The sequence below is a fragment of the Acipenser ruthenus genome, chromosome 18 (genome assembly GCF_902713425.1).
Source record: "Acipenser ruthenus chromosome 18, fAciRut3.2 maternal haplotype, whole genome shotgun sequence".
Classification (NCBI taxonomy): Eukaryota; Metazoa; Chordata; class Actinopteri; order Acipenseriformes; family Acipenseridae; genus Acipenser; species Acipenser ruthenus.
In genome coordinates this window covers 5,448,396-5,520,484 of record NC_081206.1, presented here as the reverse complement: position 1 = coordinate 5,520,484, position 72,089 = coordinate 5,448,396, and the positions used below count along the sequence as shown (strand labels likewise).

At 40.7% G+C, this 72,089-nt stretch overlaps 3 protein-coding genes across 4 annotated transcripts; 2 read left to right on the top strand and 1 right to left on the bottom strand.

Moving 5' to 3' along the window:
* Positions 1-14,097: 14,097 nt before the first annotated feature.
* Positions 14,098-23,249, top strand: LOC117423224 (EMILIN-3-like). The gene is made up of 4 exons (XM_034038730.3): positions 14,098-14,639; positions 19,895-20,014; positions 20,410-20,801; positions 21,102-23,249. The coding sequence occupies exons 1-4, from the start codon at positions 14,473-14,475 to the stop codon at positions 22,940-22,942; spliced, it is 2,520 nt and encodes an 839-aa protein (XP_033894621.3). The 5' UTR covers positions 14,098-14,472; the 3' UTR covers positions 22,943-23,249.
* A 3,842-nt stretch (positions 23,250-27,091) lies between these two features.
* On the bottom strand, positions 27,092-48,385 carry LOC131696584 (beta-1,4-galactosyltransferase 5-like). Of its 2 annotated transcripts, XR_009307645.1 has the most exons (10): positions 47,948-48,385; positions 37,948-38,064; positions 36,060-36,173; positions 34,883-35,007; positions 32,988-33,104; positions 32,477-32,664; positions 32,072-32,194; positions 31,480-31,581; positions 30,876-30,996; positions 30,179-30,257 (listed from the first exon to the last, which is right to left on the bottom strand). XR_009307645.1 is itself a non-coding variant. In XM_058990958.1 (9 exons), exons 1-9 carry the CDS (start codon positions 48,051-48,053, stop codon positions 30,110-30,112), a joined length of 1,140 nt encoding a protein of 379 aa, XP_058846941.1. In that variant the 5' UTR covers positions 48,054-48,383; the 3' UTR covers positions 27,092-30,109. The 2 variants fall into 2 exon arrangements, 1 of the variants encoding a protein (XP_058846941.1); XM_058990958.1 differs by lacking the exon at positions 30,876-30,996 and having other exon boundaries at positions 27,092-30,257; positions 47,948-48,383.
* A 1,029-nt stretch (positions 48,386-49,414) lies between these two features.
* On the top strand, positions 49,415-65,920 carry LOC117402458 (sodium/hydrogen exchanger 8). The gene is made up of 16 exons (XM_034003648.3): positions 49,415-50,171; positions 51,050-51,228; positions 52,810-52,890; positions 55,009-55,067; positions 58,264-58,347; positions 59,301-59,402; positions 59,791-59,825; positions 60,123-60,266; positions 61,117-61,255; positions 61,598-61,703; positions 61,828-61,944; positions 63,147-63,229; positions 63,637-63,748; positions 63,890-64,110; positions 64,312-64,458; positions 65,086-65,920. Exons 1-16 carry the CDS (start codon positions 49,930-49,932, stop codon positions 65,197-65,199), a joined length of 1,965 nt encoding a protein of 654 aa, XP_033859539.3. The 5' UTR covers positions 49,415-49,929; the 3' UTR covers positions 65,200-65,920.
* The last annotated feature ends 6,169 nt before the right edge of the window (positions 65,921-72,089 follow it).

Sequence of the window (72,089 nt, the reverse complement as noted above, 5' to 3'; positions counted from 1 at the left end):
TTAGAGTCAGTGACAAAATGTATTCTATGCAAAAAAAAAAAAAAATGGCCAGTTGACATCTTGCCAAGATCCCATTGTAAGTGATATCTACGACCTCAATTGTCTTGGAAAAAAATAAATAAACAGGATTGAATAACTGAAATGCAATTTGCTCCTGTCAGTTTTTGCTTGAAGCCCAGTCTTCATTAAAAAAAAAACCCAAAAAACTCCATTATGTATTGCCTTTGACATGTGTGAGAATCCTTGTACCCTGATGGAACTGAGTGTCCGAAGCACACCGCAATGAGAGAAAGTGCCCATGTATGCAGCTGCTGCCGAAGGGACTGTGTGTGCCAGCTGCCAGGACCACCCAGTCTGGCTTTGCTTGAGTACAAACCGTGACATTACAGAAACCTGTTTCTCTTTTTAAATTCTTCCGAACCGCTTCTCTTCTCTCCATCATGCCAGCGGTCTCTGTCTCATGAGCTCTTTTTATTCATTCAAGAATAAACATTTTCTGATTACGTTTTCTCTTAAACAAAACAGTGAGAAAACAAAAGGAGACTAGACAACCAATCACACATGCAATGATCCACAAGATAGTAATACTATCTCACATTATATTGAATATTGACCTCTGTCTCTGTGCGTCACTATACAGCAGTGCTTGCCTGATTGCTAAATTGGTGCGCTGGCATTTACAGATATTAAGGAAATGAGATGTTCTCATTCTGATTTAATTATTAACTGCTTTTGTTAAACATTGTAATGCAAGTTGCAGGAGACCAAGATTATTTTCACCAACTGTTTATTCCCAACAATAGTACAACAACCCATCACCCCCCTACTCCTATGCTGTCTATTAATTAACCCTTTAAACACCAACTATAGTACAAACTTATTTCACAGTGTAATTGACCACTGTGCAGTGGCTCTTGTTCCAGTGGATGGCTTGCACAAACTCCATCACACTCCTTTCCACTCTCTCTCTCTCTCTCTCTCTCTCTCTCTCTCTCTCTCTCTCTCTCTCTCTCTCTCTCTCTTTGTAAGGTCATTTTGCAGCTTCATACATTTCACATATTTCTCGATTCTCTACCATGCTTGTCTATGCTTTCAAAACTTCATTGTAGTTTTTCACCATGTTATGCTTTCCAAATAATTGTATAGCGTTCAAATGCTCTTCAACCTTTAAATTAGATTGTAGTAATTATGATCTCCGTGGAAGACTGCTAGTCTATAAAGATAGCATTCAATCAAAGAAGACCAGAATGTGGTGTCATCTTCAAATACGTGTCAAAGAACCCAAAGACTTTTATGTGACTTCCAGGGCCCTTCTCTCCCTACCCAAACAAACAGGCTCTCTGGGCTGGAATAGCTGAGCGGAAGCAGGTTATCACCTTCCCCAGTTTATAGAACAAACAGACATACAGCCGGTAAAGACACTGCTATGAGGAACCTTTGTTAAGGGAAGCATCAAAAGCTTAACGCATCGGGTCCGAATGTAGACCCTCAACGCTAATGGTAAATATTTAGAGAATGCTGGGGAACAGCAAATAGAGGCACCCCTTCATCATCCCTGTTTACTAATGAGATCTGTTTTATAGCCTGTGTGGCATTTTCCATTTATAGAAACCCCTGTAGTGAGGCCTGACTAATTTAGTATCTTAAATAAGCACAGTATCAACACAGCCCACCACGGAAGCATGAGGGATAAGTCATCACAAAATTGTGTTAAAGCACTGTGAAACGCATGTGCTAATGAATAACATAAGATATAAACAGTGCTGTAAAATATGTCAGCTGACCACAATGCATACTTCATGCTCTTAAAGATTTCCATGAAATTGTGAATATGGCAGATATCTCCATTAGTCCAGTACCTCCTTTCCTTGATCATTTAATTGCAAAAAGCTTCAATCCCCTAACCTCAGCATAGCCTTAGTTAGATGAATTGTGTGTACCTTATTGGCCATTAGCGCCAAAGATTATATGAATCATTTAATATTATGTGGCTGTAAAATTCTTAAACAAATATTTTTACTGTGACACAGCAAGAGAGGTGGCGTTATATTTAGCCGGGCAGTGAAAAGGTTACTCAGCGTAGTAAGGGCAGTGAGTCAGGGTGGGATTAGCTGGATGAAGATGCATCTCAAGTTGTTCACAATATTTGTGTGTTAGACATCTGTTAATAATCCCAACGATGTGAGGGATTTAGGAACACACCAGCTGGTGCTGTGGACTAGCTTTTTTTTTCTTTTTTTTTTTTTTTTTTGCAAGCGCAACATTCTTTCTTAATTAATTACAATAATGATCAGAGCCCAAGAAAGGCTAGAGTTGTATTAGAGACCCAAACTGCTTTTTAAACTAAGACACTGCTGGAGTTCAATTAGCCCCAGTTTGAGAGATTTACAGGCATTGAATTCAGAATCTGATTGAGATGATCCGAGAGGTTTAACAAAGTTTCACAAAGGGAAAGTTTATTTGATTGATTTTCCCATCTTGTACAGTGCAGCTCTTGAAATCACAGTCCACAATGTGTGCATGCATTAGCAGAAGTGCGGCTTCCCATGTTACCAGCATGGGGGCTGCAGCCAAGTATGGTGGTCCATGCTTATCACTGTCACTCCATTATCTGCTCAATAGAGCTTCCACACCTGGTATAACATTGAAATGGGGGGTACAAGTGCACAGCAGTGTCTGTTTAAATGTATTAATTAAAAAAAAAATCATAAAAGCTTTAACTCAAAAAAAAAGTTTTTACATTTTTAAAATCAAGTCTAATTGGCTAAAGTTCTGAAAGGTTTGATGACTGTTCAAAGTAGTGTAGCTTCCACTATTATCAGCATGTGATTACAAAGCGTGGTGGTTCAATTTGGGGTCAGTACGGGATGCAGGCAGACGGTTCTTAAAGTGCCCATGCCACCCACCTCCCTTCATCTGCATACCAATCTAAACCATCAATGTGCCTTTCGCTCCTTATCCATTCATTGGGTCACAGCCCCATTGTTTCCATTGTCGCTGTCATATAAGTAGTGTTTCGCTCCACTAGACTATCAATCTGTTCAGTGCTGGCCTTTGACTGTCCTTTCAGAATGCCTGTGTGCCCTCATTCTCCTCGCTTCATTCAAGACGGATTACAACAAAACTATCAGGTACAGCCCAGTTTAGCTGGTTAAGGAGAGGTTTAACTGAAGGACCACTCTGGAAATGTACCATGCTGCACTAAAAAAAACATTGACGCTAACACTATTATCTAACCAATATATTTCCCTTTCCCTTACTAGCAGATAATAGGCTGTATTCACAAAGCTAACATTTTTCTTTACCAAAATATAATGTATTAGAATTGGCTGAGAAGGATTTATAATTGTGTTATAATATTGGCATACCAGCACTGGTCATTCATGAATGGTAGGCAAAATAATATTCTGTTTCATGACCACTTCAAAAAGTCCAAGAAAAATGTCAGCATTAGGTATGGTATTATATTTATGTGATCTAGCCTGGATTTTAGACAAACACCATCAATTGTTTTCCTCATATAAGCCATAGAATTAAAGTACTTAGTCTCAACACTTTAAAATGGTGAGGGTCCAGGGAAAACAGCACATTTTGAGACACAAGTTACCCCATTAAAGTGTTTGAATTTCAGGAGCACACTGGGCACACTGAAATGTGAGCTTGATTTGGATATTGGCAGATCTGTGTGTTATTGGTTTACACAAGTTTTTTAAGTCAATCATATAAAACCATAAAAAGTGTTTCTTATTCCAGCTAAGAGATCGAACTTATTAAAACATAACTGTGTTTGTCAGCTTAATATGAGCAAAATAATGTGCCAAGAAATAAATTCTAGATCTCAAAAAAACAAAATACTGTATTTTAAAAGTAGTGTAAATGTAATGTTTACATTGAGCAGCCAGATCAGAGTGCAGCACACAAGCCAAACTTACAATTATACATCTCCCTGTAGTAGTATGAGAAGCAGTATGACCACAATAGAACAACTGATAATGAAACACTAAAGAACCACATTAGTTTCATTGAAACAGTGCACTAGTCACTCCACATACTATGCACTATCACACCGCTTCTAAAACTAAACGCCTGCATTCCATTTCCGTGCAATCACTGTTATAGTTGTACACTAACCACATGTCTGCTTAAAACCATTCAGCACTTTTATCAATAGCTTTTGGTCCTTCCAAAATACATTCCCACAAAAATATTTTAATAAGAATTTTATTTTTTAAAAGTAGAATTTTCATTCAATGCAACTCAAGCAATTCAAAGATTAAAATATAACGTTTTACTTTCAACTTTTCAAACTATATCAGAAACTACAAACTTCTGGGTTTGGGGTTAATCCTGAAAGCCAACAGTTTCATTTTGTTTTGGGATTCAGATTTTGTTTGGTTTTGGTCCGAAGGATGTCTACTTTGAAATGGAAATGACCAAAAACAAAGTTTACTTCACAGGTTGCTCCAGTCAGACTGAACAGACTGTGTAGTGTGCCTGGTAGTGTATCCAGTATGGTCTCGTCACAAGTACAACTTGCTTTCAGCACCTCACACTTCTGTGACACTGTTTCATAGCGTACACCAGAAATAAGACAAATTACCCGACATCCGAACAAATCCAGGATGAGGATTTATTACCCTGAATAAAACATGCTTACTGTTTGTAATGGGGCATTTATGAGTGGTGGGCCTATAAAATAGCTGCATGCTCTCCAACCGCTTACAGTCAATGTGAGTTATTGGTTTTCAGAGAAACAAGACATGACTTTTTCCCTGTTGTGGAGTGTGTGGTTTTACAGGTTATCATCCGAAGGCTTTGAGGCTGGTCTTTAAAAACCAAGCACAAAACAAGTAATTAAAAGAATTTGAACAAATAATAATGATAATAATAGCAGGCTGATTCTAATAAAACAGTTCTCTTCACAGTCCACAATACAGGCACGAAACATCTTTAACAAGCAAACCAAGAAGCAAACTCGTTTGAAAATACAAAATAAATATTGATTTAATGTTCCTCATCTGCAAATAATCACAGATTTCAGCTCAAAAACATGTTTATATAACATTTTAAATAGTTTCAATACATTTTTAATTACACATTTTTGAAAAACGAGTTAGTTCCCTTCAAACCTTTAAGTGGTTTATTTCTTATTTTGAATGATTGCCATCGTTGTGTTGCTTTATTAGGCCATACCACGCTTGCCAACTCTTTTCCATGTTTTACCACGATTCACTGCACATTTACTAGCTTCCCTTTGCTTATGCCTTTATCATTCTTTATGATGCTTTACCATGCTTCCAAGTTTTTTGCCATGTTTCCCAAAGTTTAGTTTGTTTAGAGCATTGTAGCCCATACTTTAATATTCTTTGCGTTTTTTGTTTGTTTGTTTGTTTGCATTATATAGAATAGTCTACTTTTCATAGAAGAAGAGTAAAGGTGGGAAAAACCTGGCTTGGCTTGACTGCAGAATTCCAGATCCCCAAGCTCGCTCCAAGAACTTGCTGGTTACTGTGGCTGGAGTGAGTGGCTGACTGTTTGTGTTTGATTAGCTCTGGGACCGTGGCCTAGTGGTTTGGACTGAGAACTCTTTATATAGACTACTCTGTGAAGACAGGCCAGCACAGAGAGCTGCCAAAGGTTAGTGGTGATGATTGCTTTATTCTGGGTTAAAGCGGGGCATCAAAGAAAGTGAACCACAAGGCAGGGCTGCGATGGCCCTTAGTGTGAACAGTGGGGCTGGCTGCCCAGTTGAGCATGTGCTGTTCAACTCATTGGAATCAAATACGTCTTGCTTGCTAATTCCTAGAACACAACTGGCGTCTGCATCCTTTTCCCAGTCATGTTGTGATTGTTACTCAACAGCATGCCAGGAGTCAGCTACAAGGATGCTGTAAACAATTTTAAAGCTGTTCAAAGGTCCCTTATTGCACCTTTTATGATATTTGGAATCATTCTGTGACTCTGAGTTCTGCTGCTCCAGTAATGATATGTAATCATTATTTTCTTCCGCCTAACTTCACCTCACATTACCACTGCTTGAGATCAGCTTGCTTGCAAAAGAATGAATGAAAAAGAAGGTAGAAAGAGAATCAGAGGAGGAAACTCAAGAGGGGAGCAAGAGCGAGAGAGCGTTTGGAAAGAGAAGAGGCTGGGGGAGAGAAGGAGAGAATGAAAGGGGGAAAGGGTTGTGAGCTGGTTAAAGAGAGGGGATATGGTTGAGAAACACATTGTGGCAGGGCTGGAGCTGTGAAGAAGTCCCCTGGGCAGAATTTCAGACAGGATGTGAGCACCAAAGCTGGTCCACAGAGAAAGAGAAAGACCTGGGAAGCAACACCACTGCAGCAGAGTTAGTTGGTTGAACTGTGAAAACATCCCTTTTAATGACAGCTGAGAGGTGCACGCTGAATTTGCAGTAGAACAGTGTGAGGATGTTGATTGAGTGAAGAAAGAAACGTTATTCCCTGTTAACCACTTAAATAAACAGTTAATGAATACTGTGCATAAGAAAGTTACAAATTCAGACTGTTATGTAAATGTAGTGCCAGATACAATTCATTTTGATTCCATTTTGTAACAATGGTTAATTCAATGAGATGGCTTGCCATGAAAGGCGCTATATAAAATTAAATGGATTGCTAATACACAGGTCGACTGTATTTAGATCACCCACTGTGCTTTTACAGTAAATTACCCAATTCTGAACCAAAGATAATGCAGATATGATTCTAATGTGCTGGGGGTTCTAACCATCTAGCACTGAAATGACCTAGGTTCTAACTAGGATCTTAACATGCACTTGAGTTGTGCTAGAAGTGTCTATGTCATACTGAATATAAGGCTGTTTTTGAGGAAATAATCGCATTACAGCATCACAACATCACAACATCACAACAATCCCTAGTGTTCGCTGGCTACCTCTAATCAAGTTGAGAGTGTATTTCTTGGACACTTTGCTGTGTAGGGCCTGTGAGTCAGGCCTGTCGTATAAAGAGTGCAAGAGAAAGAACACTTATAAACATATAAGTCATGAAATCTAAATTAAAAAATCAGTCAAAAAGCTGATATTAATGTGCTTTGTCATTGACATTCTCAGCGCAAGAGCTACACTTTCAGCAATATTATAAGGGTGGTTGATGCTAATATGTTCCAATGGTTAGTTTCTGCTCCGTATGTCTTCTGAAAAACGTATAGCCTCTCTCAGTACTGCCTTCCCCAAAACAGAGATGGCAAACATGCGCCCCACCAATATGAGTACCTTATAGAGAGCAGTAGTGTTAGTGTATCTGTTCCGTACTATAGCTTTCCTGTGCTAACCAGCATAGCAGAGTACCCAAGTAATGAAGTAACTTTTCAAAAGGTCTTTGTGAAAGACTCTGGCAGGAGATTCAAACATAAGCCCTGCTTTGTGTGTGGATGTTTGTATTGGAAATGGATGTTTTGTAAACTCCAGGGGTGCATGTTTGCTGGAGCATTTTACATCATAGCACAGTACTGAAGCTAAACTTAGAAGCTGACACATTTGATTGTCCCATAGGGGGTGGGGGGCTGACCAGGCTGCTGCCAGTGGAAATTGTTTCCATTATTACATAGAAGGGTGCAGCTCAAATTCAATGCCCTCTATTCTGGTCTCATTCAAATTGCTCACACTTCACCCTAACACCTTAAACCCAGAGCGAATGCCACTCCACCACACCTTAGGAAAACAGGCTCTCATTCAAAAAACAGAACCTCTCTCTACTAGCTCCGTTCTGTGCCCTTCTGTTCACTCAAGATTCCAATGAGGGGTCAAAGAGTGGGGTGCGCTGGGGGTGTTGTCTAGAGAGTCTCATTCCACTTGCGTCACTTGTGTCTTCAGCTGATGTTGCTGAATCCAGAGACACATATCATTTCTTTGAAGGCTAAATCACATTTTCAGTTTCTTAAAATGTGAGACTTGCAGTCTTCATTGACAATCTAAATAACATATTTTGGCCCGTGGGAAGAATACTTGCACTCCCACTGGTAAGAAGCCTTAATTAAAGTATAAAAACAAGAAGACCATCTTGAGAAGGTGTTGAGAAGGTCTTGAGAAGGTCTTGTGGGCTAACACTTGTTAAGCAATGTTTGATCGCCAGCTGCTGTTGCTTTCACAGAAAACCTAAACAAGACTGAAATGGGCAACTGATAATGTCATAGTATTCTCTTATCACATTTAACAGTAACCGGTTTAATTTGACACAGCGGTTGTTACCTTATGTAATAAATCACAAGCCAGGTATTAGATAACATGGCTGGGTCTTACTGCACATTGTCAAATGTATTACAAATACACCATTAATGCAGATGTAATTGCCACCAGAGGATTCCTAGGATGACATTTCCATTTGTAACAAGTGAGTAAAGCAGTGATATCACCTTTTTTCATACAATGCAAATCCCATATGTCTATAGATATTTTAAGGTAATATTATGATATGACTTTTAGTTTGTGCCAAATATGCCATTCAAATATTTTACTGTATTGCTCAGGTAGAACTGTCTGATTTAAAAAATGACAGCAATCATCTGGTTGGGGTTTGGTATTCAGGTTTTGGGTTTGTGCACATACCAAAATGCTAAGTATTTATATTGCTGTTATGTTAATATGGAAAATGCATAGTCTATAAAGTAAAACTACTGAATAAGAAACTTTACCTGTATAAATGCATGCACTTTGTAGCTACTGTACAAATGTCTCTGTATATATGAACAATAAAGGGGAACATCATTCATGTTAGCATGTATTTGGTATATTTCTGTATTTCATGAAGAGAATATGGAGTGTTAATACTGTCATTAAAAAAATGTTATACTTAATTTCCTACAAAATGTAATCACTTAGGGATAATTGTCTGGCCCAGTTTGCTTTAAAAAAAATATCCAAGCTTATTTTAGTGTAGGTAGTGTAGTGTAAAATACATTTTAAAAAGGCTTACAAATTGTTCTTTTTTTCCTACAAAGAATGGCTTTAATGTTCTCAAAGAGGCCCTTTTAAAACCAGAAAAAACCCCAAACCACACGCACGCACACTCACACATAAACACACACACAGTGTAACATACCCACTCGCTGTGTGCCAAGCTGCATTGTGTAGGCTTATAAAACCTTTAAAAAGGGGAGAATAGAAAAGAGATTGTGTGCAATGAAAATGAAAGCAGCGTCCGATAGCTTGCAGCCGCCTGTTAGACCAGCAGTGTTTCGGAAATGATGTAAACCGTAAGTTAGGTGCTTGTGTTCAGTGAAGAGGGATATTGTGCTGAGGGCTCTCTTGCACTCACTGAGGGAGGGGTAATGAAAACCAGATGCACTGCAGACAGAAGGTACTGATCCGATAGAAGGGGACTCGCTACTCTCTAATATAACTAGAGCAAGAGCCATTCCTGTGTTCATCCCAAGCTCTTTTGTTATCAGCACAGAGAATCAGTAGAATCTGCAGAAATGCAACAGGCGCTTTTTGGAATAATACTGTAATCCTGTCTTTTTCATGTGGTTACATTTCCAAATTGCACCTCTTTTGACTGTTTAGTAGCATGTAACTGAGCTTCAACAAATGGGTTATTGCATATCAGATGAATACTAATGTATGCCACGCAAAATGAAGGGTTATCTGAGCTGTTGTTACAGAGGTTCGGTCGGTTGAGAGGGACTGCATGTTTTTTTTTCTTGTTGAAGCCCCAGGTCATGCCAGCTCACACTGGCTCTGTCCAGGTCTGGGGACCCTCACAGGAGAAAGCGAAGGGAGGGTGAAGTGTATCCTTTACTTTTCTTTATAGCAGTTCCCCGGGAGAGTTAGACTGGCCTCAGTGTGATTTCTTTTTTTGCCAAAGTGGTGCATGCCGTGTTTTCCAATCCAGACCAATTGCTGAATTAACAAAGCCCGTTCTGTCTGACTGCCCCTCAAAAAAAATATAAAAATAAAACCTGGCTGGCAATCCTGAATAGACCAGCTCTCTGATTCACTAATGGGCTGGATGGATTATGTCAGAGCTCTTTACTAAATCGCGTTTGTGGAAAAAAAATAAAAAATGGAATTAAATAAACTGTAACTTGAGTTGAATCCAGGAACATACAATCATATTAAAATTAGGGCCTCAGTCTTCAGTGCTGCCCCCTACAGAATTTACACGAACACTGAGGCCCTTTGAACACCTACCTATTTACTGTACCTGTCTGCTTGCCTACTTGTGTCTTGTCTGTCTTTTTATCCACATGGTAGATACAGCACAGAAGATAGGTCAACACATGTATGTATTTTGCACTTTCAAATCTCACATTAAAGTGAGGTGAATGCTTTAGTTCCGTCTCTCTCTCAAAGTGCCAGGAATTCTCTGAACAGCATCCATTGCTGCTAAATACCGACATCAATCAAGCGTCAGGGAAGGGCGTTAATGAACAGCAGCTGAGTTGGGGACAGACTAGTAAAAGTGTCACCAACTGCAGAATTTAAGATGAGAGCTGTACGTTTTATAGTCACTTACATTCTTCTAGAAATTGAAGACATTTCACCGCTGCAATAACCTTAACCTCGATAAATGCGATTGTTTAGTTTGGCTGTGTGGTCCAGTGGTTAAAGAAAAGGGCTTGTAACCAGAAGGACCCTGGTTCAAATCCCATATCAGCCACTGACTCATTGTGTGACCCTGAGCAAGTCACTTAACCTCCTTGTGCTCTGTCTTTCGGGTGAGACGTAATTGTAAGTGACTGCAGCTGATGCATAGTTCACACACCCTAGTCTCTGTAAGTCGCCTCTGCTAAATAAACAAATAATTAATTTAGTTTTCATACCACAGCCTAGTTTTCATACCACAGCCTGACACTCGAATTACTAATCTAATCAAAACTTTACAAGCCTCTCAACACCTGCACTGCAGGAATCTGGTAGGCAACACCTTGACACCATAAGAGCAAAGCTAGAAGGTCAGCACAAGTGAGTACAGGGCGTGCCACCAATGCATCTTGGTTTCTGGCTCAGTGTGTGCGCAGTGTGAGGGGCAGCAGCGGGGTCTGTGCTGGGTGGGGCTGCACAGCTAGTCACAGTGTGGTGACAAAGACAGAGCCTTTAATCAGCCTGCTGTTTGTTCTGCACCACGGAGAGAGCAGGGGAGCTGGCTGGCGTCTCTCTCACCCAGCCCTGGTCATTAGCGGTACGTCTGATTGAGCACCCTTGTGCTCTGATTGAAATAGCCTGGTGTCTTATAGAAAGTCGATTGTTAATACTATAGAAGAACTGTGCAGAGTGACACCCCTCAATAACAAACATCAGCTTGTTAATTCATGAAGAAGTCAATCAAAAACATATTTAACACTTTAGGTTAGGGAACTATCCCGAGTGGTTATACACAAGCTATAAACACATTTTTAATTCTGATTAGATATTAGAAAGTCTTATTGGCAACACACATAAGAAATGAACACTTGCTATAACTTGTTATAAGAATGTTATAAAACCACTGTAGCATCAGACAGCTCAGCACCATTCAAGACATATCCCAGGTGCTATATCGAAGCTGTTAGGGTTTTATCCCCTCTAGAGCTGCTATAAGTATTCCCAGTGCATGGAGTTTTATGACTGTTTTCTTATTGATGTGAAATGAGATTTGAAGCTCTAAAACCACACACATTGCTGTTTCTGCTACCCACTGTCATAGAGCAGTATGATGTTAAGCTTAGCCGTTTTTTTTTTTTTTTAATTGGGATCGGAAAGCACCCACGGGTTTCAGTAACTTAATATGTCAATAAAACAGCGGTTCTTCACTGCAATCCGTTTACCGCTGCTGAAAATGGAGATTTAACGTCAGGGGCAGTGTTAAAGGTCAATGGCTAAGGTTTAGGGTTTTGTATTGAGGTTAAACCGCCTACAAGCAGGAGGACAGCTGCTGTGCTGCTCCCTCACTGTTCACAGGGACGGTTCTTTTTTTGTTTAACTTCAGCCAAGACGAATACACATGTTGTGTACCGCAGTGCTCTTGCTGCAAGCTGTGAAAGTTTATTGAGTGAAATGTGTTAATTATAGAGTGTGGCTACAATAAGGCACCAAGCACTTGTGGTTAGGTACACATGTGTACAAGGCGAGCGCTTCTCAATTAAAGACTGTGGTTAGCAGCTGGTAAAGAGTATTTATGGGCTTCTACTATGCAGTACCTATTAGGTACTTTGGAATGACACCTATGGTGCCTCATATTTCTATTTGGTAGTGTACACAATTTCATTCACAATTACCCACACTCTTTGTCTGTTTAAAACAAGGTTCCCTCCCTTGTGGGATTTTGGTGAAGCTCATTGAGATTAATCAATTACCAATTACGTCTGTACCATGTTTCAATAAAAAATGCAATGAGTAAAAGTAACCATTGTTGACTTGGACCTGATATTGTGACAATATGTAACATCACACGATCCAGAATCTGTAAAGCAAATGCTCTCGTGAATCGAATCAAAGACAACAATCTCACAGTGAAGAGCGTCAGTGTTTAAATAGCAATGACTGCACAAGGAAAACTATTATGAGGAATGCACCTCCCAGCAGGTTTGCTACAGAAGCTGAATGTGACTTGCACAGCAGGCGCATGTGAATAGGAAACACTTGATGTGAAGCTCCTACAAGACTGCATGCGTAACACTGGAGAAAGAAGACGTGCACTATAAATTGTGAGGAAAGACTCTGTTTGCACGAACTGTCACTTTTACATGCAGTGCATTTCATGCATACATGCCTTTATACATGTCACAGGCTGCACGGAAAAAAATAGATACATACCAATACATATAGTACATACTCTATGGTCCAAAGATTTGGTGAAATTTAAAGCAAATGCTCAATTCTCATACCCTATCAGATCAGAAGCACCACTACCAGCTTGACTGCTCGAGTGATGAGGCTTTAGTTATTTCCCCATACTTCAGTGGTGATGCACGTCATTGTGAATCCCCTTGGCTGTTTGCTATGGCCAGTGTTGTGGATTGCACTGTATCTGAGTTGCTTGAACTGAGAGAACTGACAGTCTATTCACAGTTCTGGTGAAGTGACCCATCATTAATTTGTGACTGTTTTATAGAAAAAACATATGACAAAAGGTATTAAAAAAAGAAAAATATACAATAAAAATCATTCAGAAAGCAACCTGTACATTACTAATGACTGCTGGCAAATCAGTTGAAATGTTTAATAAATACAGCAAGAACTGATCTGAATCAGATGAGGAGAAAACAGGGCAGTACATATCACAAAGGAAACACAATATAAAGATGCTGCACTCTGTTTGCACAATACTGAGCACCTGTTAGCAAGCTCACAGAATGAGAATGGCTTGCTAGAGAGAACAATGGGGATTACTGATGTGTCAGACTTTTGCAACATGGTATAAAACACCGCACAGAGGAAATAAGCAGGTGAATGTCTCTATCTACAGGTGTCCAGGCCATGATGTTGCAGTAAAATTCACAGCTACAGTGGATTAGCATTGGGGTGCATGGAGGTCGATAGCTTCAACCCGCTCGAGTGACAGCAGACGCTTTGTACCAAGGCTTGCATGGGCATGGAGAAGCATGAAGATTTGGAATTCTGCTATGAAGTAATCACTGAACATGTGTGGGCATGGCAGTATTCTGAGGTCATATTGCTATTAGTATCTTCCTTTGAATGACATACATAATTAAAGTACAGATTACATTAAAAATAAAGTTGCCATCCGATCCGACTCAACTGTTAGATATACCGGTCTATAAGGCTAGTGTACAAAGATACACAGCTACTGTATGGGGGGTGGGGGAAGCTGAAATGAGACTGCTAGCCCCTTTGTCTTTGCTTCAGTGGTCCACTTTGATACACCATGCAGGGTAATTCTCCCGGTTTATTTCTTTGATGTTAGATTGCTAGAAAGAGAGAGCGGGGTGGAGACTGCAAGCTAGCTGGCAGTGGGTTGGCTGTTTGGAGTATTTTCCTTGCATATGACTGGCTGGAGTGTTTTTTCTTGTGCGTGTGTCTAGCATTTCAAGGCAGCAACTGGGCGGGGCATGCAAATGTGCGGCTCCGATACTGCCAGCCCCTTCAAGAGACACCAGCGTGCTTGTACTCAAAGAGACTCAGAGTTGGGTTAGAAAGCCATGTTAGCAGGTTGGAATTGGCAAAACCTAGTTATAGCTCTCTCACTGCCTATCCCTCTCTCTGCCTCTCTGTCTCTCTTTTCCTCCCTCTGCCTCTCTATCTTCTCCTTCACTCTCATTCGCTCACACCCGTCAGGAGCTCAGAAGAAAGAGGTCACACGGATGTTCCAGCCTCAACTTTTCCTCACAGTCCTTTGAGATCTCAAGCAGCGGGGCTTCAAAACTTTGAAAGTAAAAATAACTTTGGATTTTGGTTACCCAGTGAACGGCAAAGGAAGGACCGTGAACTGTGAGCTGTTTCCTTTCTTCTGTTTTATTTTGGCTTTTTTGGACCAAACCTGTAGTGCAGAGATGAAACTGAAACATCCTCAGATGGTTCTCCATCCCCTTCTGCTTGGGGTTTTCTTTGCTCTTGTTGATGCCAAGGGAACCTTTTATGGCAGCCCTTACAGGTACAACCTGTACACTTCAGGATCCAGCCCACATTACAACCCAGGCAAACCCATGAGCCGACACAAGTGAGTATCCCCTTCCACCTTTCCTGTTTTGTTCAGTGGTCTGTGGACACACACCCGCACATGCATCCTACTCCTCAATGCAGAGCACCCTCCAGCCTGCCAATGCACTCCTTGGAGAGGTGGGTATGATGAAGCTGCAGGCTCCCCAGTAGCTTCTGCAGCTACTGTGAGTGCAGCCTGTTCCTGGGGAGACTGCTGATGTCAGGTTCAGTTGGAACAGAACTGTTTTCATCAGGGATCTGTGTTGGACAGAGCCTGGTCCCTCACAATCAAGTTAATTAGAGATAATGCACAATCTAATTTAAATGAGAGATAATGCAGATGTACTATACGAAGGGATAGGAATTGAATGCATTTTTAACAGTATACATTTTGCTCCAGTTTAAAATCAAAGGTGTATTTTTTAGTTGGCTTTTTAACAACTAGGCAATTGAATATCAAACTTTATTTTAGTCAAATCAAGTTTAAAAAATATATATATATATTATATATATATATATATATATATATATATATATATATATATATATATATATATATATATATATATATATAGGTCAGAAAAACAGACTTTGTTTAAGCATTCTTTGAATGTGAATAGGGCCTAATGTTACTTACCACAGGAGTACTTGCAATTGCTCAGAGCACTTGTCCTTTACTATGATTAAGCACGCTCTACGTGAGTAAACTATTCAAAGGGATATGAGAAATGTTTTCAGTGAAATGGTCTGTCCCCCTGGGTTGTTTATTTCTAGCACTGCTGCAAGTTCTTTTTCTGTCAGTTCATTTATTTAACCACAAGAGAAACCTTTGATTGCTGCTTGTTCATGGAAGCTTCTGTATTTGACACAGTTGTTACCGATTGAAAGCATGGATTTACATGAAAGTCTGAAAGTGCTAATAAATGATCTGGGTGCACAGGGTCCCAACACCTCTGGACAGATATGAATGAGTTATAAAGATGAGCCGTAGTATACCATAGAAAAAGCATAGCAAGATACAGCAAAGCATACTATAGTAAAGCACAAGGAACTTCTGTCAACCACATGCAAGTAAGGTAAAGCATTGCAAAGCAAAATAATTAAGCATGGTAATACATGACAATACATTGTATTAGCAAGTGAAACTGCAAAATGACTTTTAGGCAACTGTGTTTAGTGAAGTATTTTAAGAGATAAGAAAACTTAGAGTTTAGTTTAGAAAACTAACAGTTTAGAAATGTTTTAAGACAAAATGAACACAAAAGCAACTGAAACCATCTTCAATGAATAATGCACCATCAAACCCTCACAGCCTCACTGTGTCCGCAGCTTATGAGTTAATGACAACATAAAAAGAATGTGATCAATCACATGCAGATAGCTAAAACGTGTGGGCATATTTTCTATTGCAGAAAAAGCATTAGAGCCACCTGAAAGAGCGCAGCACTTAGAACAAGGCTTTTTTTTTCACTGCCATGGCCTCACTTCCTCTGCTGATTCTGGGCTGCCCTACAATCTGGGTTTGATCACTGGGTCTGGGAGTTGTGCAGGGGTTTGAAACTTTGCATTGGTCTCTGGAGACTCGAGTTCAATCTCGGCTCAGGTCAGGGACTGAGCAGGAGAATGTGTTGAATTATTTTAAAATGATTTCCCCTAAGAAAAGCAACTTCAGTGAGAGTCAGTGTACAAGTATATTGCAGTATGCAGAAGATGGAGTAAAGGATTGAGACATTGAACAAGTCCCTAGTTTAAATGTTCCGCTACTAGTTTGTTCACTCAGAGTGTTTAATGGCTAGAATATAGAGAAGGGAAGCATAGTAAAGAACAGAGAAGGTAAGACCATGGGAAACTGTGGTACATCTACAGATGATGCATCTTGCAGAAACAATCAGTGAAGGCACAGAAGACATCATTGGCCACAAGTCCTCAAGTTGGTTATGCTTTTCCTCTCTAATTGATTGATATTTGAGTTACCAATGCAGAACCCACACGTCTTCTCATCATCATCCTACTTGAAAATGAATACCAAACCTTTTCTGCTACATTTTACATCAAGCATATAATCTGAAGCTTTGAGCTCAGCTGCGCTCAGCTGATCTGGGTAAGCAAGCCAAATATAATGAAAACATTTTCTGTGCATGGTACATGGCACTGTGCTGCACCATGTAATACACCATAGTAAACTTCATGCTACTAAATGCAAGTCTTCAGAAAATGACATGCTTTGTGCTTATATGAACGACACAGCCACCTTCTTTATTGAACCCTTTGCTGCACTTCCCTCGTTCTCCAACTCCATACTTTTCAAAAATGGACCGGGATCGCTGTAGTTCCTAGGTGTCCACATGTTTGGCTGCTGTATTTACATTGCAATGTTCTGCACCATCTGTCAGTGGTCCTCATCTGATTTCCCTGGGTCCTCATTAGCAGCTGATTGAAACTGCTGAGGATTAGTGGTGATGTTAACACCTCCAGATGTGACTGCGCAGTTCAGGGAGGCTTTTCTCCAGGCAGTTGCAAACAGCAGCAAGCAAGACCCAGTCAAACTAGTTTGAAGCCAGCAAATATCAAAACAGCTGCTGATACAGTGAGAGATTGTTTCTTATTTTCACAAGTGTCTTGCGAAGGAAGAACGCACAACGCATTACTAAAAGGAAATCACTTCACGATTAATACAGGGGCAGTTCAAATCCGTATGGTTTACGTTGTACTGCAGTTGTAGCATTGCATGAGGTAATGAATGAAACTTGTAATTGTTTCAGATAAAAAAATATACTGTACTATATGGTCAGGTACTGGTTAGCCCATTGTCATTGGAATGACTAATAGCCTAATACATCAACGTTGGTGGGACAGTGAAATCTGTAAAGAAGTTTTACAGCTGTGGAAAGAGTAAACTCTCAATCTCTAATCTCTCAAAGGCACTGGACTCTCTGTCCCTGTGCTGTACCTGCCCTGTGTACAGACTGACAGTCAGATATAATTCTTCAGTCTCCAGTACTCAGTCCATAACCTCTCGCAGACACTAAACTCCCACTGTTGTACCTGCCCTGTGGAGTATAGTCAGACAGACAGACAGACAGACAGAGGGCTTCTGTGATCAATGATGTCGGCTCCACTAACAGTAACAACATGCTTTAAAAACGTCTTATCTTTCACTGTCATAATACCTTTCTTCCAAATGCCTTATCATTGGTCTGTTTAATTGTTATGCTCTATTTTTTAACCTGTCACCTAACACATCCACTGACTGCACAACAGGTATTATGACCCTACTTGAAACATGGTGCTACATGTCAGGTGGGATGCTAATACCTGCTGCACATGGAGTGAATCTATAGGGTTATGGCAGAATAAATGGGGTTGACTCAATTGAAACGGAAAATGAAGTGATAATGACAAAGAGGTCAAATAAATGTTTTTTAACGGCTTGGTTACGACTCTTTTAAATGTTCCCGATGTTGAAAATAGAGCTGTTTAAGACAAGCCCGTTTGAATGACACATGTCCCTTGTTGAACTTTCTTAATCCACCCAGCAGGATTTCAAGGGAAGGTCACCTGGTTTCTCTACCAGAGAAAGGATCCCACTTTTGAATTGTTCAAGTGTTCACATTTTGAATTCAATAAAGTTGCTTAAAGTTGGTATAATAATATTGATCAAACAAAGCAGTATTTGTGAATCTCAACAAGAATTCTCTTTTACTCCAGGGATGCCAGGAAGGGATTCGTCAGCTGTAACGCTATCCCGAAAATATTTACAGTGAGACCACACTTGCCAAAAAGAAATACAAATATTTTGAAAGCCAGCAAGTTCATTCATTCAGAATGTTTTCAGAAATCCTTCGCTGGAATGAAACCCTCTGAGAGCACACAGTCCAAGTGTCTCATATTAGTTTTCAAAACTCCCTTTTATAAATGGAGGGATTCTGCCCTTACTGTCTACCATAGTTCTATAACAACGCATAGATTTCCATGGAGTTGTTCTTAACAGACCAGTTGAATTATATTTCAATGTCTTTTTTTTCTTTTCTTTGTTGTTTGTTTGGAAGGGTGATTTGTTTTTAAATATTTAAGCAACGTGCTGTTTGGAAGTCAGAATAGTGTAACCTGTGATGTTTTCATAATGGTGCATGTATGTTTGAGCTTTCAGAACTACCTACCTACCAATGCTTTACATACACTATCCTCCAACAAGTATTGGGACACCTTGTCCTTCAATACTGCCCTATATTTGCTGGCCGGTAGTGTATTTTAACTACCAAATTCGGAATGGTATATGTCAATGGTCCTTTATTTAGCCATGTGAGCACATGTGCATTTATTATAAGGGCATGGAAACAAACTGTTGCTACTGTACATCATTACTGGAGTGTTTCTTATTATGCCAGTTGTGGGCAAAACAGTTTTGAGGATCTTGGTGTATGGTATATGTATTAGGTGTACCTCATCATCATTTATTATTGAATTATTTGAAGTTATGGTTGAAAAATAAAACAACATTCATGAATTATCCCCAGATTGTGACCTCTGTGTGCCCTACAAATGAAACTAGAGACTTTTATTCAGGATTTTATGTTTATGTTTTAGTAACTAGACACTGCTCCCCGGTGGCCAAGAAATAAATACTTCAACACAGCCGGTCACATACTTCAGAGTGAAGGAAAGTCAGGCGAGCGACATCGAAAAAAAAAAAATTGGCAGACAAAGGAAGCTGAATTATTTTAATAACATCTGGAGCCCTTAGCTGGAAGCTCTTAAAATATGTGAATGATATATGTATATATTTAGCTACAGTACGTTTCCCCAGATGTACACCTGATGATCCAATAGCTTACTTCCATCTACCAACCCCTCCAAGCCGCTCCAGTGGCAGACACACTCCTCCTTCACCCACTAGGGGGCAGTGTGGCATGCTTTCCAGGTCCATGGGTGAGGTTCCCAGTGTTTGTTTGGTTCACCTATCCAGCCAGTGGAACCAATCAAATAAAGAAAATGTTCTGAGCTGCAGTGTCTGTAGATTACAAGAATGCTGCAAGTTATTATTATTATTTTTTAAATGTCTTTTCTAACACAAAGTGTGCTAATTTGTAGAATATGAGATATGTACTCCATAATGTTGGCACTTTCCATTGGATATTTCCTCCCCATTTACTTGTAACTTTCTATCCAAAAGCACCCTGTTTGTTGTGTCTCACTTATTGATTGTGCAGTGCTCCAGCTTTTTGGATTCTGATTGGCTAAGAGATTGACATCCTGTCCTTCTTGTTTCCATAGAAACTTCTGCGCCTATGTCGTTCAGAAGAACATCTCGTGCACAATGCAGGACGGCACATCCACCTACGTCAAGGCAGAGTACAACAAGTGTACCTGGGGGCAGAAGTGCCCAACTGTCATGTGAGTACTGCAGCTCTCTCTCTCTCTCTCTCTCTCTCTCTCTCTCTCTCTCTCTCTCTCTCTCTCTCTCTCTCTCTCTCTCTCTCTCTCTCTCTCTCTCAGTGTGTAACAACCATGTCTTTATATGTTGGTGATTAGTAAACTATAACTATACATTTATATACATTGGCCAGTTAAAGACAAAGAACTACAGTTTGCATTTATAGTGATCTGGTTTTGAGCAACTGCAGTCACAATTTATAGTCAAACTAACGCTGCCCCCTTGTGAATCAAACTGGAATTACTACATATAAGATATGATAATCAACATTATTTATCAATCTTACCTGTGTGGTTATTTCAATAATAATAATAATAATAATAATAATAATAATAATAATAATCTCTTCCCATAGGTACCGCACCTTCTACAAGCCCAAATACAAGGTGGGTTACAAGACGGTGACTGAACTGGAGTGGCGCTGCTGCCCAGGTTTCTCTGGGGAGGGCTGCCATGATGGGCCCACCTCCCTCCCTGATCTGATGCCCCCCTTTAAGGACTCAATGACACCCCCGGGCTTCAAGGGGCAGCCTAGAGGACATCCACAGGGACACCCTGAAAAACACAGACCCTTTCCCATTGGACATCCTGAGCAGCATAAACCATTTCCTATTGGCCACCCAGAACAACAAAGACCCTTTCCCATTGGACAGCCTGAGCAGCCCAAACCCTTTCCTATTGGCCACCCGGAGCAGAAATCCATCCCCGGCGGACACATGTCTCCTGGGCAAAAGAAGTCGTACTACGGTGAGTTGAAATCAGTCGTAAAACTCGAAAGTGTGCAGATTTGTATTAATTAAGCTTTACATTAAAATGAAAATGCCTTCAACATTTAAAAAAGCATTTATCGGCTTGTGCACGTGTGAGTCTGTCAGCGTGTGTGTCAATACTAAAAACTGAAGAATACAAGTCCCAGGGACACCGATTTCTTTAAAAAGTTCTTCACCACAATTACTGCTTCAATACTTTCAGTATAGTTTCAAGTCCACTGACTGAGTTAATACTTGCTGACTATGTTTCTTTTGTCTCCTCTCTGTCCCGTCACAGCTCGGAAGTTTCAGGGGGTGTTGGGCGAGCGTCTGGACCGCGTGGAGGAGGAGCTGCGCCGCCTGTCCCAGTCTTACGAATCTCTCAACGGGATGGTGACTGGCCTGGAGGCCAGCCTACGCCTCTCCCTGCGCGAGGACACCAACAAGATGCTGGGCTCTCTGCTCAGCACCCCACCCCGGGGCTCCGACTCCAGCGTGGGCTTCGGAGTGATCCCTGACGGCACCCCTGAGGGGCTGGAGGGAGGGGAAGGCTTCCTAGGTTTCGGGGAGCTGGCAGGGAAGGTGACAGAGGTGAAAGATGAGCTGAGAACCAAGAGCCAGATGCTTGATGAGCTTCATGGGATGGTGGTCGGCCATGATGGGCAGCTCAAGCACCTGATAGAGGCTGCAGCTGGAATACCTTCTCCCATAACCTCCCAGACACTTCTGGAGGAACTTGTGGACACCAAGCTGGCAGGGATGCGCTCAGAGATCCTGGACGGCTTTGAGGCAAGCCTGTCTGGGCTGAAGAGTCAGTGTGAGGCCCGCATTGAGGAGGTCCAGCGCCAGTGCCAGCAGGAGCACCTGAATGGGCAGCACCACATGGAGCAGTCCCTGGACGGCCGGGAGACAGGTCTCAGAAAAGAACTGGGCAACTTGCAGGCTCAGATCCAGGGCCTGACGCTGACAGAGAGCTGCTGCACCCAAGTGTCCAGTCTTTCCCAGAGAGTCTTGCTGCTGGAGGAAGGCCTGAAGAGCCTTGCCGAATCCCAGAGAGTTCAGCAATCCAGCATAATCGGGCAGGCGGCCCAAGTGGAGACCTTCTTTGATGGGCGGCTGGATGAGATAGAAGCCAGGCTGAATGCCACAGAGAAGGCGGACACAGAGGAGAAGATGAAGGAATATATGGGCTCCGAGGTGGACGGCTTTAAGACTCTTCTGGATGAGAAGCTGAGGATGTTGGAGGAACGGCTTTTCGTAGCAGTGGAGGAACTCGGTAACGCCACCACTCCAGCTGTCCTGGAAGGTCAGGCTGTTCCTGCTCTGGAGACAGAGCTGGAGGCCCTGAGGAAGCAGGCTGAGGGAGGTCTTGAGGGGGTGCAAAGCCGATTGACTGACCTGGAGACCCTGTGCTCCTCAGCATGCCCGCACGCCGCTGGAGAGGTTCAGAAGCTCCACAGTGAGATGGAGGAGTGCTGTGAGACGGACAAGAAAGTGTCGGGTCAGCTGGATTCCCACGCGGATCTCCTGAGGAGGCTGAACGGCACGCTGCAGGAGATCCTAGCCAGGCTGGCCCGGAAGGAGGAGGAAGGGTCAATCCAGGGAGAGATCACTCTGCTGAAGATCAACGTCAGCACAGTCAACCGCTCCCTCAAAGGACTGCAAGAATCCATCAGCATCTACGCCCAGGAGGTGAGCCATGCCAACTCCACCTGGCAGCAGCATGAGCTGAAGATGGCAGACCAGGTCCAGGGAATCCAGCAGCTGGTGGGGCGGCAGGGGTCTCAGCTTGGCTTCAGCGAGCGCCGGCTCCACCAGCTGAAGGGTGAGCTGCAGAGCCTGAAACACAGGCTGACTGGGGAGCTGAAGGGGTGCAAGAGCGCTGCTCTGGGAGCCCAAAAAGAGATCACCCAGGTAGATGGGAGGATCTCGCAGGTGGAAGGGCTGTGTGGCAGCCTGGGAGACCTGGCAGGAGACCTGGAGAGAATCCGAGGAGAGCTGGAGAGTCATTCTGATGATTACTTGGCCCAGGTGAATGGGACACTTTCCACCCACTCTCACCAGCTAGCTGAGCTGAAGGATGGGCTTAAAGACTGTCTGGACAAAACGGGTGGTGCAGAAAAAAGGGGCGACCATTAGGTTCGGAATTAGGGGGGAGGGAGTTCAACAAGATTTTATATCAAAGGGGCATTTTTGTTTTCACTTTTTTTAATAATTAACTGCCATTCTTAACTTATATGAAAAAAAGACTGCAATGTGATATATTAGTAATATTTTTTAAAAAAGAACAAAGATAACAGAAACTAATAAGCTGCTACGAGTTCATTCTGGCAAGTCAATTCTACTCGATTTTACTGTTTCAAATGGTGCTAAAGTTTTTGTACATGTTTCTGTTTCGTGTGAATAACATGAGTTTGTAAAAAAAAAAAAATCATTTTCTCTCATCTCTTCTTGTCTCTTTCTTTCCTAGCTTTAGACAAAACCTGGACAGTGGAAGCCTTGCTAAAATGATCCTCTTTAGCATTGTGTAGTTTCCAATACATTTTTTTCACTTAGAAGGCCTGGAGGTAGAAAACTATATCACCGACCCTGCTTGTACATTCCTTCAGAGATAAACCAAGAAAAATATTTTTAGAAAAAAAAAAACAGTTGAACTTTGTTCTTTTCTCTGGAGTGCTTGATTAGATAATCATATTGCAAACAGTTTATCATTATTAGTTTTAATGCAGCAATATAGAGGTTACCAAGGGTTACTAGAAATTATGGGCTGGATCCTCATATCTATTTTCCAACAGCCAAATTGTCATTAGCACGATTTATGTCTGAAATGACAAAAACACTATTTCTAAAATGAATATGAAACAGCATCAGCCTACTAAAGTACCAACTAATTTTATTGATATACAGTTGTAAATAATACTGACTTTCAAACGGTATATATGGTACAAAGTAATAATAAATTCTTTATACCACCTTCATGATTTTATTAAAGTCTGAAGCATGCTTTCTTTAGAAAATGATTTTGAGCAAGATGGGTTTCATAAATACCTGCTTTTATACATTTTCTTTCAGCATTAAATGGGCTAAAACAACATAAAAACACGATGATGTAGTTTCAATATACGGCCACAAGAGGTCAGCCAGGTACACAGAGAGAATGAGTCGCTATGGAACCTGCATAATGCTCAGCTTCTTCAGCCCGCAAAGGTCATAGACCGAAAAGCAGACACACATTTGCAATGTTAATTAGTGTCGTTGTTGTTTATTTAATAATAGTTCACCGAGGTTATTTATTAGTAGTCGACTGAGGTGCAAGCACATCCTTAGGGCATTAGCAAAGCGTTAAAATATATGTTTTATTATTTTATAAACACGGTCTAATAAGGTATGACATATCTTTTAAGGTTAACAGATATGGGAGTCACAATGTATCTGTGGTTAGCTGGCAAATATTGCTAGTACCCGTCGTTTACGAGTTGTGTAAGGAGAGAGCAAGCAAACAAGACTGCATTATTGAAAAGCAGAGAGAACACAGAGCGATTTGGCGTCAGAGGGATCTCATCGAATCCGTCTGCAGGGCATTACTCGAAAGAGATACTCTAACACTTTTTAATTAGGCTGCATGGCAGCTGCGAGGGCAATGCGGTAAACCAGGTGCTGCGATCTGTTACAATTAATAAAGCACGTTTCAAACCTACTGAGGGTTAGGAGATGCCACCCCAGGTCCCGCCAGCAGGCTCCTGCTTCGTCAAAGGAATTACGAGTATTTCTTAATTAGCAGGAGCAATTAAAGACACCTGTCACACAGGAAAAGGTCAAGACGTCTAAGTAACCACGTCTAAAATGACTATGGCTCACGGTACTGTACACGTGGGCAAAGGGGAGGTTGTTGTTTAGTCCAGTACTTAAGGAGACTTCCACACTTCAAATAACATCTGCTGTTTCTAGAGTAATATTTCAATGAATTTCGGTTTTGCAGGATGATAGCTGACTTTATAGGTAGGATTACATGAAAGGTTTGAGGTGCAATTGTAATTTAACTGTATTTGCTGTTCCTGATGGGCTGTTTTCTATGATTTGATATCAGATTAAATGATGATTAATGGTGTTCAAAGGCAGAAACCTAAATGAGATAACATTGGGGCATCATGCCAACAGAAGTACCGTTTATTGATCATTCAAGAAGCATTTGGTACCAGTGGTCGTGTATTGCTTTTTGGTCCTGTATTACAATACACAACTTCTGTCAAGTTACACATTCTGTATTAAAACACAATGAACTGCAGCACCCCTGCTGAGAATCCCAAGATTCATGAAAACACAGGACTGCGGAGAGAGAGAGAGAGAGAGAGAGAGAGAGAGAGAGAGAGGCGAGAGGATGAGGAAAGAGGAAGGGAGAGAGAGACGAGAGGATGAGGAAAGAGGAAGGGAGAGATTGCAAGATATCGCAAGCAACAATGAGGGATCCCAAAGGAGACAGGAAATGAGAGTGGGAGAGGAAGAGACTAGGCTCAGGGTCCTGCATGACACCTCATGTGAGGAGATGAGTGATCTGGAGCGGTGCAGAAGATCTGATGAAGCGTTGAAATGGCAACATGTCTTCCTGTAGCTATGGTGATATCGACTGCAGAAGGAGAAGGAGGGAGCAATAAAGATAACAGCCTGAGCACTGATAACAGGAGAGTGTCTGTACAATGAGCACACAAGAGCTTTGTCAGGGGCTGATTTTCCCTGCCTTCCTTAAGCCATTCAGAATATATACAGGTTATTTTACCTTATATATAAAAAATTAAAAAAATAACGCATTACCAAAATAAACTCAGAAGCAGCGGGATAAGCAGCCTGTGAAACCATTGTAATCAGGTCATACTGCCTTCAGGACAAGCTTATTTGATCAGTAACCAAAATGGCCACTCTATGCTGTATTTCCCAGTTGTAAACAGGTGTCCTGCGCATTCTAATCGAAACATCCTGCTAGCTTACTTTCAACACAGGTGGCTTGCAGATGAACAATCTATTTTATAGAGTCGTCTCATTATTCAAACTAGGCGAGACACAGCTTTTCTTCTCGTGTTTTTTTTTTGCAGCAGCACTGGGAAAGATATCCTTCAGCATTAAAACAGCTATGAAAACAAATTGTTAATGCCTGCACTCTTTCAAGATCTTAATGTTTTGTAGAAGCACGTTAGGTTGGAAGGTCTCCCCCTTTGCATACATTACAAGCACATCTGCATACAACATTAGTCATGTGTACTCTGAGCGGTGCCTTTATTTTTGTAACAATCCCTGTGCTTCCCCAACAGTATAAATATTTAGAGAAGCTTTGTGGCCCTTTGAATGAATATAAATGAAGCTCAACATCAGTCACGAACGTACTGATCACTGGGCAGGTGCAGTGTGTGGATCAGTCGGATTCTCTTTTATTGTGCCGAGAATCTTCTCTTTTTTTTAACCTTAATTTCTTATGTAGAAATAATTATAACCTAACTGTTTGATGTGGTTTAACATCCCACTTTTGCTGAATCTCTTTGGACGGACAGCTAACATACACAGGTCTTACAGAAGAGCGTGGCAATAGCTCTGTAAATATCCATTAGCAGAGTTATGCAGCTGGCTAACGAGTGTGTGTCAGAGTTGGGCTTGTCACAAGCTGGAGTTAGACTTGTAGCTTTAATCCATGGCTTGTTCTAATTCTCAGCAAGGTTGTTCTGTGGAGATTAAGGGAGACTGGCATACCAATTACACCAAATACAGACCCAGAGTGCCTTGCAAAACTGGAGCTCAGTAATCGCTTATGAAATGGGCTTCTGTAGTGTGTGGTTTAACATCCCACTTTCGCTGTGTCGCTTTTGGACAGGTAACTAACATGCACAGGTCTTATAGAAGAGTAATGTAACAAGGGCCACATCAAATATGTTGCCGTTCCAGATCTCTCTCCTGCATGCATTCCTGCTTGAATATGTTAAACAGGCAAATGAGTCTGAACTACAACAAATTGAGTTCTACTGAACCATAAACTATTTCTTAGAATTTTATGAGGTAATGTTTAAAGCAAATGGAAAGAATTCTCACAGCAGGAGTTAAGCCATCACTGTCACTGCGTCTATAATAAGATCACGCGACTCCAGGAAGTACAGGGAAAGCATGTGGAAACAAGCTGAAAACAAAGCAAGAATTTCCTGTTTAACAGCCAACACGTATTGTTCTAAAAAAAATGGTTTCCCTAAATGCAGTGCTTCACAAGAATGAAAATGTACCAGGCTCACAGAAGACATTCAGGGCAACACATTATGTACCATATATAATAATTTATTTATTAATTTCATTAAAAAAAATTAAAAAAAAAAAACCACATAAAACTTTTAAATAAAAATATATTAATATGGAAAGCGTCCAATCTTTCAGGGACAGTAAGGCAGATACTGTCCCCTCATCCAGATTAGTAGGATTATTCCCCATGGCCCTTAAAGACTTAAATTGCCCAAACAGGTGCCATTCTGAGATGGGCACTTCTATTCCATGGTCCATGCCCTCTTAGAACAGTGCTGAGACCCAACAGAACTCATTTTAGTCAGGCAATAAAGTGCCATCATACAAAATGGTCTCCAGTCCTGGGACAGAACTGAACTGGAATGACCTTACAGGACTAGCACCAAACCAGTACCTCTGCCCAGTGCCCAGGACTGGGAGCTGGAGGCAACATGCCCACCTCAGGTCACAAACCCATTGTAGCTTTACTAGGACTGCTAAATAATATAAATCACAACAAATACAGAGGCCAGCCTCATCCGTACAGCATCATCAAAAAACAAATGTACAAAAAAAAAAACACAAAAAATAAAACAGCTGAAGGATTCTTTTTTTAAATGTAAACATTCCCAAAATCAAGGTTTTTAAAAGATAACACTTTCTTTTGTATGTTTTAAATTTTTAAAAGATTCAATGCCATTATTTGAGCCAACGTCAAAATCAAAAGGTATTAGAATGATATCTTTGTGAATTGTATATGGGACATAACTGCTGTATATAGGGCTCTATATACCAGCAAGTTATAAATTAGCAGTGCCAGGTGCAGAGTACCCACACACACTTTTTTCCCCCATTGTAGCTAGTTAAAAAGATTCACAGTATCATTCTAAAACGTTTAAACACTGGCACACAATTACCAAGTTTAATTGCAATCTTAGTCACCTGTTCCCCCCCATTGCATTACATTTGGAGCAAATCAATGCCACCCCTTAAGAAGCAATAGCTGCCTATTAGCACTGCAGACGTCCTCTTTGGGAGCTGCCTTTTCCAGTGATTTATTCTGATGACAAGCCATTGGCAATACGATAACACAGTAGTTAATCAAGTCATGGGGGGCCATAAAAGTCAAGTCCAAAGAGTCTTAATTACACATTGAAAGTGTTCATTGACTCCCAGTGGCTGTCTGTGGAGAACCATGTAATCCTTCCTGTGTGCCTGAAGCTGACAGAACTTCCTGCTTTCTTTAGTCTCTTCTCTCTCCCTTCAAATTACATGCAAGCTGGACAGGAACTGCCCCACTCATGCTCACATCTGAAATGTAGGGTCACTGATACGAGACAAAATAAAGCTTCAAATGTTTTTAGCCTTTTCAGGGAACCAAAAAAATCTGCCGATATCAATAAACACACATTTGAACCAAAAGTTTTCTTCTTTTCTTGGTATTTGAAAATGCAAGACCAAGTCACTATCAGATTGCTTATATATCAGATTGTTAATGGCCAATCTGATATAAGTAAATCATCAAGGAACAAACTATTAAGCCACAGCAGCCATAGAAGGCGTTGTATCCGACACTTAGTTACTTAAACTTTAACTGAAGAGCAAACATTTGGAGATGGCTGCTGTAAAAGCAATAGCATAGCGATGAAATAAATCAAAGGATTTCTGATCTACCAGATAACAGAGTTATTTTTCTGTTCCTAATAGCGTAACTACTGTAATTCGACTGAAGTAAAGAGGGCGAGGAAGGGGGGAGTGAAGGCTCAGGTTTGGCACACTGGAGAGAGATCAGTCTTCCTGGTGATATTTCATTGCGTCTGAGTGAAATCAATCTCCCTCCAGATGATGGCGCTGAGATGTCCCAACTCCCAGCTCCAGACAGCGTGTTGTGAATATCACTCTCTTCTGAGATGGTGCTGATATGTACTTTCCAGGCCAGCCTTGGTATGCAAGGTGAGAATCTGAACGAGATTCACAGCTCTGGGGTTGGGGATGTGTTAAAGACCACGTTCATTTAAAGATCAACGTCATTTCAAGGAATAACTGACCAATTGTTTTGTTAAACAGCTAAATTCAAGTAATCACATGGCACTAGGATGTACAACTTTGTCAAAGAGGTACATTCACAACTGCAGGAGTTACTTACATCACATTTGAATGATAAGCCTGGCAATAGCTCTGTTAACGGATAGTGAGAGATATCCTGCTGGCTAACAGATATGTCATTCAGTCAGTCTTAGAGTGTGTCAGAGCTGGACACGTCACAATTTGGAGGTAGACTTGTAGCTTTAATCCATGGCTTGTTCTAATTCTCAGCAGGGTTGTTCTGTGCAGAGTAAGTGAGACTGGCACACCAATTACACCAAATACAGACACAGGTGCCTTGCAAAACTGGAGCTCAGTAAGCGCTTATGAAAGGGGCTTCTGTAGTGTGTGGTTTAACATCCCACTTTCACTGTATCTCTTTGTGACAGATTACTAACATACACACATCTTATAAAAGAGGGACTCTTTAAATCTGTTGCCTCTCTCTGCACGCATTCCTACTTGAAGATGTTTAACAGGCCATTGAGTTCGCCCTTCAAAATGGGCTGTTTCTATTTAGTGTACAGCAAGACTTTTTTTCTTTATATTATTTGAAATCCTTAGCTACAGATCTAGAGCAGAACCAGCTGCTTAGACTGTGGATGTGATTTTTTAATCTTATCAAATGTTTGCTCTCCTACACAGTACAGTGAAACGTCTTGAACACGGTGGTCTTGTAAGCTTATCGGTCCCACCAGAGATGGAACTACAGCTGTGCAAACCTACTGCCGCCATCCATGTGACTGCAAACAGTGTGTATGAGCTGAAATGAATCCAGAAACTCTGTGTGCGTTTTCACGCGAGTGTGTGTGTCTGACTGCGTGCGAGTACGTGGTGTTTGGAACAGTTGGGGAACACCGTGGCTGTCCTGTGTGTGTGTCTATGTGATTTGAATGGTCTTTGTTGCCGGGGTGCTTGTGTCTGTGCGTTTGTGTTTGTGCTAGTGGACACATTGTTCATTGTGAGTCTTGCTCAGTAGTCGCTGACAGGAGCCAGCTCTGGTGTCAAGTTGACGGTAATGTTTGAGTACAGAGGCTTCCTCGTCACCTGAGGGAGATACTTCAGGTTGTTGAGTCCGTCCAGGCTCTGTCTCTCCTTGGAGCGTCGCAGCAGTGTGTACCTGCAGGGAAGACAGACTGCTCAGAGCGGACAGACATACACACCTTCCTAATCTCCCTATACTAACCTCCATGGCCACCACATACATCAAAACCACACCATAGTGTTATTCCCCAAATGTGTCTGTTGTGATGAAAGCGCCATCAAGTGCACAGCTGGTATGCATTTAACAGAAGGTACTTAAGAAAAAATCCCTTTATAGTAAGCGTGATGTCACAAGTGATCCTAAAACCCCTTGTACAAGGTGCTAGCTCCTTTCGAATGGAAGGCCTATGCTGCAGAAGTATATGGCCCATCAATAAAAACAACTTAATTTCTTGGGGGGTTCCCCACTGATGATGGAAATGATAATGAGGCATGGGAACTCACTGATATGAAAAATAGTGTGCGTGAAAAGCTTATCCTGGGGTTAGAGAAATAGAGAAAAGCTTGGTACTGCATATTAATCCATTTTAAGGAGCAGTGTGACATTAGAGTATATTCATTTTAGAAATAAGGGCTGTCTAAAAAAACAGATAGGCTTAATTAAGCCTTCTGATGCACAAAGCAGGGAAACAGTCTGATCAATTTTGGGGGCAAAACTGCAGTTTAGTCATCAGTTGAGTTTGGTAACACAGACTTAGCTGGTCCATCTCTTGCAAGACCCTGCTGCGAAGCTGGCTGCTGGTGCTGTATTCACAGCTTCGGGCTTGGACGATTGTCCTTTCTTTGTCCTGTTTTATATTTCAAGACATACTTCTCTGAAAAAGAGAGTAAGCACAATCTTGAACTTATATCTCGCCTATATTGAAGCATGTATTGTAACCATTGTAACCATATTGCTTTATAGTATTAATTAGTTTGTGCAGGCGCCTGACTGCCCGGATTGTCTAGGAGCTTGGATTCAAACTCGATCTGTGATCCATTTAAGCGTTAATAAACCAAAGGAGTAAATATATATATATATATATATATATATATACTGTGATTCGTTAAACTATAAATAAACTGAGTCTGTGTGATTATTCTTGATTGGCTGCTGTCTGGGTATGTTAAAATCTGTAAGCCAGTACACAAACTATCCACTTTTGAAGTGTAACCCATCTATGCGTCCTCCTGAGCCTCCCCTGGTTCTATTAAAGAATAAAAGAAATGCTTGAGCATGACAGTGCACTAGATAGCACTAATCACTTCTACAGTAGTGTATGAGGGTGTGACAGAGTGGAAATGTGAGCAAGCCTCACCTGCCCAGGAACTGCACCTCCCCTCTGTGATGGTGAGGGATGGACATGTATCTGCCGATGTCCCCTTGCGGTCGGCTCACGTTGTATCCGGCATTCTGCACCCTGCGTCACAACACAGCATGTAATTAGATACATTAGTACAGGATAAATACACTGACATACAACAGCCGTTTTCAACTGATGGGATTCATGAGACCTTTTCAGAACTAGGTTCACCTGTAAAAGGGCCTGAGTGGCACTTCAGAACTAAACACACATGGCTCAATGTAAAGCATTTGGAGAATGGAAAGGTGAATAAAGTTCTGGAAATATCATCCGCTCCAAAATCAGATATGAGCCTGAGCCAAAAACAACCTCCGAGTGGACTGAAGCACTGAGCCAGACCAACCTCCGAGTGGACTGAAGCACTGAGCCAGACCAACCTCCGAGTGGACTGAAGCACTGAGCCAGACCAACCTCCGAGTGGACTGAAGCACTGAGCCAGACCAACCTCCGAGTGGACTGAAGCACTGAGCCAGACCAACCTCCGAGTGGACTGAAGCACCTTTCTCTTCCTGAGAACAAGGGGTGTGATGTGCAAACACTTGCTTACCTGTTCCAGAGGTCATCATCTTCTCCGCCCCAACCCCAGAATGCATTGGGGAAGCCATTGACTTTCCGATACTGCTCCACCGTCAACCCACTGACTCCCCCAAAAAACTCTTCATACGGCAGCCTAACAAGAAGGAGAGAAATACGTTATTATTATTATTATTATTATTATTATTATTATTATTATGATGATGATGATGTTAAATACAATAAACACATTCCTATTTTATCTACTTTAGTATTATTTACTTTTAATGTTGAAATGGAAATGCATATTATTCAAAAGCAAAATGTATACTTTATTGTTATTCCGCGTAATGTTTCTCCCTCCCTGATACTGAAACAATGGTTTTGTGCCGGCTCTTGAACAAGGACTCTTGACCCGATTTGTAGCACACGGACTCACAGGTAGGAATACTTGTTGAGCTTGACTGCGAAGTGCCGTGGCATGTCCCCGCAGCCGTAGTAGTTGCGGTCGTTCTCCAGGATGTGGTCCACGTCGTGGAAGATGACACAGTCCCAGTCCAGATCCTTCATGGCTTCCAGGAAGCCCACGTTGAACAGCATGGCTCGGTTGAAGGTGTGAGTCCCAGCCTGAAACACACAGCCAGCCTCATTACCACTCTGAGCCTGCAGGGGGAGCCTTCCATTCTGGCTGGATCTGAAGACCTACACGTCTATATAAAGTTTAACCCACAGTTGAAGCACAAACTCTTAACAACCCTGCTCTGGTCCTCGACAATGGTTAATGGTTGCCACACCATGCTTGGTATATGAAACAGCAGATAAACCATTTTCTACTCCAGTCACTGGTATGCCATGAATGCCTATGAAACAATGATAGTCAGCAATGGTACCATGGTTTACTGAACGGCTGGGGTCTGGTATCCCTCCCCCGTTTCAAACCCAGCTCCCACCTGCTCGATGACGTAGAAGGCAAAGTGCAGCCGCTGTCTCTGGAGCGCTGGGATGAGATGTCGGAAGAGCACGGGAAGGTGTTCGTGTCGATTCCGGAACGGCACCAGGATTGCCACCTGCATCAGGGAATGACAGGGGAGGTGGCGTCAACAACGCAGCTGGGGTCAGTCTGCTCTAGTAAAACCTCATGGCAGGGTACAGTACAACCATTCCAGGCTTTTCTGTGAGCCCTAATTTCAAGAGGTATGTACAAAACATGCATGGTATTTCTAATAAAGCTCAGCATTTTCTTATTAAGCTTGCCATACAAGCTGGAATGGCTGAAACTACTATGTAACAGGAGTCTTAAATTCTGCCCTGACACATTTATAACTATCAATTACATCACGATAGTTGCTTTATTTTATTTATAGCAGCTGAGTAAAGTAGTTAATATTATTATTAGTATATTATTTACAGCCTGGCAGAGTCCAGGCAAGCTGTCATGAAAATCAACTGCTATAATAATAAATGTCTCCTGAAAGTAATGTGAATAATACATTTTGAATACATGAATACACCAACATCTAAGACGCATTTCTAAAAAAAAAAAAAAAAAAAAGTTGTTTTAAAAAAAGGGATTTTTTTTCAAAAAAATCACCACAAGCAGACACCTGTGAACACTGCAACATATTCCTGTCGCAATAGGAAGCAGACTGATAATAATTTTGTTCTGACTGACTTCACAGTGCCAAAGGTGTCGTCACTCATTGCAGCTGGGCTTGTCTCAAGTCCTACAGTGGCCTCAAAAGTGGCATTATTACTACAGGAATGATAACAAAGTATAACACAGTGACACAGTCAAACTACATAGTACTGAATTTCATTCTAACAAGAAAACAACGTTGGTTATTGAGTAGCAAAATGTGGGAGGTAATTCTTTGATGATACAGTACACAGGCTCTCAGCTCTTAAGACATGGGGGGTCTACTTAAAATATTTCAACAGCAGAGAAATAACGCTGCCCTCAAATTTATAAACCCCAGGGGAAAACACTGTTTATATAAGAGGTGCTAAGATCCCCAGCTGCTTAGAAATGCCTCTACAATGCTGTTTCTGCAACAGCCTACGTTTGAAAAGATTATACAGCTCCCTACTGAGCACGTGCTGTAACTGCACAATTATGTCCTGCAGATAACAATGAAACTGGAGTTCTTTGACTGAGATTACAGGTATCACATGATTAAAAACTACTTCTTCTTTTTGTTATAGTACCTCATAATACCATTCAGATATCAGGTATGTTTCCCGTTTCTGTTTTGCTGCTTACAGTAAAATTAAGCCCAAAGATGACTTTTTTAACCTTTCTGCAGCAACAGCATGTCTGTCTAATTCACTGAGTGCCTCGGTGGAAGCGCTTGCAGACAGGAAGAATGCCTGTGTCCTTACCAATAAAAATACTGCTATCTCAGAGGTATAATGTAATACACAACCACTGACCACTGTCTATTTTTAACAGCCAATAGAATTCAAACTAGACGTTCTGTTAAATCATTATAGGACGCAGCACTACACCATGTGCGTGTGCGTGTGTGTGGGGGCAGGTATTACTACCAAAGTGCGGACAAAATTTGAGAAAATGTCCCCACAAAGATAGTAACTCCTGAAAAAATGAAGTTGTGGGGACGTCCCCACTTTGTAAAACACATTTTTAAGAACTAAATATGCCTTAAAAAAAAAAAAAAAGTGCCAAAATATTTAGTTTGTTGTCGACTTTCACCCTGTGTGGATATTTGTTTGACTGGAGTTAGAAATAGTAAATAAAATTATAGTGAGAGTCAATGAGAAATCCCCACAAATATAGAATGCAAACGTGTGTGTCCATTTCTCCATGCATTAGCACTGAGTAGCTTACCTTCCAGCGAGGCACACAGTCCTGGGGTTTCCAGTGCCCCCCCAGCATGATACCAGAGTCCCCCATCAATGACTGCTCGACTTCCCCCATCGAAATCTCACTCATATTGATGTCCACTGGCCCCTCTAGGAAAGGCAGAGAAGGGGGGCAGATAAAGGGAGAAGGGGTGTAAGTACTAGGCATGGCGTGTAAAATAAACTCACATTGAAAACCAGTTGGGGATTAGGCTGTGCAAGGGTGAGTTTTGTGAGCTACTTATCAGTTCAGAAACGATTTATATTTAGTGTATATAAAAACACTGTATGAATATATGACCTGTGGGTATTAGACTGTATTTATATATGAAGCATATCAGATTCAAAATGTCTCTAGCCCAACTTGACTCGAGAAATTAACACTTGGGTAGCAATGGTCTAGCATGTGTAAAAACAGTGCAAGGTTCAGCTCAAACAAACTGTGCAGTGTAACTTTTTGTTGCTGAACCAATCAGGAAGACTTAAGTGTCACAAAAAAATGAATGGTAATTTAATAAAATAGTTTGCGAAGCTTGCAAATTCTCTTGGCCTCTATCACAAACGATATACAGTTAATTAAAAAGCAATAGACAATGGAAATATCTGGTAAAAAGCTGCTTTGGATTAGGGGTGATCTTTTCAAAGATATTGTACTTGGGTTACTAGGAAAAGCATTTATTGGAGCATCCTAAGTGTTTTTGTGAGTACTATATTTTTTCCATATACATAAGAATAGGGAATACCCTGTGCAGAAATACAGTACAGTAGGGATGGAAACAAGACTCCTATTGCATAGCAGTTTCACCCATTCCAGGTTTTAATGCAAGCCTGATTTGCCAGAGTGTATGCAACAAGCTCAGCTGTGTCCTATTAAACTCAAAGTAAAACCAGGAATGGATCCAACTGCTATGCAATGGGTCTTATTTCCATCCCTGTACAGTACTAATGTGCTGTGTGTGTAGATGACCCACCTGTGCCATTGCTGTAGGCTCCTCACACCACCTGCTTGTACAGAAACTGGCAGTGTACAGCGTGCTGGTCTTAAAGCTATTAGCTTCAGGACTGACTAACTCTCACTCTTACTCACAATCCAATAAACTACTGGACTGATTACAAGGCAGTGGCCAGTGCAGTGGATGGGAGGGGCCCCTGGTCATACTCACTCATTGAGGGAAGTCTCTCAGGACAGGTTTCATTGGGCAGGTAAGTAAAGCCTTCAGGTAGGAATGTGGTGGTTTGGACATAGGGCTCGCTGAGGTTAAACTCAAAAGGATAATCTGTGAGAGAAAGAAAAAGCCATCCAGGTTAATAAAATATCAAGCAAACCAAAAATGGTACAGATAATCACAAATGAACTGAAACAAAATAGAACAGTGTATGACAATGAACTCATTCTTAATCTGTGATACATTCCACGATAGGGTTTAATACAGTATGTGCACAGCAGGTGCTCAAGCAAATCCATTCTCCCTTTTAAAAGTATAGCAAAGTGCAAACAATGCACCATGAAAGCATGGTAAAGCATAGGTAAGCATTGTGAAGCACAGAGAGGTATGGTGCAGCATATTAAAAAACATGGCAAACCAGGATAAACTAAAGTAATTGTATAGTATAACCATGGGCAATGCATGCTTAAATTACAAAAATGGTGTGCAAAAACACTGTGGTAGACATGTATAAGAGCTGTGCTCAACAGAATTCTTACAAGCAGTTATACTGCTCTTCAATAAACTAAGACACGTCCACTGCACCCACCAGGAATGCCAAGGACTGAATAGGTGGTACCTGTTGGGCTTTGTCACCGAATGATCTTGAGATCCAATATCAATCCTGTAAAAAGTGTTTAACTCTCTAAGCTCCTCTGTACCTGTCCTCTCAGCTGGTCACGTGTACTTGCTGTACTTGTGATCTCCGACGACTGCGTTCTTGCACTCATGCACTGACCATGGTACACACCGGAATTCACACCTGCATTCCTATCACCTTAAAGATACTATAAACCCACAGAACACTCCTCCAAAGTACCATTCACTTTCAGCACAGTACTTAAAAGAAACCAGAGGCTTAGACAACATTCAGATGAATGTTTGAACAAGCAGATACTTTATCTGGGTTGGTTTTTAACACCCACTGTTGCCTGTTGTTATATTGTGTTACATATTTGCTAAATGGTCTCAAAGAAAGGCATTTCTCAGAAAAGATTGTTTTGTAGGGCTGTGTCCTACTCTGCCTATTCACCTTGCTAGTCTTTAAAAATGTACTTTCTGACAGATCATTCGTTTTAGTAGTGTTGTCTCTGCTGTCTTAGCTTTGTTTATTGTAGCTCCATACAACAATGGGAAGTTAAAAGGGGTTTTTTTTTTTCGGGTCACACCCTGAAACACTTTCTAATATAAAATTAATAACTTCCTTGTTTTGTGCCCACAAAGAAAATTTAACAGACTAGAAGGGATATCTGTTATCTACCATGACTTTCTTCAGCTCTTTCCAGCATGTTTATTAACTTCTTGTTCCTTTGCAATCATTATAATGACACAGCAATCCTGTATTTATTTTTAGATACGACATGCTGGATCACGTTAGCTATTAAAACCTGTAATTGCCTAGTGATATCAATGTTACAAGCACACAGTAAGTAACATTTTGCCTGTGTATGATGTGTAAGGAGAAACAAACAAAAGAAAGTGTCAGTCTGTTAAAATTGAGTTCCCAGTTTTCATTTAAAAATGTCATTGTACTTGGGTTAATAGGAAAAGCATTGATGGGAGCTTCCTAAGTATATTTGTGAGTACTGTTCCATATACATAAGAAAGGGGAATGCCCTGTGCAGATATACAGTAGGGATGGAAATAAGACTCTGATAGTATAGCAGTTTCACCCATTCCAGGTTTTAATACAAGCTTGATTAGCCAGTGTGTATGTACAGTGCCAAGCTCAGTCTTATTAAACTTATTAAGTATAAAAAACAGGAATGGATCAGACTATTATGCAGTGGGAATCTTCTTCCCATCCCTGTACAGTTCTACTGTACTGTGTCTGTAGCTGACCCACCTGTGCCATTGCTGTAGGCTCCTCGCACCACCTGCTCATAAACCTGGGCTCCAATCGTCCGCACGTTCTTCCGGAACTGGATGCTCTGTGCTTGCACCATGAACAGATACTCGTTTACTAAGAGAAAACAGAGAGAACAGAGGGCTGCAGGGTTACTTACCTACTGTATTTCAGGTTTGTGTCACTAGATCACATAAACCAAGGGCAGGACTGGAGTAGAGGCACGCATTAAATATGAGAAATGAAGGAAGTGAACAGGTTTCAACAAAAGGGTGTATGTGGAATAGTTATCCAAGTTTTGAAATCATTGTGGCCATTTAAAAAAACAAATAGACAGTGCCCTGAAGGTACAGCGTGTTCTTAAGAGTGCTGTTCTTCCTTGCCCTTTCAAATTGCTAAAGCAATCAAACAAGGTGACTTTTCTAACCACAGACTTCAACCTCTTTAAAGAGCTGCTTGTTCAGCACATACCAGCCAGGCTCCTTGCCTTACAGTATTCTATGTGCCTGGACTCTGCACCTGATTAAAGTGTCTTTCAAGCAGCTTGTTTGATCAGGCAACACCAGAGACACATTCACATGGCTAAGGGGATACGAGACTGGGGTCAGTTGATTCCTCTGCCATGCCTATTGTACATTTGAGTTATTTATACAGCAGAGTAACTGATACTGTACCTCTCTGTCTTTTTAACAGGATAAAGTTTCTGAACTGTGTTCTGCAGTCCTCATATGTGAGTCATGCACATAATCATCAATATACAACAGTGACTCAGACCAAACTCTTTTAGAGATTTAACAGTGGTAACCTTTTCTTGGGTTTGCATTTCACTGTTTATATAGAAGGTGTACTTAGAAATTGTTTATGCACACATATCAAAAAGGAATTTGTATTTTATCATAGCTATTGTTGTATTTGTGGATTTCATTCTTATTGCATGTTTATAGCTTTGTCTTTTTCTGTACACCGTAAAAAATAAGCTAATCATTTGTAATGCAATGCAACCAGCCTGTAAGTGTTCCTAGAACTGCACAAACTGCAGTGTACCACTCAGACCAAGATGAACCACCTAACACTGATAAGCTACAATATCTAGAAACAATACAGAAGAATGGCTCCCTCTGGAAATGATTCATTTGTAATTCCTAAAAAAAACCTTATTATCAATTGTAAAGACAAGACAGGGCCTGTAAATATAATCTACCCACCAACAAAACAAGCATGATTATAGCACATTTACTAAGCTGAGCTGCAATACGTAGACTTCAGTTATACATTACAGGGAAGTTTTAGTTTTGTACAAACACACAGCTGTTATGCCTTCAGAAGTATGTTGGGATCTCTGGAACCTGTCTCTCCTGGCTGTCCTCTTACCTATCTGGAAGCATGCAGTCTGTTTTCTATGATGGAAGCAGTGCTGACGCAAACCTGGTCACTTGTGGAGTCCCTCAAGGGTCTGTTCTCAGGCCTCTTCTCTTCAACATCTACATGCTTCCCTATGATAACCTCATCCGCCAACATAGCCTCATGTTTCACTCCTATGCAGATGACTCCCAGCTCTACCTAAAACTGGACCCTTGCATCCAAGACATCGAGGCCTGGATGATTTTCTTCGGCTCAACACCAACAAATCTGAACTACTTCTAGTAGGATTGAAAACTCAACTCAAGAATCAATATTGCTGCCTTGAACCTCAGAAACTGTCTGCTGCTGCCTTCCCCCACTGTACGAAGCCTTGTTGTACTTCTGGATAGTAACCTCTCCTTTGATGCCCAAATCTCCTCTGTAGTCAAATCCTCCTTCTACCACCTCCGAAACATCTCAAAGGTCCGTCCCTACCTTTCCCTCCCGGATACAGAGATACTCTACACCCGCTCCCTGGGCCCCCTCATCGCATCCTATGGTTTCTCATACCATTTCTATGCTGATACTGCTCAGATTTTCCTCTCCTTCCCCACCTCTGACTCCACCATCTCCTCCCGTATCTCTACCTGTCTGTCTGCTATTTCCTCCTGGATGCACTCGCATCACCTCAAACTCAACCTCTCTAAATCTGATCTCCTTTTCTTTCCCTCCTCCTCCCCCTCCTCTGATCTCTCTATCTCTGTTCCTCTGGAATCTACCACACTCTCTCCCTCTTCCTCTGCTAAGAACCTCATAGTCACCCTGGACCCCTGCCTCTCTTATTCCCAGCACATCTCCACTCTGGCACGCACTTGCCGATTCTTCCTGAGCAACATCCGAAGAATCCGACCCTTCCTCACCAACTACGCCACCCAGCTCCTGGTCCAGGCCTTGGTACTCTCCCGCCTAGACTACTGCAACTCCCTCCTGGCTGGCCTCCCTGCGTCCGCCACCCGTCCGCTCCAGCTCATCCAGAACTCCGCTGCCTGCCTAGTATACTCTCTGCCTCACTTCTCCCATGCAACTCCACTACTCCGCTCACTCCACTGGCTCCTGATCACCGCTCGCATCCAGTTCAAGACTCTTGTACTAGCCTACAGATGCCTTGACCAGACTGCACCCAGCTACCTCCAGACCCTCATCTCTCCCTACACCCCCACTCGACCTCTCCGCTCCGCCTGCACTAGAAGACTGGCTCTACCTCCTCTACGCTCCCCTGCCTCCAGAGCCCGCTCCTTCTCCACCCTCGCTCCGCAGTGGTGGAATGACCTTCCTACAGATGTCAGGACCGCCCAGTCCCTGACCACATTCCGGCGCCTCCTTAAGACTCACCTCTTCAGACAGCACCTGTAGAACTCCTCTGTTTTTCCCCTGGGACACTATCACCCTCCTTAAATGCGCTTTATTTGCTCTTATCTGCCCCCTATTTTACTGCATTTAATCCTGTACTTCAGATTACTGTAATCTGCCAAGTGTTTAATCTGTAGTATTTTGTAGTTAATCATATCCTGATGTAACTGTCACTGTTATCTGCTGTTTTATTGAATTGTATTTTGTCACAGTTGTACTTGCTTGAACCAAAGTCATTGTATTTATCTTGCTCTTATTGTATTATTACTTATACTGTAACACTTGAAATGTATTTGCTTACGATTGTAAGTCGCCCTGGATAAGGGCGTCTGCTAATAAATAAATAAATAATAATAATAATAATAATAATAATAATAATAATAATAATACTCTGTTATGCATTCATCTCCTCTCGACTCGACTACTGCAACTCTCTCTACGGTGGACTCCCGTTACGCACCATAAACAGACTGCAGCTGGTTCAAAATGCCGCTGCTAGGATAATTACCAGATGTAAAAAACATGATCACATTACCCCGTCTTCCAAGCTGCACTGGCTACCTGTAAAGTTCAGGATTACTTTCAAAATTCTCCTGCTTGCCTACAAGGCCCTTCATCACACAGGTCCAGAGTATCTCTCCAACCTGCTGACCCGCTATGTCCCTGCACGCAAGCTGAGGTCCTTTGACTCAGGCCTGCTTGTTATACCCAAGCAAAAGTACACCACACTCGGACAGCGCTCTTTTAGCTTCATGGCCCCGACTCTCTGGAACTCTCTCCCAGCTTCAGTGCGTGCTCTCAAACCCACTTGTTCTCTCTTGCTTTCAATGCTCTTTAAGTCTGATATCTGTTATTAGCTGTTGTCTAAATTGCTATTTCAGATTTGACACACACATCCACAATGTTTAGAATTCACACCCCAGCCTCTTATTTAATGTATTATGCCTGTATTTAATGTATTTGCATTGTTCTATGCCCTGTATGTCACTGTATTTAATGTATTATGCATTGTTCCTCACTATCTTGTAAAGCGCTTTGTGATGGTGGTCCACTATGAAAGGCGCTATATAAAAGGAGGCAAGTTTTGCACAACCTCAACTTCATATAAATCTCAATGCAGACTCCTTGACATTCACTTCACAGCCTGGAGCACAGACTGACAAATCATGTGGTAGATTTATGATGCACTGAACCTTTGAACCTTCTGGGGGCTGACATTAAATTCATTGAGCCAAAATGGAACTAAACCCAGAGCTCTGGCAAGTCTCCTAGTACCCTATTTAACTGGGTATTATGTAATCAACAAGTAAGGTTTCTACACCCACACCCAAGACAGAAGGTATCCATTAAACCCCCACACAGATTACTGTAAAACACAACAGCTCATTGTAAAGCAATAACATCAGATTCCACATACCGGTCCAAAACCGTTAAAGAGTTTCACGTGATCCAGATCTGAATCAAATGTGATTTCATTTGACACTAAAATAGAATCCCCTGGTGCCTGTTTACAGCACTCCACTGTACTTTAGCACAAAGCAGCTGTTTGCCGACTGTCCCATTTGTTTGCAGGGCCAAAAGAGACAAGCTTCCTCCCATTCAAAACCGGTTTGGAAGCAAAACTGAAACTACAAAAGATCAACCTATCAAGGTGACATTAAGGTAACCAGCTTCTTATAGACGTAACCATGTTTTTAAAACAGTACATCCCAGACAGGAACGGTTGATTTCACATCTTTCTACTTCCTGTTGCAAATATTGGCTATTGCAACCAACAGAGAAAAAGAGAATTGCATGAGGAACTACAACAGCATTTCCTGGCAACACCATGAAGAAATACATGTGCTGTACATGCTGTACAGTAACAACCAGTTTCAGTTGTATGATGAGTTTGGAATGAAGCAGCAACTAGAATGTGGAAAGCATTCTTACAGCAATCATTACAGTAAACCACACTGAACCCCCCCCCCCCCCCCCCCCCCCAACAGTACACGGTTATTTATATCTTAATGTATTAGAAAGGGATATACACCTGATCCTATAATACACTGTTAGTCTTACTGTACAGAATAACTTGTCATTTATTTATTTGCTCATCATTTATTTATTTTCCTGATTTTCAAGGTTGATTATAAATACAGGCCGAATACAGGGAGCCCGTGAGGGTTCATGAGAGAAAAAAATACATATTTTGTGTGCATGACTTACTATCTCGTAGCCACGTGATAGTAAGGAGTGTGCACAAGATTAAAAAAAAAAAAATTCCATTGAAGAAGAAAATGTGGTCATGCTATGAACAATTAGCCTAAACATCAGCAGCTTCATGCTTCACATTATAACTGGATAAAAACAGGAGATTCCTTCAAACATAGCCTTGATTTATACACTGCATTAATGAAGGGATCTTAATTTCAAATCTCAGTTTGGAGGATGACAGCATGTTCTACACAGTACAAGTCTGTAGAAATCACTACAAGACTCGTAAATCTGCATGTTCTTGCAGGTTAAAAGTGGTAATTCCAGGGCTGTGACACTGAATGTTTCAACAGCCAGGACATGCTGCCACATGATTAATTGAAACCACATACTTCATCTCGCCTGAACCTTAAATACACTTTAATAGTAATGATGCACAACAGGATTACGCACATACATATTTGTACATTTTTTAAGTGCTGAAATAGACGTATCTGGACTATAAAAAGTAGGCTCCGGTTAACCGGTCTACATAGCCTACAGCATACTGTATCACAGACTGCTTACTGGAGCAGGGGTGAAAATAAGACTCCCATTGCAAAGCAGTTTGCACCCACATAAAGAATAAGCAGTAAAACGCACAAGATCTACAGAAAAAGAAAGAAAGCTCACTACAGTAGAGGATTAAAGTAACTGAAGTCCTGCAACAATCTGGGTTCTGTCTGTGCAATGGAATTATCATCCCATCCTGTGACTCCACTCAAACTCCAGAGACAAGAGGAGGCTTTTCTGGGGCTATTACTCCTGACGCTCATTTAATTGTGAGCACAGGACCCCCCCATCTCTTCAAGACAGGGAGCTGCAGTACACACTCACACTTGGTATCACATGTGGCTGAGTCAGGCGTACAGCACATGGCAAGAAGCAATCTGACTGCACTCTGACCCTTTCCTTTTAAATCTGTAGTGTACCAAAGTATGTGTGCATTTGCCCATAGTTTATCCTTCAAACCTAGTTGACAATTCTCGTTTCCACTGACAACTGTATTATAATACTGTACAAAGTTCCTACAATAAACTACTTTAGTATTAATTACAGCTTCAAACTTCTAGTTCAGGTAAGAAATCTGAAACAAATATGACAGCTGTACAGTAGTACAGTGTTTTCTTATTTTGACAGTCACCCTTCAGACTCCTGTTCTATCCCTGTATAATGTATATTACATAAAAGAACTGCCCCTCCACAGCATTAAAGGAACCCCTGCGAATAAAAAGAAAATTAAAAAACGTCAGAGTTAATGCTGTGGTTCCACATTTAAAAAAAAAAAAAAACCAATACCACCAAACATAACTTTATTTGTCACAGTTAAGCCAAAACCACAAAGTTCCATTTAACCAACAGCATTTTTATTTCATTTATTTATTTATTTTTACAAGCATTAAGTTAAACAGCAGTTACAAATATAATTAAGACATTATTACCCGGATTTTATGTATGAATAGATGAAACGTACTGTGCCAATTAAAAGAGATTCTGGGACAACAGGCAAGACGATAGATGCAATGCAGATATAATGGCAGTGAATGTTGTAACTCAGTGTGGTATCTGTGTAACCCCAGCGGATTCATGCAGGGATGCTGCTCGTCCCGATTACATCACTGTACACAGTAATCCCTGGGAATCTTGTTAAGCACCGCTGATCCCATTCATACAGCACACTGCTCTCCTGGATGACATTTGCTGTTTTGTTTAAACCTAATAAGCAATAGCAATTGCCTTTGTATTTAAAAACACATACTCAAATTACTGATGTCTGAAATAAAAAGAGCAGTGTTTCTGTTCTGTGTTTGTTACAGTACAGCTAATTACAAAACAGTATCGCTGATGACTGTATAATTACTTAAGCAATAAGGCATGGCAGGGTGTGGGTTGTACTTTAATATCACCACGCCACGGCTGTGTTGTAAGTCATGAGGTGAAGCCGTATGGCTTCAAACGCCTGGCAACACACACCCTGAAGTGCCTTATTGCGCTTATAAAATGGGCTAACTAACTCAATTTAAAAAAATCATTGCAAGCGATGCAACTGAAAGAACGAACATAGACGGTGGCAGGGACAAAAAAAAAACATCCACTTAACCACCAAAGTCACTTTTTAACAGCAAACCAAATCTTGTTTAAAAAGCTGAAAGTTTAAGATATTGTTTTTTTTTTTTTTTTACTACTTGAATTAATCACTGGTGTCCGATTCAGACTCATTCAGCAAAAGGTCAACATTGACATAAATCTCGTCAGTCATGTACATTGCGATAAATTCCAACATGTCTGCCTTCTTTTTCAGAATTCTAGTGGCGTATGGATATCTACCTGTGATTTGCCTCATTTTGAAACGAAGTGCCGACCGATGGGGACACACTGTAATATCAACACCCCCATGTGAACTGTTTTGACCAATCAGGATAGAGTATTTAAAATAACCATTTTATAAAAATGCTAATATTAACGTAGACATCTGAATTTTGAAGGAATATTCAATTAAGAAAAAAAGTTGTGCGACCACAGATATTACTATTAGTCCCAAGATGGGGGAAGAAAACTCCATAGCCAATATCACGACATACTGTATGAGATCAGCTCTGACCTTGATGTTTTTGCATACTTGGACAGTGTCACGGCAAGGATGGGACTCACCTCAGAGCAGAGCTGGTAGCTGGTTTGAGGTCGGAAGCTTCAATGCTTTAGACCTTTGTTCTGTGAGCAGTGCAAGGGACAGGAAATTCTAGCATGCATCTTTAAAGGAAATACAGCAAACAAGAGCATCTAGGTGTTGCTTTTTTATTTTTTCCAGATGTCTTGCCTAATCCTTCCAGAAATGGAGCACATAGGTTCTCAAGTGACACACTGACAAATAAACAGATGACCCAGTACTGAAAGGGTTAAATGGAGCCATTTTGTGTGTTAATACCAGGGTTGGGCCTGATCAGGATTTGGGTGTGAAACCACAGGTTGTGCTGCAGGCAGTGGTTTAGAGAGGACTGCAGTTGTATTGGGCCACCATGTTGTTTCAGGTAAAGTACAAACTCCTATAATGTACCCTGTACTACTTTGAGACTGTAACTTGAGACACAACTAAACACAGGTAAATACAGACGGCAGCTTATTCAGGCTGCCTCTGCTATTTATCTGCAGTGCACAACAGAAAATCTGTTGCTAGTAAATACAGCCTGTGCCTCCAGCAAAAAAGTCCTTTGACTGTAGAGTGGCTTCCTCTGCCTTGCATGAGGATCCTGGATGCTGACCCACACCACAGGGAAATCATTCATATCCTGCATCCAAGCTGTTGGGGGTGGGGAAGCCCTCATTGCTGTAGCAGGGTTCCGGAAAGCCACGAGTGTTACATTTCTAAGGGCTGACAGGCTCTAGTCATACTCAGGGAGCAGTCAGCGACAGAGCTATGACAGAAGCTGGCTAGACTAGAACAGATCAGATCAGTTCCTGGAGGAAATAAAAGCAGGTCTGTCACTGTAGCACCCTGTGACACTATGCAGCTGTAGGTGTTATACCAACTTGCTTTACATTAGACACTCTGTGGCATTATTATCCTTTCTGAATGCTTATAAAATACAAAACTGGCCTGGTTATGTTATCTCTTAACCCATCTCGATGTACAAATAAAAAAATGCGTTCATGTCATTTTCTCAAACCCATTTCATTAGCCCTGTTTATTCTTAATCGTCTTTGTTGTCATTACTGTAATTGACATGTTTTTTTCTTCAATCAATCCTATCATCCAACTTGTGTGCAAAGTCCAGTATCTCATATTTTTAGGTTTTTATCACCAAGAAACCAAAAAAAATTGTCCGAAGGTCAAATTGAAGGGTGAGGTTAGAGTTTGCCTGAGGAGTTTCCACAATAGTGAACATTTGTAAAATTGAAAATATGCTAGGTGTGCTATTGTAAAGAGACATATTAAGCCAGTATCTACAGTACAGTATGATAAATGAGGTGATTAAACTTTCAGAATAATCAGTATCAGTTTATATACTAAAGAATGAATCAACATCAGAAAACCTTAACAATGGCAGATTGGCAGCAATTTACTCTCAAATATCATAGATCATTCATAAAGATTAAAAATAGCTTACCTTTTTGCTTGTGGAAAACCTGACAGGCAGTAGCCTACGTCATTAAAGGTGTAGTACACTACTATCTGTAAATCGCTTACTGGCATGTAAAACAACCTAGATACCATTCTTTTCCGATCTTATCATGTGTAGGCTTATGTCATTCAAACATATTCCTGAGACCTGGCATCACCAAACTCTTCATTTGATTTGAACAGAAGCCTGTGATAACAGAATGCCAAACCCACCACTCTTCTGGGGTTTACCTTCCAGTAAGCTTGTGCAAATTACTGTACATGTTTTTAGGCTGGATCTAAGCAGAGAGGGTGGAATCAATACCATGCTGTATTCTGACAGTGATTGTGGATCCACTTCTGACCTTTGCAGGCCTTCATGGGTAAATTGATGAGCATGCTTATGTAGACTATACTTTTTTTGGGGGGGGCCAAAATTACCATCTCACACAGCAAGCCCCTGTCCCCACAAAAGGTACCCGTTTCAAAATGGGTACTGAATGCAAGCACATAAAATACACAAAAACACTAATGACCACTGATCCGTTTAGCCATCCAGCATTTAGTTATGTGACCCAATCCAAAAGCAGCAATCAAATCTCCAATTATTTATACTGTCACGACCCCTACCGCTGCCTCCCGCACCCAGCCCCACCACCAAACAAATTGTTTCCATAATCATTTCAGGTGCGGATTCCGTGTTTGCTGCCTGGGCGAGCAGTGGCAAGCGGCAGATGTAACGTAACGTAAACGTGTTTTATTATTTATTTTACCAATGAGATTTTACTCATTCTACATAATGTACTAAAGTATAATAAATGCGTTGAATCTTAATGTATATAATATTACAAATATAACACTTGATAATAATAATAATAATAATAATAATAATAATAATAATAATAATTTACTTACCGGTCCCAGGTGCTGAATATATGAAGTACATTGCAGAGGATGAGAGCGAAAATAGGAATAAAAGAGCCATTAACGACCGTTTCGGTAATCGAAAATGAGTCCGCATTATACAGATAAATGAAAAACAGCTATATACAAAATAAAATTAATAATTATGTAGCCTATACTACTCCTGTAAAAACTGCCCAGTAATATACAGCCGGCTATCGGCTGATTGAGGAAGTAAGGACCCTCAGACCATACACACGGGTATCAAAATAAAATCTTAAAATGTAAATCTTCAAAAGACGGATCGTATTCCTGTAGAAACGGAAGTAGTGAATAATTTTAATAATAGCTTATTAAAATTACAACTGCAGTTCAGACGGTCCGCAGCCGTTTCGTCAGACAGATCATTGAATGAGGAAGGGAGCGTCTGCAAAGTATTAAGGTGTTCGATCAGGCGAGGGGAGCGTCCACAAATTACACACAGAGAATAGGAAAGGGGCCGTCTACAAATTCCTGTATCCTTACAGTATTAGTTTAGTACTGTTGGCGTCTATACAGGTAGATTACTGAAACTGTTTAGGGACAGCATGGAGAGAAGTTTATATACAGCAGTGCCCATTCGCAAAGATGCCTTGGTATCTATAAAAATGGCCAACAATGTAATTATTGTAGATATATTTCAGAGATTTAATTTTGCCATGTAATTAATATTTCCTTAATATATTTGTTTTCATTTGTGGTTACCAACTTAAATAACCAAACACAAGTTAATGCAAAGGACAACTGACTGCTTGTGCAACCCTCCTGACCACATTTAAAACCCTGAGCTTTCATTACCAACAGGGCAAGCATGTGATATTCCAAGGAACACTAAATGTACTATTGCTAACTACAGAGAGAAAAACATAAAGATCAATTTGAGTTAGTTTGTGAAAACAGCAAGTTTAGGTAAGATGTAAAGAGAGGGACAAAGTCAAACAGAGTTACCCAGGTTAGGCATTATGGAGCTTGGATGGTTAGCAACAGAAAGCTGTAAAAGACATAACTTCTACCACCTACAGTACTAAAACCTTAGTTATAGTGCGGACACTAAACACTTTAATACGTGCATTATTTAAAACAAATATAAACGTAGATAATTAGAATTAGAGCACACCGTTCTGTTAGTTTACTATAGCAACCACACCCAGATCATATATACCAATCAACAGTAGAAAACAATACAACAGTGACGTAACCCACAGCAGAAAGGTCACCTGTCAAGTTTTTTTTTTTGTTTGTTTTGTGAATGGCTGTTACAAACAGATTGGGTTGCTAGTCAAAAGTTTAAGTTTACAATTCCTGTTTTGAAACACAGTTCAGAGTGTGTTACGAATTATTTTATATTGTGTAATGGAAATAATGACTTCAGTGGTTAATGGTTAAAATTCGTATCAACGCTTGCAAGTCTTTATTTGATTAAGTTGACTTATTAAAGAAAGTAGTGACTTTTAGAAGCCTTTGTTTCTGTGGATCACTGAATAAATCATAACATAAATATTGGCCGAGGGGAACTTCACAGGAAAGCCTATGTTATGTCAATATCAGATAAGAAACTGCGGCGCCCGTAGGTAAACACTCAACAGCAGACCGGAGGCACTACAAATCAACCAGGAAAACTACAAATCCCGAAGACACTCAATACCGCAGATTACGCATTTGCTATACGGAAGGACTGTATCTTGCAATTTCTTGCCTCGTTATGACGATTTCTATTAACCTTTATTTATTTATTTATTGGAGGTCACCATAAATAAATAAAGAGAAAAACGAAAAGCTACCAAACCATAAACACTACAATTCCCGATCACCTCTTGGGTGGATGAGAGAAACCAGGAAGTAGAGTTGTGATGTGGTTTAAAGGAGCGACTGCACAATAAACATTAATCGCAATGTACAATTATAAAGGGATATTTTTTTAAAAAACTACATATTTTTAAAAATAGTTTTAAGAAATGAATATTTTAACGCGCTCAGCCAATGTATTCCACAGTCTTTTGGTAATGACGGCGTGTATGTTTGTACTAGTACAGGGAATTCAAAGCCAGCATTTGTCTTTACACGCTAGAGGTGATACTGGAAAAGAGGACCATATTCATAATAATAATAATAATAATATTAATAACAATAACGAGGTTGAGCTGGACCCAGACGCCAAGGTAAAATCACCAAATACTGGACCAGAACAAACGATCAGGTAATAATTAGATAGATACAGAGCGTGACGCGGCGTAGTGTATTGTATTTTGTTGTAACCAGGTTAACCTTAAATTGTCACCGTTGAGAGAAGGTGGTTTAACTGTCCTGACACAGTGTTGCTCACCAGATTAAGCACAGGATCTAGTAGCGTTGTCTCTATAATAAATGTACCACGACAGTGTTCACTAACTTGAATCACACATGGTACTTCTTAAAATCCAGGGTATATTAGTTTTTGGTAATGTCATTTATGTTATACAAATTATGCAAAACGATGTATGTTTCTGTAGTTATGTATAGAAATAGGCATGGCCTTTAGGAAGGTATAGTTTTGCTATTTTTGTTACAGAGGGTCCCAAATGATATCCAACAAATGAATATATATATATATATATATATATATATATATATATATATATATATATATATGATACACAAGCATATTAAACTATTGGATGATATAGGCTAGGAAGCATGTTAAATTCGACAGTAAAATGAAAATCTTTATTCCATTCCATAGCCATCTTATTTTCCAATTGGTTACAGCTTGGCTTTTGTTAATATAAGATACACCTCAAAGACAGAAATGGAAACCTCACAATATGTTAAAGAAAATACCTACACAAAATTTTGATATTTTCAATGTATTTCAAATTTGACCACTATAACCAAGCAGGAATGTTGTTTTTTTGTACATAGTTTTTAATCTGCTTGTATTAACCCATATTAATTTGACCTGAAACAATGATATAAACTCTGCATGCAAACTGATGTCGCTCTTCAGTTTGGGTAGATGGTGTTTCAGAGTAACATCACATTCACCACACCAATAAACACAGCTCATTTGCATTTCTCACTCACTTTTTTTTTAAAAAGGGTAAATGAAACACAGGATGTGGGCAATGAGACATTACACACCACCACTGTTGCCAAGGCAACAACCCGGGCACCCCCAACCCCAGCAAAGCCCATCCTGCCGGAACAGACGGGGGTGGAAGCCCAGGAGGAGGAGCAATCCAGTGGCATGACCATCTTCTTCAGCCTGCTGGTGATCGGTGAGCTGGGGAGGAAGACCTTCCTGTGCAAAACATATTGATACGCTGGAGCTGTTCTGATTGATGCCTCAGTGCAAGTGCATCTTATCTCAAGCCTTGCACTGTACAGTAGGTGGCAAGATTTCGTTTTATCCAGCTACCATACTCTCCATTCACTTCCTGTGTAATGTGTATTAAGTTCCCACTTGAGCCTCCAGCTCAAGTCTGGAACTCTGTGGGTGTCTAATACTTGCTACTTAAGAAATTGATTAATAGGTAGGTGGCAGAGCGAATGAGCTTCATCTAGCTGCTTTAAACATTTGGCTGCCTGTGCAAAGTTCCCTGTAAAGCACTTGTCTTGTATTATAGGATTTACTGACTGAGGAGGTGACTGTAAAAACAGTGACCCTTGTCATGGTTGTGAGAGGTTTTGCCATTTCAAAGTAAAACACAAATAACTTATGACCAAGTCTGCAAGTGTATTTTGGACAGCATCGTGCTATAAAAACACTTGTGGTTAAGATTCATAGGCAGAGCCCCAGCACGGCATGTGGGTTTGTAGGTGCTAACTGCTGCACTTATCTGTGTTCACTGAGCCATGGTATGCTGGAAGTGACCCATTTACTCATTTCATATGGTAATTAATTCATTAAGTGCCTTCTGTGACTATAATCAGGTACCTCTTTGCCAGTGCTATTACAGGTTATTAGCTAATGTCAACACTGGAACATCTCTGTTTTGCAAAAGAAGTTCACATCTGTACATAGACCATGTTGAATAAAACATCTAGTACAATATAAAGTGGCTCTAGAGGCACTAAGACTAATGAACCACCTTTCCTTTCTAGCTAGTAAGTAAGTTTGTTTTTCTTTATACACAGAAATAACAGATATGCTTTGAAGAAGCAGCCACCTGCTTGAAGTAGATGTGTCATTGATCATTTCAATGTAAAGATTTCCAGGCTTCGTTTTCACCTTGGTGTAGGCAGTTTATCCCATCACGTCACTACATTTTTTTATATATAAATCCTATACAGTCTGGTAATTGCTACTTCTCTTGTTTTATATATGGTCAAGAAGCCTGAGAAATGAAGGTTTTTCAGAAAAATGTCACATGCTTTTAAACACTTTCATCTGTCCTGTTGTAAATGAAATTCCCAAAAAACACAACTTAATAAAACAGGTAACACAACATTTCCAGAACAGAAATGACCAACTTCATTGTGAACCTCAGCCAGCATGTTAAAATAAATATATCACTTTTTTGTAATACAGTATATGCATTTATAGACCATTCACTAAAACGATTTGCAAGAACAGAAACTGTGTGTGAGACAGAGTGAGTGAGTGAGTGAGTGGGCAGCTTAATAATCCGGAACATAAGTTCAATACCCTCCTGCGGACTTTAATTAAGAAAACCAAACTTCATACCCATATACCAAGTATATACTGGGTACTTGCACAGTAGTAGTGCAATGGATAATAGTTATGGTTGTATTATTAGTTGACTTCCCCATAGTAATAGCAGACATGCTGTATTAGAATTTACTGACATAAACACATTATTTAATTCCTTATATGTCTCTGTTTCCTTTTCACACAGGTATTTGCATCATATTGGTGCATCTGCTTATTAAGTATAAACTGAATTTCCTCCCTGAAAGCGTGGCAGTGGTCTCTCTTGGTAAGTGTATTTCTCAAGCAGCAGTTTCAGTTCTCATTCAGGGTCTGCAGACATGGGAGGGGTAGTGTCCTGTCTTCTGTAACCCCTAGGGGCGGTGAAATTAAGACCGCTCCACACTTCAGCGCTCCCCTACCTACGAAGTGTCCTCTTTCCCCACCTGTTTCTCCTCTGTAATTGCATTGGATCCACCTGAATACAGCAGATATGGTTACAAGGTAAATACATGTACAATAGGTTCACAGGCTTCTCCCTCTTGTTAAACCTGTGTGCTTCTTTTTCTGTTCATTTTAATATCAATATGTAGCAATATGATCTGAGGTATACAGATGGAAAAGCAACACATTAACAAAAGAGCCCTCAGTAAATGGAGGCGTATGAATAGTATTTAAAGGAGAGTAAAAACTGTGCAGAATTATGTTTGGTAATAGAATAACACATGATTAGAGCTAGCTCCCACGATGAATGGTATTTATATGTACAGAGTGCAGTCATTTGTTTATGCTAGTCATGCATTTTGTTAACACATTAATGGGTTGTGGGTGCCCTTACAAAAGATTGCAGTAGTAAAAGCCTCACAGTGAGGTTTGGTAAAGCATATTGAAATACATGGGATGAACTGCAACATGACAGATTTCCAGCGGAAAACATTTACAAGGCTGGTAAGTCAAGATTTCCAGAATTTGAAAGAGCACTCAGAGTGTAGTGGGTGCTGTTGAGATCGCTTGAACACACCCTAAAGACTCCTTCACTCAGCTGTCATTCTTTCTCCTTAATTACAGTCATTATTTTCCAATGCTGCTGACGTCTGAGTCCTTTCTTTTCCCCTGGGGAATCGGCCACAATAAGCACATTTGACAACCTGGAATTATAGTTCCTCATGTCACAGCAGGCAGCTGTTTGAAATAAATAAATACATAACAGAAGTCCTCCAGCCCTGGTACTGGGTCAGTTTCATGTGATTATAGAAAAAGAAGTGCATGTTATTAATGTTAATGACAAATAACCTGTTGAATTGTGCAAGCTAAAACTAATAAATTAATTCCATAAATCTTATCTGTAGTACACTTCCATATGTACACCACAAATGGGCATATTTGAAAGAAACACATACCGATATAGAAATATTTTAGTTTTAAAAATAATTGGCATGATAACTAGGTTAAGGAAAGTTCTGAGTTTGCTTTTCTTATTTTCAGGTTGTCAGTTACTGTATCACTTCCGAGGTGATATCAGCTAGTTTAAGACTGGAAGTAAGGCTTGCAACACTAACGTAGTGTAGTATTGGGTCTCATTGGAAAATATATGTTTGCAACATTAGATTTGAGACAACAGGTTTATTTGTGCCGGATCAACCAGATCCCAGATCCGGTACCTTTTTGTCTGACATACAAAAATGATATACAGGTAGTTTGCAAATGAACCATAAAAAAAAAATATATATATATATAATATATATATATATATATATATTGGTTGTAAAACATAACGTACAATAAAAAAGCGCTTTTGTGTTACATGAATTGAATGACAAAAATTTTTATAATATGACATGAGATCTATGAATAAGAAAATGACTAGTTTTATTGCACCCCAAACAGCAAAACTCCAAAAATCTATCGCTCTTAACAGCAATGGTGTGGTCGCTCCTGTTTTGTCAGAGCAGTAGCCCCGCCACTGGTATCATTCAAACCTGAAGATCATGTTAAAACATGGCTAGACAAAGGATGGCATGCAGCTACTGACAATAAGGCACGAAACCCTGATCCACAAGCACATGAGACCTTGATGCTACTTAAGCTACTGTAACTTTAAGCTACTGTAAATCAAGGTCAATGCATTACATCTAGAAACAAAAATGATATCCCTCTTCCTAATTAAAGATCCGGTACCCTGACCTACTATATATATCCCCCCTCAATGGAAGGGCACAACAGTAAAGATTTATCGAGTTATCTTGTTAGCTACAGCCACTTTGAACTTATTGAGGAACAAAATCGAGAGAGAGGGACATTGATTTAACAGAGAACGTTTACAGCGTGCCTATCGCCTTGACAATCACATGCACTTTATTTCCGTATTTTAACCGTTTTTTTGTTTTTTTTTGTCTTTGAATTATAGGTATCCTGATGGGGGCATTCATAAAAATAATAGAGTTTCAAGAGCTGGCAAACTGGAAGGTAGGATTGAAAGTTTTGAAACCTAAGATTCTAAGTGCAGATAGTTGGTCAACAGTCATAGAATGCTTGATTGTGGCTTTCTACTACTTCTCTATCAACCTCACACATTTCCTAGCATTGGTCAAACGAGAGTTCTCGTAAACTATTGCACACACACACACAACAGAGTTCATTCAAACAGGGTCATGTCGTTATAGCGGAATCTGAGTACAGTTAACAGTCTTGAGGGTGGGAGTTACAGACGTGCTCAAATTTGTTGGTACCCTTACAGCTCACTGAAATAATGCTTCATTCCTCCTGAAAAGTGATGAAATTTAAAAGCTATTTTATCATGTATACTTGCATGCCTTTGGTATGTCATAGAATAAAGCAAAGAAGCTGTGAAAAGAGATGAATTATTGCTTATTCTACAGATATTCTAAAATGGCCTGGACACATTTGTTGGTACCCCTTAGAAAAGATAATAAATAATTGGATTATAGTGATATTTCAAACTAATTAGTTTCTTTAATTAGTATCACACATGTCTCCAATCTTGTAATCAGTCATTCAGCCTATTTAAATGGAGAAAAGTAGTCACTGTGCTGTTTGGTATCATTGTGTGCACCACACTAAACATGGGCCAGAGAAAGCAAAGGAGAGAGTTGTCTGAGGAGATCAGAAAGAAAATAATAGACAAGCATGGTAAAGGTAAAGGCTACAAGACCATCTCCAAGCAGCTTGATGTTCCTGTGACAACAGTTGCAAATATTATTAAGAAGTTTAAGGTCCATGGAACTGTAGCCAACCTCCCTGAGCGTGGCCGCAAGAGGAAAATCGACCCCAGATTGAACAGAAGGATAGTGCGATTGGTAGAAAAAGAACCAAGGATAACTGCCAAAGAGATACAAGCTGAACTCCAAGGTGGAGGTACGTCAGTTTCTGATCGCACCATCCGTCGCTTTTTGAGCGAAAGTGGGCTCCATGGAAGAAGACCCAGGAGGACTCCACTTTTGACAGAAAAACATAAAAAAGCCAGACTGGAATTTGCTAAAATGCATATTGACAAGCCACAATCCTTCTGGGAGAATGTCCTTTGGACAGATGAGTCAAAACTGGAGCTTTTTGGCAAGTCACATCAGCTCTATGTTCACAGACGAAAAAATGAAGCTTTCAAGGAAAAGAACACCATACCTACAGTGAAACATGGAGGAGGCTCGGTTATGTTTTGGGGCTGCTTTGCTGCGCCTGGCACAGGGTGCCTTGAATCTGTGCAGGGCACAATTAAATCTCAAGACTATCAAGGCATTCTGGAGCGAAACGTACTCCCCAGTGTCAGAAAGCTCTGTCTCAGTTGCAGGTCATGGGTCCTCCAACAGGATAATGACCCAAAACACACAGCTAAAAGCACCCAAGAATGGATAAGAACAAAACTTTGGACTATTCTGAAGTGGCCTTCTATGAGTCCTGATCTCAATCCTATCGAACATCTATGGAAAGAGCTGAAACTTGCAGTCTGGAGAAGGCACCCATCAAACCTGAGACAGCTGGAGCAGTTTGCTCAGGAAGAGTGGGCCAAACTACCTGTTAACAGGTGCAGAAATCTCATTGAGAGCTACAGAAAACATTTGATTGCAGTGATTGCCTCTAAAGGTTGTGCAACAAAATATTAGGTTAGCGGTCCCATCATTTTTGTCCATGCCATTTTCATTTGTTTTCTTATTTACAATATTATGTTGAATAAAAAATCAAAAGCAAAGTCTGATTTCTATTAAATATGGAATAAACAATGGTGGATGCCAATTACTTTTGTCAGTTTGAAGTTATTTCAGAGAAAATTGTGCATTCTTCGTTTTTTGTGGAGGGGTACCAACAAATTTGAGCACGTCTGTACTTTTGTTGTCCTCTGAAAGGTTTTAAAAAAAATCCCATACTGTTGGAAAGAAATACAGTGCTAAACAGTAAACAAAACAACTGAGGCACACATCTGAGTCATTAAATCAGCCTTCTGAGTTGCATTGTACAGTTCTGTCACATTTGTAGTCAGTCATATTTTCCATTCACCAAAGGTGGTGCAGATTATTTTTGTGTAACGACCTTGATGAAAAAAAACAAAAAACCGCCTCAAAGTGTTTCTAAAAGAACAATTGCAATATTATACCATGCAAAAGTACAATAGTCTGAAAGAGACAGTAGTGGAAGAATCACTAAATAAATAAAAGAATCATCAAAAATGAAGACATTTTTTAATGCTGACATCTGCATTGCAATAACCAGAGGGATTGGTGGAAGGGCTATTTTTCTTTCTTAGCCTAAAACAGGCTTACTGGTAATCGTGTGTCACAGGAAGGCAGCTGCTCACAGTGGTAAGAGCACTAAACATGCATGCAAACTATGAGCAACAGGAATCCGCGTGTGCAGTGAATCATTTGCATGGATTTGTGTTGGCATGACTTATATTCTGGTTTTTATTTTTAGCTTAGGGAAAGTATATTAAAAATGTAGTGCCAGATGCAGGTTTTCTTTTTTTGAAGTCAGCATTTCTTCTAAAATTTCTTCTAAAATGTTATCTGTTTAATAGCCAGGGTGGTCAATGTATTGAATGTATGTCTCTATGCCAGTTGAGTGGTTTTGTTGTCATCCCTTGGGTTGATGGGAGCTGTCAGTGAAGTCTGCACTCTCTAGGACCTGTCTGGTCAAGCGTTTTGCAGAGAGCACTGCCAAATGAGATGAGTAAGGGAGAGCGGCGAGGGCTGACTGGTTAAACTGATCTGATGCAGTAATGTACTTGAGTAGCTCTGGGATCAGCATTTCAGGATGTCAGAGACTAACAAAGAGAACCAGTTCAGACTGAAGCGAATGTATGAGTACTCAAAATGAGATGTAAATAAACTGATGTATAAAAACACCAGTGCAGTAGGAAATGCCTAATGAATGATCTAGTACAACAAAGAGACATATCAGAGAAACACTCTTTGCCCCTCTTTTAAAGTAGCTGTGGTCCACAGGAGCTTTTGTACATGCTCTGAAATTCTGTGTTATACTTAGACAAAAACGGATGTTAATTTAGTGGCAAATGCTTTGTTGATATGGGCACTTGTGTTCATTCCAGATCACATTTATTGTGATTATTTCACTATGTCACTTTTTACTTTCAAGATTTTTGCCAACAATACATAGTACCGTGAAAGTAAATAAATGTTGTCCTCTCCTGTAGGAGGAAGAGATGTTTCGACCAAACATGTTCTTTCTTCTGTTGCTGCCTCCAATAATATTTGAATCGGGGTATTCACTTCACAAGGTAAGGAGCGCTCTTACCACACTATTATTGTTATTTGGTGTTTGGAAAGTAATGCACAAGCATAACACTATTGAATTGACATGCTCATCACTGTGGCCCCAGATCCAAGGGGCTGACATGCCCAGCACTGTGGCCCCAGATCCATGGGGCTGACATGCTCATCACTGTGGCCCCAGATCCATGGGGCTGACATGGCCATCACTGTAGTCCCAGATCCATGGGGCTGACATGCCCATCACTCTGGCCCCAGATCCATGGGGCTGACATGCTCATCACTGTGGCCCCAGATCCATGGGGCTGACATGCTCATCACTGTGGCCCCAGATCCATGGGGCTGACATGCCCATCACTGTAGTCCCAGATCCATGGGACTGACATGCCCATCACTGTGGCCCCAGATCCATGGGGCTGACATGCCCATCACTGTGGCCCCAGATCCATGGGGCTGACATGCCCATCACTGTGGCCCCAGATCCATGGGGCTGACATGCTCATCACTGTGGCCCCAGATCCATGGGGCTGACATGCCCATCACTGTGGCCCCAGATCCATGGGGCTGACATGCCCATCACTGTGGCCCCAGATCCATGGGGCTGACTTGCCCATCACTGTGGCCCCAGATCCATGGGGCTGACATGCCCATTACTGTGGCCCCAGATCCATGGGGCTGACATGCCCATCACTGTGGCCCCAGATCCATGGAACTGACATGCCCATCACTGTGGCCCCAGATCCATGGGGCTGACATGCTCATCACTGTAGCCCCAGATCCGTAGGACTGACATGCCCATCACTGTAGCCCCAGATCCGTGGGGCTGACATGCTCATCACTGTGGTCCCAGGTCCATGGGGCTGACATGCTCATCACTGTGGCCCCAAATCCTTGTGGCTGACATGCCCATCACTGTGGTCCCAGATCCATGGGGCTGTAATGGGATTGTGCTTGTTTTCAGGGTAACTTCTTCCAGAACATTGGTTCCATCACCCTCTTCGCTGTGTTTGGTACAGTCATTTCAGCTTTCATTGTGGGAGGAGGCATTTACTTCCTGGGGCAGGTGAGGTTGTTACACTTCCCTTGTGAGGGGAGTTGATATGTAATTGTGGTTCTGCCAACGTTTTGAATGAGACTCAGTATCTCTAAAAGGGAAGAATGGAGTGCATTCAAACGCTGGTGAATAATGTAAATGTTTCTAGAGTGAATAATGTGCCTCCGTCACCGGATCTCCCTTATTCAGTCAGTTGCAATAAGATATAGGACTACCTCCTGTTGAGTCGCTAAACAAATAGTTAAAACTGTAGCAGATATAGTCAAAATAGCACATTTTTATCATATACTCAGGAAATGCCCTGCTTTAAAATGTGTTTACTTTTTTAGACAAATATTTCTGTATAGTTGTATAAAATAAATCTGTACCTTTTAATAGTCGTCTTTTTGTTTTTTAGGCAGATGTTATCTACAAGTTGACAATGACAGAGAGGTAAGAATCTCTAAAATACCTCTAGATCTGAAAGGAGACCTCTGCTTATTTGCAAAGCATACGTGCTACCCTTTATCAATGTGAAAAGCAGATTAAGTTACAAGTATGACCTTTAAAGAGACATGCAGTTCTTTTTTTCTTTCTTTTCTTTAATTACAGCTCTTTGATACTCTCATCAATAATTAAAATGAAATAATTAAAACACAACTTTTGAAAGGATCCACACTTTGTAGACTATAGGAATTGTTGGAGATGTACCTGCATTTTTGTTTTCTGATCTGTGGTTGTTCCTCCCAGCTTTGCGTTTGGATCTCTGATCTCTGCGGTGGACCCTGTGGCCACCATTGCCATCTTTAATGCCCTGAATGTCAACCCTGTCCTCAACATGCTGGTATTCGGAGAGAGCATCCTGAATGACGCTGTCTCTATCGTGCTCACCAAGTAAGAGCTGCTGTCTCAACCTCACCCATCTCCACCTGGTTTTGCACACAACGCCATTCACTGCGGTCCGTGTCTTCTCCATTTAAAAGAAACAAACTACAAACTGTCATTCACTAAACAGAATCAGAGGCATCTGCCTGAGTACAACTTTTGTTCTTTTAAACTGGTCAAAATGTGTGCTGTGGTACGATCCCATTCTGTTCTAGTGCGGATGTAGTATGTGTTTAAAGACAGTCTGTATGAAAAGGCTTTTTTTTTTGGATGTAGAGAAAAGGTTTTACTTTTCTTTCTACACAGCTGAAGAAAGGCCTTTTTTTCCAAAACGTCCTGAAATAAATTCTTTTTTAAACCGGTTGCAGAGCCATTCCTGGAAATTAAGCACATAATCTGCAAACAAAACAACAGTACAGTGGCACATGACACCAATCCCTTTTCTTTTAGGAATCACAATTGAAAGCTTGCAACAGGAAGCTATAGCGTTTCCCAGAAAGCAAGGGCAGCATTGAGCCAGGTTTTGTTACTGCAAAAGTGCTTCAGGCATCTTTGGATCATGATGTTTTTTGAGTGAATCCAACCTTAAGCACATCTCTACTTGTGTCCTACATTTTGAAAGAGCAAAGCACTTGTATATAAAATGTACTGTGCTTTGAGCTGCTTTGGTATTTTACGGTAATTGAAAGAACACCCGTTTCATGTTTTCCTTCTACTTTTAAGTTATATTGATTTTAATATTGCGTGATTCCTAAACTCGAGTGTTAATACCAGTCGTAAGTGACACGTCTTGCTTTTATCTACCTCCTTTTTTAACCCCTCTGTCTCCCCTCATCCCTCCACAACCTTCTCTCTCCAGCACGGCGGAGGGTCTGACTCGCTCGGAGAATTCGGACTTCAGTGGCTGGCAGACATTCCTGCAGGCTCTCGGCTACTTCCTCAAGATGTTCTTCGGCTCGGCTGCTCTAGGCACGCTCACCGGCCTCATTTCAGCTCTCGTATCCTTTGTTTAAGGGAACAAATCGCCTATGTGTCATAGTCGTGACACCTGTGAAAGCACAGCAGTGTGTGCACCTGTAGCACATTTTCCTTGATGCAAGATGGCATTAGTTTAAAAAAAAAAAAAAAAAAAAAAAAAAAAAAGACTCCAAAACACATGGAGGAGAGAGTGTCTCTAAATATTTTGCAAAGTACAAAATTGTATATAAATGTATTTAATTAACAAATCAACTGCACAGTGATAAAGGTATTTTAAAAGCTCTGAGACGGCTCCCATAACTATATGCATGTGGAGACACAGAAACGGCCAGCTTGTCGATTCCCTAACCATGCTCCCCCAGGCTTTGAAACATTTTGACCTGAGGAAGACGCCTTCTCTGGAGTTTGGTTTGATGATTATCTTTGCCTACTTGCCCTATGGGCTTGCTGAGGGAATCAAACTGTCTGGTAAGACTCTTTTTTTTTCTTTGTTTCTCATCTTTCAATGTCACACCTGTTGTGTTATATTCTCCAGTTCCAGCGAGCTGCATTTCCAATGTCTGTCTCTCTTTCTCTCTCTCTCCCTCTCCAGGTATCATGTCTATCCTGTTCTCGGGGATCGTGATGTCTCATTACACTCACCACAACCTGTCTCCCGTCACACAGATCCTCATGCAGCAGACCCTGCGTACTGTTGCATTCATGTGTGGTGGGTGCTGCTCAAACACCCTGTGATACTTGACCTCGGAAGTAAATTTTAAAAAAAACATGCATAATAAAATAGATACATAGGTAGGACACTTAACATGGTACAGTTATGAACAGTGACTGAAGGGGATATAAAACAAGACTGCAACGATACAATACAAATTAGGAGGCTGTGTGGTCCAGTGGTTAAAGAAAAGGTCTTGTAACCAGGAGGTCCCCGGTTCAAATCCCACCTCAGCCACTGACTCATTGTGTAACCCTGAGCAAGTCACTTAACCTCCTTGTGCTCCGTCTTTCGGGTGAGACGTAATTTTAAATGACTCTGCAGCTGATGCATAGTTCACACACCCTAGTCTCTGTAAGTCGCCTTGGATAAAGGCGTCTACTAAATAAACAAATAATAATAATAATAATAATAATACACTGCAAAAGAATGCGGTTCAGATCGCTGTAGCTACTTCCTTTTCCTTCATTCCTGACCACAACTCAGGTCTGAGTCTGAGAGTGCGGCACCAATGGTCTCTTTTTAGTCCTTTATTTAAAAAGGTCTGTTTTCTGAAGCTGAGAATTGTCAGCCACTCAGTTGTCTGGCTCAGAAAGATCTGGCCTCTGCCCTGAATACAATACCTGTTGTATGTTTCTGTTTTTTAATTTCCTGCCTCATTTGAAATTAGCTTTGCCTAAAATGTTCTGTACAAAAAAGTAAAAATGATTACATTCCCAGCGGTTATAAAGTCATTTTACACTGCTGCTGTGAAACAATCATTCACCACAGAGCATTCCCTACAAAGGGAGTTTGCAGGTGGAGGCACCGATAGGTATCCTTAGCCTCCTCTAGCTGGTAATGTATACTCCCAAATGAAAAACTAATGTTTAAAAAAACTTTGCTTTGAAATAAATGACGGTTAGCTTTAAGGGCATCTGAGCTAGGATAATGACGGCTGTTCTCAGAACCTGATTGGCTCAGAAGGTTTGTAATTTGTAGTTTAAAAACTACTTCTCTATTGCAGTAGTGTTTCAAGGAAGATCATTCTAAATACCTTTCTTAATAATACTGTACTTTAAATATACCTTTATATTTCAAACTTCTGGGTGTCTGTGATTTGATGTTCTTTAGCTGCTACACATGTATGTTTGTTCATGTAATTTGATCTGTATTATTTATATCATTTTTATTAATAACTGCCTTTAACCTTTCTACAGAGACCTGCGTCTTCGCCTTTTTGGGTTTGTCCATATTCAGCTTCCCTCACAAGTTTGAAATCTCTTTTGTGATCTGGTGCATAGTAAGTGTTCTTGAGTTTAAAAAACAGAACTGCAATTGCGGTCATGGTGTCCTCAGTAACAGGAAATGTATACAGTTATATGGCAAGGCAATCACACTTGATAATTCACTACATGTAATTTTCAACCAAATTATCTGGTCCAAACATAAAAGATAGGGGTCTTGAACTAGAACTTTTATATATGTGTTCATGGCATTGACACACTTGTAGTAGTAGCAACAATAAATATAAAAGATCAACTACAGTGAGCCATAACAAATTCATCTGAAAGCAAGATGCCAACCCCACATTTATTTGCACATTCTTTAAGCTGGGATATTATGGGACATTGTCAGCACAACTTAATAAGGGAGACGGAACAATCCAGGCTATTATACTATGCTGTATTAATGGCCCTCTCTCTGCAGGTGCTGGTGTTACTGGGGCGTGCAGTGAATATCTTCCCCCTTTCTTTCCTCATCAACATCTTCAGAGATCACAAGATCACACCTAAGATGATGTTCATCATGTGGTTCAGCGGTAAGGGTTTGAAACAGTTTGAAACAGAATCTAGAAATGGATGAAGACTTTAAATCTTGCATATTCTTAGTATATTTGAACTATGTCCATTCTTCAGGTTTTGATCCCCTTGACTATAGTTGCATTGCCCCCCCCCTCCAGGTTTGCGGGGTGCAATCCCCTACGCCCTGAGCCTCCACTTGAGTCTGGAGCCCATTGAGAAGCGACAGCTGATCGGCACAACCACCATTGTCATTGTGCTGTTCACCATCCTGCTGCTAGGGGGCAGCACCATGCCCCTCATCCGCCTGATTGACATTGAGGACAGCAAGAGCTCCCGCAAAAATAAGAAGGACATCAATCTGAGCAAGACTGAGAAAATGGTAAGCAGCCACTGATGATAAACCTCAACAGCTTCGCTAGGATAAGAATTCAAGGACCGGAGATGCGCTATTACAGTGGTTTGAGAATACTGTACTTCCATTTGGTCAGAATATTCTCATTTTCCATAGTTTCTGAATGTTCAGGTGATTTGTGGTGCCTTGCATTGGTAGCCAGTGAATAACAGTGTGTCTGGTTGGCAGGGCAACACGATCGAGTCGGAGCACTTGTCAGAACTGACGGAGGAGGAGTATGATGCTCAGTTTATCCAGCAGCACGATCTGAAGGGCTTCATGTGGCTCGACGCCAAGTACCTGAACCCCTTCTTCACTCGCCGGCTCACACAGGAGGTGAGTGTCCCAGCCAGCTATCTGTCACTCTTACATGCAGAACAGACATGTGACACGCCTGGGGGCTGTTCCATTGTGCAGGATAGATAAGTCACCATAGCTAAGCTCTTTTCTGCTTTTACAGAGACGGAAGGCAGTGTTTGGTTATGGGGCGGTCATGTTACTGGTATTGTTTCATACAGTTTACACAGTGGATGCTGGCATATTTGCTGCATACAGTAGCCTGGTTATGCAAAAAAGAAAAATAATTCTGATTCTGATGTCACACTTTTTATTGACATTGCCTGTTTGACTTAAAGGGTGGTGCTGGGAGTGGACCTGAAAAGACATTCCTTTTGTGTTCTAAAGTAATTGGCACCAAACATGTATCAATCAATAACGTACACCATAGAGATGTGAAATGCTGCGTACAACACTTGCAGGAAAGTCCTTCATACTTTGAACACATTTTGTTTGATTTATTTATTTTTTATTGCTTCTCCACACAGCGATGACTCTGTTACAACACCAAGGTCTTTATCTTAGCTGGCCTGTTTTAGTTCTGTACCACTCGTTTGATATTTGAATCCTGCATTAAGACATTGAAAGAAAACATCTGACTGTTGTAACTGCTCTGTCTGTCCCCAGGACCTACTCCACGGGCGAATCCAGATGAAGACTCTGACCAACAAGTGGTACGAGGAGGTGAGGCAAGGGCCCTCCGGCTCAGAGGATGAGGATGAGGAGACTGAACTGCTGTGAACTGGACACTACACTGCTTGGGATATGCAGGCAGAAAACGACTGCGAAACACATTGCTCAAATACAGGCTGTGTCAAGGCAATAGGGGTGAAGCAGTTCAAGTGGGCTGCAAAAGTCAACAAGATTGTGTTCACATGGTGCGCAATTGAGTTCACTTTTTATAGGCCTGGTAAAATAATTAACTTTTTTTTCTTCTCAGTTAGGATGCTTGATCTCCTGCCAGGCCTTAATTGACTGCTGGAGTGTGGGGGTGTAATTGCGAGAAAGCAAGATGGATTAATAGGAATGTCTTACCTTTTGGAGACTGTGCCAATAAGAACAGCTGCTAAGACTTGCCATTTTTAGTGTATTAGTTAAATCATTTTTCGTGTCTTTGGGATATTGGGCCAAATACAAATTGTGCTTGTGGTGTGGGTGTAGAGTATTCTCTTTTCACAAGGAATGCGGGTTGCTTCTCTAAGTGGTTAATTTCAGTTGAGACAGTAAACGAGAGAGTATGTAAGAGCCGTGTGTGGCATTGTTTTTTCCGATGCCAGAGCGCTGGTTCAAGCCCAATGACTTTGATTTCGTGACATGTTCGTGTGTGCGGTCAGTCCCCTGCTTGAGACGTACTGTCTGCTTGGTCAGGTTTGAGGGCATTGCCACTAAATAGTCACATGTACTGTACAGACTCGAGGAAACAAATGGAAGGATGTAATAAATATTAATATATGCAACACTACCCACTGTCTTCCTGACTTTAATGCTTCAGAAATATTACACCACTCTGGTCTATAAACATGCATCATTATGGGTTCATTATTTATATATAGTATTTCATTTTTAAGTAAGACAAAATATATAAATAATACATACCAGATCATGCATGGTGACCTCGGATGTGTACTGATACAAAAACCTCTGTTCTAGTCTTGATATGGGGACATATGGATGATGCAAATGCATGACAGCTTCATATGAGGATGCTAAAGCTTTTCCAGCATTTTTTTTATATTTCATGCAAGAAAGGAATAAAATCAAATATGTATGCATTTATTTAATAATATTAATATTAAAATACAGACTGCATTCATTTTATATTCTGTCTTTCCCCAGCAATTTCCATAGCTAGCAAAAGCTTGATTGCTAGCATTCCCTTTAATCACCAGCAGAGGGCACTGAATCCTACACTATGAGATACCCGCACTGTACTGCGAGGCAGGCTAGTCCAAACAATCTCTGAAGTGATTAGAGGTTAATTGAGATACAAATACAGTAACTACCCCTCAGTGGAAATCGTTCCATAATTTCCCATGTAATCAGTAATACTGAATGGCAAATGCAAATTCCTCTATAAATAGCTCACAAGCTGCTGCTTGTTTTTGTTACTAATAGAAGGATTTGACTCCAACTCTGCAGATTGAAGACTGTAGATTAATACCCATCTGAATTTACTGTATAAGAAAATGACAATTAATATTCTTTAATATTAACACAAGTGAAATGTGTAGCAGGTTGGAAAACAAAATACTAATTACCAATGTGTTGAAGGAGAAAAATATTGCAATGCATTTTAACTTTCATTAATCAAAGTCGTGGAACACCAATGGCGAGTCCACTCTTGGCGCTGCCACTGTCCTCGGGAGATTGCTGATCCGAATCCTGATCATGCTGAGGTGGTGATCCTGGCTGGAGGCGCGCAGGGAACACTGCAGTGCATTTGCCTCAATAGGTTGTGGAGAAAGGCGGTCTGCTAACACAGTAGCTCAACCTATCATCTTTTAGCGACCATTGCTGGTCAGGCACCCAAGTTCTTTAGATGTTACCAAGTCTAGGTTTAACTACAGTAGCTGGGATGCTGGTTTTGGGGGTTAAAAATGCACACACACATTTATTTTCCAGTGGCTACAACAAAGTGAGCTGTATTTAAAGTAGACAATCTTGAGAAAGATATGTGGCTACTATGTACGGTCCTCAGCGCTTTTCTTAGGCCCACAGCCATGGATGATGCAAACATTCTTGTCTTTTAGAGTGAATCAGGTCTGAATCGTGGCATTAACATAGGAAAAGGACTGAAAACTGCAAAATGCTTTTAAAAAAATGCCATTGCAGTTTATTGAAGTAATATTGCATAAGCTTGCAGGATATTTATTTGTGGTTTGATTGAGCCAACCTTCACAATCTCAGGCAACAGTTTATTTCTGTTCCCTAGTTAAGCCATCAATCCTTATGAAGGTTTACTGTACTGTCTATGCCATCGTAGTAAAATGGAAATCTGTAAGTCAATGTCTAGAAAGCAATCTGTAATTCTTAGCACTCAGGACAGCAAAGTTAAAGCCTGTTTCAACATGGTTAAAACGTATCGGATTGCACTGCACATTTTGAAACAGGCATTCATTAGAAGCAGCAAAGTTAGATTGAGGTGTTTGTGGAGGGAGAGCGGAAGAGGGCACCCCAGCGATCTCCTCGGTTGTCCAGTCTGGGAGCTGATCTGGACGGGTGGATGTGACACTGTGTTCACAGCAATTCATCAAAAGTGACAAGCCATCAGAGGCAGCTTAGCCCCAAGCACCTCTGTGAACGCAGGAGTGGAGGATGAGAGATTAGAGGACAAAGTCAGCATCTCAGCTCCAGCAGAGGGAGCGGGGCTGAGAGACACTGACAGTTAACAATGTGTTTAATATATGGCCTGGAAACTTGAGAATCCGATTTGCTAACAAGCGTCCCTTAAAATAGGCAAATCACGCCTGCCTTATCAGTTAAACACACAAGACTAGACCAAGTACTGTTATAATGACACAGGGAAAGATCCTTACGTGCAGGAAAACCTTCATAAGGGGTTCTTGTTAGAATAAACAGCACAATAAGCAGCTATGGGACCATCCTTTCTCAGATCCATTTTCCTTCAATCATTAGCCCAGGTTTGTGGTATTTCCTGGAAAGTGAACTACTGAATACCAGCAGACTTGTTTCACTTGCAAGCCGGAGAGCCATATAGGAAGACAGGACCCCAGAGGTGAAAGGCTAGTGCACAAAACTATTATCCCATTTGTTTTCTTCATTCAATTTCCATTCCATTTTATTTAATTTACCACCCCCTGTAGATAGAAACAGAGGAGTAAAAGTGAGCCTGGTATATTATTTAGAGCTGTCTGTATATCCCATTTGATAATCCAGGTTAATCCTTTTTTTTATCCCAGATAAATCTCTGGATCTAATTTGCTCAGTCTCTATAGGTGTGAATGTAAAACTGACCTTCTGCTGACTGAATAAGTGCATCTGTTTTTTTTTTCATGTTGCAAAGAGGCTGTGTGTGTTTAGGACCTTATCAAATGTTTCTAATGCAGAAGTGTGTTGGAAGAATGCCATCTTACGCCTGGGGGTTTGATGAAGATAATGCAGAAGTACTCCAGTCAGAAAGCGCCTCTGTATTTCATCATTGAGGGAGGAGAGGAGGGGGGCATGATAAAGAGGGAGGGGAAAGGAGAGAGGAGGAGGGAACTGCACGATCACAACATTTATTCCGATAATCGGAATTTGGATTGATCAGTCACAAAGTGATTTGCAGCGACACCTGGTCAGAACAGTTACAAACTAATAACGTGTCAGACCAGCCACCTGGGCACCCTCTCTTATGGCAGTCTAATACCTGGCCACACAGAAGACCACATGAACACCTGGAAGCCTAATAAATACCTGGCAGTCCAATAAAACAGGTGCTATCTACTGTATATTCTAATATTGTTGACCTGACCATCTGTACAGCACAACTCCTTTTGAGCACCTGGCTGTATTTGGGTGCCAAGACTGTGACTCTTTGTTTAAAGCATACAAGACCGTTGTCCTAAGCAATGTTATTTTCACTGGCTTCTCTCATATGGTCTTGACTAGAATTGAACTGAAAAGAAAGGTAGATACCATGAGATAGGACGTGTATGTAATTCCTTAAATTAGATCCATCATCAGGTTTAAATAAATAATAAAATGTTCAGTGATCATAATTAAGGCTGTATTTTTTTTCACGGTAAAAAACAAAAAATAGCTTATTTCACGGTCTAAAAATAGGTATTTCAAGATATTTTACAATTAAACATAATATTTATTAAAACAGAAAAAAATAACGTTGTCACATTCAAAATTTGACCTGTTTTCAATGAATCCACTCACTACAGCAGTTTAGTCAGAAAGTTATATTTACCAGTTTTGGAGATGCAGAGGGCAGCAGTCTTCTAATTACACCTATTTCATACCTAACTTGGGTTACATTATTCTTCAACAATTCTTCTTTCATTATGACCGCTCTGTTTAATTTATTCTACTCCTTCGTTGTATTCATAATTATGCAGTTAGCTCATGTAACGATACCATGGATATATATCTGCTCATTAACAATAGAAAATGGTTACATGAACTCAAATCTTACACAAAGCTATTCATTAAAATGCTGCATAGTACTGTGGCTTGCAGCTGCTGGGTTAATACAGTTTTCATTTTCTTCTGTGTTCTCCCACCAGAATGGCTGTGTTGAGGACACAGCCGTAACTTCTCAGCAGTTCCAGCATGTCCAACCTTCCAACAAACTACTGTAGGTGAATACAAATATAGAAAAGATAATAGTTACTGTGTCAAACAAAATACATTTCAGCCAAAGTATATTGTACACAGGAGTGTAGCAACCAAGAAACGTCGTAAACAACTTATAAAATTCAGTGAGTTCTAAAGACATACTGACTGCACCCTGGCCTTATCTTAATATGGAGCAGATATAAATAAACAGTGTCATTTCTATGAGTCTTGTTTGCATGCTCAAGTGTTAAATAAAGACATTGCATGTTCAGAAAAGGCTTGATTTAAGCATGCGTGATCCAAGCTCAGATGGACAAATATAAAGTGAAGGGCAGTGCTGTGCTACATTATTATATATTCTCATGTTTTTAAAGGACAATGTGCCCTATTGTACGAAAAGGATCATTTTAAAACCTCAATATTAGTTACGTTAATTTACTTTACTACAACAATCCATCATGGTTTTCTGTTCTTAATTTAGTTCTCTTTCTTTGGCAACCTCCTGCAGCAACACAATAAGATGAACAATCCACTCTACAATTCCTAGGTTAACCATCCCTGTGGACAGTGCACAGTTAACTCTGTCTATGGCTGGTCCATGTCTCATAACTTAATAACATAATTACCCTTGTTTCCATATCAGTCATTTACAAGGCATAGGTAAATCATGATTGCTCTCATCAAATACTCACCAAAGTCTTCTAGCTGTCTTTGAAGACATCTTTATTATTATTATTATTATTTATTTCTTAGCAGACGCCCTTATCCAGGGCGACTTACAATTGTTACAAGATATCACATTATTTTTATATACAATTACATTATCTTTTACATACAATTACCCATTTATACAGTTGGGTTTTTACTGGAGCAATCTAGGTAAAGTACCTTGCTCAAGGGTACAGCAGCAGTGTCCCCCAGCTGGGATTGAACCCACGACCCTCCGGTCAAGAGTCTAGAGCCCTAACCACTACTCCACACTGCTGCCCCATCATTGCCAGATCTTAAATGTCATTGCTTTAGTCTTTTAGTCCCTTTCAGTCACAATGTGATTTTCATTCTAATATGTTGGTGTTTCATTCATTCATTCTGTTTGTTTGTCTGTGCAGGAGAGGGTAAACAAGTCTGGACTTAAATATAGAATGATAAGGAAAATCAAATACCAAGCTGAACAGTTTGTTATGTTCTTCTTGTGAAGATCAAAACAGTGGTAATACAAATTTAATTGTAACTACAAGTGACAGAAGGAGATCTGCAAGTCATTACCGGACTTTAAAGAAGCTTTTCTGGGTTTTGAAAACAAAACAAAGCTTCTAAAGGTAGCTATGACCTGTGCTGATTACAATTAACAAGAGATATGGAGGTGCTGTTCTGACTAGTGAGGGATCACACTGCTGTTGCCATACCTTATTCCTTTGGGTCAAATTACCCGTGTGAGAAAATATATTCACTGTACTGGTTACTGGCTGACAATGACAAGAAACCAGATACGCATCTGAATGTGTTCAGCTGCATTCCAGATACATACCAGGCATCTCTTGGACGTTTTCACATCTTTTGCCATCTCTCAGTAATATCTCCCTTCGGGATCAATATTTACCACTTTATGCCTCAACTCCAATCTATATCTGTATAACATCAAAAAGCACAGATGGTAACAAACAAAAAAACAAACAAATAAACAAACAAATAGATAATTAAAGACTTGACTTCTTGCCAAGCTTTATGATCCGTGTTGTAATATGTCACCAAAAAATGCACCATTCCATTGACACCCCTCCAATAAAAACAATGCCCCATTCCATTGACACCCCTCCAGCAAAAAACAATGCACCATTCCATTGACACCCCTCCAATAAAAACAATGCCCCATTTCATTGACACCCCTCCAGCAAAAAACAATGCACCATTCCACTGACACCCCTCCAGCAAAACAACTGTTTGAACCTCAAAGTTCTGGTCTAATACTGTTTTACCCTCATGATCACAATGCTCTATCTGTTCAGAATAATCCCCCTGGAAAACTCTAGAAACAGTGCTCATTGACTGACAAACAGCATAACCAAATGGTGTATGGAGTGCAGTTGATATACATTTTAATACAAGGACAAAGCATTGCTTGTTGTCCTAGTTTATTTCCCTGATCTACATTGTGATAATAATTCATCAGCTTTTTGTTCCTGAGATGGGGCTGTAGGAAAAATAACACATAAAGCATATCTGTATTCCTCTTTTTTCTTATTGTGGTGAACGGATTGCCACCCTTCAAGATGCTTTCCAGCACTATGCTGTGTCCAGATTGGTGGCCGAACCTGATATTAGTTACACCTCCACTCATCAGTTTT

What these genes read in the sequence shown, in the direction of transcription:
- LOC117423224 (XM_034038730.3), top strand. Translation starts at nt 14,473, where the DNA reads ATGAAACTGAAACATCCTCAGATGGTTCTCCATCCCCTTCTGCTTGGG. An exon ending in CAGAAGTGCCCAACTGTCAT is followed by an intron (nt 20,015 to 20,409) that starts GTGAGTACTGCA and finishes CTCTTCCCATAG; the next exon opens with GTACCGCACCTTCTACAAGC. An exon ending in GCAAAAGAAGTCGTACTACG is followed by an intron (nt 20,802 to 21,101) that starts GTGAGTTGAAAT and finishes GTCCCGTCACAG; the next exon opens with CTCGGAAGTTTCAGGGGGTG.
- LOC117402458 (XM_034003648.3), top strand. Translation starts at nt 49,930, where the DNA reads ATGAATATTTTAACGCGCTCAGCCAATGTATTCCACAGTCTTTTGGTA. An exon ending in CTTTTGTGATCTGGTGCATA is followed by an intron (nt 63,230 to 63,636) that starts GTAAGTGTTCTT and finishes CTCTCTCTGCAG; the next exon opens with GTGCTGGTGTTACTGGGGCG. An exon ending in GTTCATCATGTGGTTCAGCG is followed by an intron (nt 63,749 to 63,889) that starts GTAAGGGTTTGA and finishes CCCCCCCTCCAG; the next exon opens with GTTTGCGGGGTGCAATCCCC.
- LOC131696584 (XM_058990958.1), bottom strand. Translation starts at nt 48,053, where the DNA reads ATGCGGACTCATTTTCGATTACCGAAACGGTCGTTAATGGCTCTTTTA. An exon ending in ATATTCAGCACCTGGGACCG is followed by an intron (nt 38,065 to 47,947) that starts GTAAGTAAATTA and finishes GTTTTCTCTTAG; the next exon opens with TAAACGAGTATCTGTTCATG. An exon ending in ACTGTGTGCCTCGCTGGAAG is followed by an intron (nt 33,105 to 34,882) that starts GTAAGCTACTCA and finishes TCCCTGATGCAG; the next exon opens with GTGGCAATCCTGGTGCCGTT.